At 40.7% G+C, this 59,067-nt stretch overlaps 2 protein-coding genes and 1 long non-coding RNA gene across 3 annotated transcripts; 2 read left to right on the top strand and 1 right to left on the bottom strand.

Annotated features, from left to right (window-relative positions):
- Positions 1-1,720: 1,720 nt before the first annotated feature.
- LOC103104885 (zinc finger protein 420-like) lies at positions 1,721-26,805 on the bottom strand. The gene is made up of 4 exons (XM_056796502.1): positions 26,660-26,805; positions 26,341-26,482; positions 25,950-26,076; positions 1,721-5,254 (listed from the first exon to the last, which is right to left on the bottom strand). Exons 2-4 carry the CDS (start codon positions 26,374-26,376, stop codon positions 2,802-2,804), a joined length of 2,616 nt encoding a protein of 871 aa, XP_056652480.1. The 5' UTR covers positions 26,377-26,482; positions 26,660-26,805; the 3' UTR covers positions 1,721-2,801.
- Positions 26,806-26,828: 23 nt separating this feature from the next.
- Positions 26,829-37,410, top strand: LOC103104405 (uncharacterized). The gene is made up of 3 exons (XR_466653.2): positions 26,829-27,038; positions 35,859-36,079; positions 37,141-37,410. It is a non-coding gene; the product is annotated as an uncharacterized LOC103104405 (long non-coding RNA).
- A 7,604-nt stretch (positions 37,411-45,014) lies between these two features.
- Positions 45,015-47,261, top strand: LOC103104626 (tripartite motif-containing protein 12A-like). The gene is made up of 3 exons (XM_007492277.3): positions 45,015-45,230; positions 46,112-46,500; positions 46,937-47,261. Exons 1-3 carry the CDS (start codon positions 45,212-45,214, stop codon positions 46,961-46,963), a joined length of 435 nt encoding a protein of 144 aa, XP_007492339.1. The 5' UTR covers positions 45,015-45,211; the 3' UTR covers positions 46,964-47,261.
- The last annotated feature ends 11,806 nt before the right edge of the window (positions 47,262-59,067 follow it).

Consider the following 59,067-nt stretch of genomic DNA (forward strand, 5'->3'; position numbering starts at 1 on the left):
GGGATCCATGGCAACAGTTATGGGCATAGCAATTTGATTGTTCCTGCTTCTGATAAGGATTATATCTGTTATGATGTACATATGATTTTTGTCTATGGCCATTGATATTAAAGCCTCTGTTTCCTTTATACATCTGTCCAGAGAACTGCCTCCTAAAGTGACAATCCCTAATAAAATGGACAAGTTTTATTATAAAGGTAACATCTTGGGGGTTAGTTCTAGTTTGCCTGGGTATATATTCAGTTCTAGGTTTATATGACCTTAGAGCTGCTACTGCTTTAACCTCCTTTATTTCACTGTCCTTAGCTTTTGATTTGTCCCTTTAAATCTTTGATCAGGTCATTTTCCCCCTCTGTATGCTTATCCTTATCAGCTTGGTATATATAACATGCTGTTCTCCTAAGTTCTTCCAATCCCATATTTTCCCAGTTTGGGCAATTTGATCTAAAAAAATTTCTGACTGCATTGCAGGAATTTTTCACAAACTGGCATCTGATGTGGCTTATGTTTTCCTCTGTTAGACTGTCCATGCCTAAGAGATGTTCCCTTGCTTCAATAAGTCTATCCAAAAATGTAACCGGTGACTCCCCAGACTCCTGTGTAAGTCTTTCAAATTTAGACCAGGTATCAGGCCTTTTAGAGTTTGCCTTCATGATTTCAATTATTATGATGCCTTATTAAGAGAGCAGTATGATTCTACAGAATTTAGTTCAAAATCCAGACTACCAATTGGTCACAGTGTAAGGGCTAGATTTCTATTGGTTTCATCTATAAATTTGCTGTCTTTACTGTTTAGTAAGAAGTTCTTCCATTAAAATCTGAAGATCATTAAAATATGGGTCAAAAATCCAAATAGCCCTTTTAAATTCTTTTATCACTTTATAAAGCTCATCGAAAAATTTCAGTGTTCTTTTGATGGCATTGAGATCAGAAGATATAAATTGTTTGTGGGACTTGACACAAACTATGCCTATATCAGGTGTAACATAGGACACATCTCTAAGTGGGAATAGGTTAGCTGCTGCATTTTCCATTGCCTTGGTTTCCAACTGAGGCTTGGTGGGTGCTTGGATATTATCATCACTGCCCTGCTTAGCCAGTTGCCTTGGCACCATCCCATTTCCCTTGCTCAGTTCTACACAATGAGCCTCAAGTTCAGTAAGCTTCACCTGCATTACTAACACTAGTTGCTTAAGTTCATTGTCTCCAAGAGTTAAATAGCCTGCAGCCTTCACCTTTTTAATCAGTGCTATCACTACATGTTTGACTTGGGTAGGATGCACAAGAATAGGAGCATCACCAGTGGCACATATGAAAGAAGTCTTCTTAGAGTCAGGTCCATAATGGGACTTATGACTTTAAATCCCATTAACTGATACAGATATTCTGGTAATATAACCAGAAAGAAACAAGGAATCATTGACAAATGATTGTACAACTCCATTGTACTATTTATAAAGAACTGTAGATAGTTAATATCCTGAGCAAATTGAATTATCTCAGTTCCACACAAAGTTCTGTTTCCCTCTACTTGGCCTCAAAATGGCAGTTTGAATCTGAGAAACCCCAAATCTTTAGGATCTCACCCTTTCTGGCTCAGCCAACTGAAATAATAAGCTGGTTTACTGTGGTTCATTTCAACCTTCAGTACCCCTCAGTGAAGTAAGGCTGATAGCCTCACTCACTGGGATCAGTGTACTATAAGGCCTCCAAGACAGTGTTAATGAAAACAGGAAACAGGGATTTATTTTATAATAAACAAAGGAGTAGGAAGGATTAAGGAATGGGGGTTCCCTAGCTCTAAAAAAATCTCACTAGCCTCCCCCTTCTAAATTTCCTTCACAGGAAATGCTTCTTTATATTGATGCTCCCTAAGCCTTGGCCTATCTCAGGCCAAGATTCCCCAAATCTTACTATCTACACTTGAATATAATTAATCCTCCCAGTTTGGTTTATAAGATGAAACAGTTCTCCAAATATATTCAGGATTGAACTCTTAATGGCTGACTTCAATCCAGCTAGGTCAGGCTAGAGTTTGGCCTCAGGCCCTCACCAACCCTGTATCTTGCTCAGATCATGCTCACTGTTACACAGATCTTCTTCAGGTTAATCTTCTCAGTAAGGACAGTACTTCTCAGCAGATAGGAACATTTTACTTCTACTTCACTGTAGCTTTTTCCAAACAGGAACAACAGAGATCAGATATCTTAATTCACTTCAGCTCCAGAGACAGGAAGCCAAGAGAGCCCAGGAGCAGTTGGTGTCCTCTCAAATCCCCTTTCTTTGTTCCAAAATCCATTGTCATTTGGTTCCTGGCATGTAGCTAGATCTTCTCCTGCAAAACACTTTTCTTACTTATATTTCAACTCATTTCTCTCTCTTTCCTTCCTATAGCAAATTTAGATCTGTCTGTGAAAGTCTTCCCATACTGATTACTTTTATAAGTTTCTCTCCTATGTGGATTTCCAAGTGATTATGAAGACTAGAGCAGTGTCTGAAAGCCTTTCCACACTGATTACATACATAAGGTTTCTCTCCAATGTGGATTCTCTCATGTTTTGTGAGACTGGAGCTCTGTGTGAAAGCCCTTTTACAATTACTACATTCATAAGGTTTCTCCCCAGTGTGGATTCTCTGATGTATAACAAGTTTGGAACTCTCTGCAAAAACCTTTCCACATTGATTACATTCATATGGTTTCTCTCCTGTGTGGATTTTCTAATGTTTACGAAGACTGGAGCAGTGTCTGAAAGCCTTTCCACATTGATTACATTCATAAGGTTTCTCTCCTGTATGGATTTTCATATGTTCAGCAAGAGTATAGCTCTGTGTAAAAGCCTTTTCACACTGATGACATTTATAAGGTTTCTCACCAGTGTGAATTTTTGGATGGGCAACAAGTTTGGAGCTCTCTGTAAAAGCCTTTTCACACTGATTAGTTGCATAAGATTTCTTTCCAGCATGGATTCTCTGATGCTCAGCAAATGTGGAACTGTCTGTGAAAGTCTTCTACATTGATTACATTCATAAAGTTTCTTTGCTGTATGTATTTTTATGTGGTTACAAAGACTAGAGCAATGTCTGAAAGTTTTTCTACACTGTTTACATTCATAAGGTTTCTCTCCAGTGTGGATTCTTTGATGTTTAACAAGTGAGGAACTGTCTGTGAAAGCCTTTCCACAATTATTACATTCATAAGGTTTCTCTCCAGTGTGGATTCTCTCATGTTTTGTGAGACTGGAGCTCTGTGTGAAGGCTCTTTTACAATTACTACATTCATAAGGTTTCTCCCCAGTGTGGATTCTCTGATGTATAACAAGTTTGGAACTCTCTGCAAAAACCTTTCCACATTGATTACATTCATAAGGTTTCTCTCCTGTGTGGATTTTCTGATGTTTACGAAGACTGGAGCAGTGTCTGAAAGCCTTTCCACATTGATTACATTCATAAGGTTTCTCTCCTGTATGGATTTTCAGATGTTCAGCAAGAGTGTAGCTCCGTGTGAAAGCCTTTTCACATTGTTTACATTCATAAAGTTTCTCACCACTGTGGATTTTAGGAAGGGCAGTAAGTTTGGAGCTCCCTGTCTCTTCAGTGTGGATACTCTGATGTTCAACAAGTATGGAACTGTCTGTGAAAGTCTTTTTACACAGATTACATTCATAAGGCTTCTCTCCTGTATGGATTTTCAGGTGGTTCCAAAGACTAGAGCTATGTCTGAAAGCCTTTCTACATCGTATACATGCATAAGTTTTTTCTCCAGTCTGGATTCTTTGATTTTTAACAAGTTTGGAGGTCTCTGTGAAGGCCTTTCCACTGTAATAATACTCATAAAGATTTTCTCCAGGGTGAATTATCTGATGGGCAGCAAGATCAGAACTTTTTATGAAAACCTCTTTGCATTGATTACGTTCATGAGGATTCTTTCCTATGTGGATTTTCAAGTGGTTACGAAGACTAGAGCAGTGTCTGAAAGCCTTTCGACATTCTTTACATTCATAAGGTTTCTCTCCAGTATGGATTCTCTTATGCTTAGCAAGTGTGGAACTGTCTGAGAAAGCCTTTTCACAATTATTACATTCATAAGGTTTCTCTCCAGTGTGAATTCTCTCATGTTTAGCAAGACTGGAGCTCTGTGTGAAAGCCTTTCCACATTGTTTACATTCATAAGGTTTCTCTCCAGTGTGGATTCTCTGATGTATAATAAGCTTGGAACTCTCTACAAAAACCTTTCCACACTGATTACATTCATGAGGTTTCTCTCCTGTGTGGATTTTCCAATGTTTACAAAGACTAGAGCAGTGTCTGAAAGCCTTTCCACATTGTTTACATTCATAAGATTTCTCTCCTCTGTGGATTTTCAGATGCTCAGCAAGAGTATAGTTCCGTGTGAAAGTCTTTTCACATTGATGACATTTATAGGGTTTTTCACCAATGTGGATTTGCTGACAGGCAGCACGTTTGAAGCTCTCTGTGAAAATCTTTCCACATTTATTACTTTCATAAGATTTCTCTCCAGTGTGGATTCTCTGATGGCCAGTAAGGAGGGATTTGTAGCAGAAAGCCTTCCCACATTTAGTACACTTAAAAAGCTTCTCTCCCATATGAATCTTCTGATGTATAACAAGATCTGAGTTACAACAAAAGGCTTTCTGACATTGATTACATACATATGTTTTCAGTCCAGTAGGAAATTTAGGATGGTAAGGAAGAGATGAGTGATCTAATAAGATTCCTCTACATTCATTATATCCAAAAGGCTCCTTTTTGATGTGAATTTTCTCGTAAGAAATGAGCTTAGAGTTTTGATTTAAGGCTTTCTCACCTTTATTACTTGCAGAAAGCATTTCTCTAGTATAACTTTTTTGACGTCCAATGAGTTCTGAATTCCAGATAAAGGCCATTTCCCCTAGATTACCTTGATACATGTCCATTTCAGGAGTCTTCTCACAGGACTGAAGAAACTCTACCTGATCAGAAAAGCTTTTACTATATTCACTATCCTGAAAATAGTCAATCCTTGAAAACATTTTCTTACACTGATTTAAGACTGAATACTGTCTGAATCTCTTTCCAGTTTTGTCAAATTCCCAGTCACTCTTTGAATTTTTATCTACCTTAATATTAGAGTCATTGATTTCTCTCAAAATGAAGTCACAGGAACCATCACTCACAAATTTCTGCTGTCCAAATTCTTCCACAAAAACCCTAAGTTTTGTATTTGTTTCATTCACTCCAAACATGGTCTCTGAATCTGAATAAAACAAACAATGATTTATACACAGAAAGACACACACACATAAGTATAAGTTCACTCCTCTGATAGCAGAAAGTAAAATGATTTCTATTTTATTTTCTCAGTTTTCAAACTTAATCTGCCAGGATATGTCATTTGGTCACATTCACAAGGGGGATGATTTCATACAGAGCTTCACACACTTTGAATCCTCACAACAACCTAATCTTAGAAGGGCAAAGGCAATCATTTTATATCTCTTTAAACTGACTTGCTAGCCCACTCACCACAGCAGTTTTTCCATGTCTTTTCATTCTTCTCCAACCCTCTCATTTGATTTGTTTCCCAACTGAATCTCTTATTTTACTAAAAAAATTAGACACTTACCAAAAGCTCTCATCTCCCCTCTCTCATCTCTGTAAAGGATAATTTTAGCGTTGTAACCTAAATTATATTAATTATTGGTCACCATGGACATCCCAAATAATAAAATAAAAATACCCAAGTCGGTCTGAAATTTTATGGTGATTTAATTAATATAGTAGAAAGAAATTAAGAAGGGAGAAGGAAAGGGTGTAGGATTTTCTCTCGCCTGGCTTATACAGGGCAGGAAGATTAGGGGATCTAGAAAGTAAGGGTTTGGAGTGTGAAAGAGGAAGGAATCAGCCTGAACTCCAAAAGTGTGAACCTTAAAAATTCCCAGACCCTACTTCATAAGATTGGATTAAGACCATTCCCCATTTGGGCAGTGAACTCTACTTATATCAAAAATGTGAAGACCTCTACTCCACCCATATACTTAAGCCTGCTTTAGGGGAGAAAACTCCTTGCTGAACAATAAACCCATACTTAAGCCATGCCTATTTTTAGAACTAATACAAAGGGGTGCTAAGTACCTATAAAGGTCAGGCAACTTGTAAACTTACAAGGAACAAAGAGGTAAAAACTTGCTCAGAGATTTTAGTCTACTCAGGTGTGGATTACTCAAAAGTTTAGTCTACTCAGGTGTGAATTCAGAATGGGCTGTCCTTTGAAAAATGTCTACTGTGATTGGTAGATGTAAGAATTTAGGAGAAGTGACAAAGGAGAAAATGCCCTTTAAAAGGAGAAGAAAAGCTCTCTCTGGAAACAGTCAGCTGGGAAAGGCAGCCTTGAAGGGTCTCTCTCGGGACTCTCTCGGGGACATTCGGATTCACATTCAGATTCACAGAGAGGGATTGAACTGGTGAAGTTAGCTGACATGGAGCTGGCCCGGTGTCACTAGAATCCTTGCTTGGACAGATCTTGTGGTGAGTGATTAAGGATTGACTGATCTTTACTCTTAGGGCTTAGACCTGGGTTGGCCAGGACTGGCCAGGGCCAGCTTATCCCTTTCTCATTATAACCTCTTTTTCTCTCTTTCTTTCTTTAATTCCTCATTGTATTATTAATTAAATTCTCTATAAAACCCAGTTGACTTGGGTATATTCATAATTGGGAATATTTCCCTGGTGACCACCTTATAGTTGATTTAAAAAGAAAACACTGTAGTGAAAACATATTTCCTGCAGTCACAACTTATTCATCCACTCTTATATCTACTACAATTTAAGTCTTCCACTATTTTAATTATTATAGTTTATAGCCTTCAACCATTTTAACTATTACAGTTTATGGTTCCAACTCTTTTAAATCTTACAAGAGGGCTCAGCCAAGATGCCTGAACCTGAATTAGCTCAAGGGAAAACTTGCCACCAAAAACCAGAAAATAACTGCCACCACGCCAAGATGTCGTAACGCTTAACACACTGCCAGCCAGAGACACCTCTCTGGGAAAAGAAGGCGAAGAGAGGAAGTGACGTGCCTTATATAGATGATTTTACGTCACTTTCCTGTGTCTTATCTGTACCAATGATAGCTTAGCTTGACTTAGGACAGCCCAGGGGGTCTGTCCACTGTTTCTGCACATGTCTGTTGAAGGCCATTTTCTCAGATAATTAAATCTTTGAGAATGGTTACAGACATTCCTGACCTTGTTAAACTTAAGTAGGGTGGAGAAATGTAGAGTTCCCAAGACTTAATTCTGTTAGGCCAAGTATTTCCATTGTTACTAATCAGGAAATAGTTAAATCAGATCTTCAAAAGTACGGTCTCAGTAGGGTGGAGTAATTTTAAAATTCACATCTCTCATAAATGAGATACCTTCTTTTTACTCTTCTGCCCTGGGCTTGATGAAAAAGTGGCTCTTCTGGTTGCTAAAGGAAACCTCATTATGAGCATAAATGATCCAGTCATCCCATCTTCCAGTCAGAATATTCCCTCCAGGATTGTCCCAATTGTTTAAGAAATTTTTAATCTCTACTATTTCCTTCCAAACTTGCCAAAAATAAATGATCCTGAAAAAGCCTCACATACTCTATTCATGTCACTAGACATTGGCCTTTATTTTCTCTCCTTTCCTGAATACATGTATGATTGATGTTTTCAACTTCTTTCCCCTCCTTGCTATCTTCAAAACTGCACTCCAACTTACACCTTCAGTGTTCAAGGTAAACTGCTCTCTGGAGAGTTGTATGCTAGGAGCAATGGTAGTAAGGAATGCTCCACTCACCCGATTCCTACACAGACACAAATACAGATTCTCTCTCTCTCTCTTACACACACACACACACACACACACACACACACACACACACACGCACGCGCGCACACACACGCACGCACACACACGCACACACACACACAGAAAACAAATTACCTCAAAACAAAGGAAAACTGGAAGAACATGACTCAGGGGTTAAGGAGAATAGCCGAGGCAATAGAACATCAATGAGAACCAGCAGAACTTGGAACAGCCCCATCGACTCCAGCTCTGCCAGAGGCAACAAAACTACAGAACAGGTAGGAGGCCAGGGCAAACCACCTTACCCAGATATAGAAGGAAGAGGTGGCAGGAAACTCTACACTACCATGGGGCAGCAGAGTCTGAGGCCACAAGGCAGTAGAGAGGGGGACCAGCTGAACCACATGAAAGCCCAAACTCCTATGTGGTAGCACAGGCCAGGGTAGGAGACATACCCAGGCCTGGGCCATTTAGCAGGAACAGGGAAACAGCAGAGCAGGCACCAGTCCAGCCCAGGGAACAAGGAAATGGCTAACATGGGGTACTGAGAAAAGCTGGATAAACAGCTGCAAACCTTCTCAGAGCAAGCCAACAGGGCCACCTCTCAATAGACACACTCTGAAAAACAAAGGCAGTCGAATGTACCCCATGTACCAAAGAAGAGTATTCTGCAGACTTGCAGCAATATGCTCTTCACCTCAAAAACACAAAAGTACCTCAACAGATAGATAAGATCATTGGGGATGGGTGGAGAATGAGCAAAAGACAAGAACAAAAAACAAAAACCCTGACATTAGAAAGTTACTTCAGTGATTAGGAAGACTGAAACATGAACTCAGAAGAAGACAATAATGCCAACAAGAAAAACTTTGAAGTCTCAAAGTAAAGTGATGTCAGGCTCCAAAAGAAATCCCAGAAGAGCTTGAAAAGAAACTAAAAAACTAAATAGTAAGAGAATTGACATAAAAACTCAACAGCTAGGGGAAATATTCACTGAAGAAATCCATTTCTTAAAAATTATTATAAGCCAAAAGGAAAAGGAGGCACAAAAACACATAAAAGAAAATTACTCCCTAAAGACCAAAGGACCAATGGAAAAGGAAGCAAAAGAAAAACTGAAGAAAATAACTCTAAAGAATAGGATCGGGGGCAGTTGAGTAGCTCAGTGGATTGAAAGCAAGGCCTAGCTAGAGGCAGGAGGTTCAAATCTGGCCTCAGACACTTCTGTGAATTTTAGATTTACTCTACCCTGCTTAGTCTTTAGAATTCTAGCAACCAGGAATGTATACATCCTCACTTAAGGATTAACTGTAGGGGAGGATGGCCCATGACCCACTTGTGCTAGCAAGTGACAAATCAGAAAACAACTGACTGACCCCCTGGGCTGTCCTAAGCCAAGCTTAAGCCACCATTGGTACATGTGAGACACAGGAAGTGATGTTAAGAACTGCTGATATATTTCAAATCATTTCCTGTGAGCACTTGCTTGGCAGCATTGGGAGCTCTTGGCAGTGTTTGGCGTGCTTGCAGCTTTGGCAGACTTTGGCAGTGGAGTTTATGAGTGAAGCTCTGTAGTGTGGTTTAGGTGAAGTGTCTTTCCTGAGTGACCTTGGTGAGTAATAAGGCTGACTCCCCTTTTCCTTGACCTTCTGAAGGCACTATCAGAGGAGGAGGCCCCTCATCTTGGAGGAGGCCTCGTGGCTGGAAGCCGAGCTAGATTTACTCTTCCAAAGGCCCCTTGGCTGAGGCCTCTGAACTCTCCCTGGCTTAGGCCAGGCCAGAGAAAATCTTCTACTCTTTCCCTCTTCTTCTTCTTAATTTCTTCCTTCTATTGTAAATAAACCACCATAAAATGCCAAACTGACTTGAGTATTTCATTGGAATTGAATTTAAATCCCTGGTGACCACTAATGTAATATGATCAATCTCAACCCCTAAATTTTACCCCTAATAATCTGCTAATCCATGAAGATTGTGATGAGTACCCTCAAATTTCTGTGAAAACTTTCTTTCCTCTGTCTCTATTACCTCCTCCTCAAGCCAACCTTTTAAGCATCTAATTCAGCAGTTAAAAACACAGTTGCGTGATCAGGTGAGTATAAAGATTTTTCCCCCTTTCTCCATAGACTGAATTGAGCACAGCCTTTTTTTTTTTTTAACCTTAATTGGCAGGGCCCTGAGGTCTTAGCTCGGGAAGCTGTTTCCAAATCTCCCTTCCCTTAGGGAACAAACAACCCAACCCCTAAATTTTACCCCATAACACTTCCCAGCAACCCCCATTGCCTAGCCCTTACCACTCTTCTGCCTTAGGATAATATACATGTAAGGGGTAAATTTAGGGGGTTTTGATTGAATATATTATACTAGTGGTTGCCAGGGATTAATTCAAATCCCAATAAAAAACACTCAAGTCAGTTTGGGAATTTTATGGTGGTTTAATTAATATAGAGGGAAGGAATTAATAAGAAAAGAGAGAGAAAGGGGTATAAGATTTCTCTGGCCTACCATAAGCCAAGAGAAGTTCAGAGAACTCAGCCAGATTAGGGGCTTCCTAAGAGGATAGTGTTTTGGAAGGTAAAGGAAAAAGGAATCAGCCTATACTCACTCACCTAGCACACTCACACCAAGACCCAAGATGCCAAATGCTGCCCAACACTCCCCACATTGTCTTTCGCTCACAGAGACGTTGGTCTCTGTCAGCAAAGCGAGAGCCATGTCTCTGTGAGAGAGCCAGAGCTATGTCCTGCAAAAGAGCCTGAGCCACGTCTCTGCAAAAGAAAGAGCCACCTCTCTGCCAAAAGAGGCCGGAGAGAGAAAGAGATGCAAAATATATAGACTCTTTTTTACATCACTTCCTGCATCTTACATGTACCAATGGTAGCTTCAGTTTGACTTAGGACAGCCCAAGGAGTCTGTCAGTTGTTTCTTATTTGTCACTTGATAGCACATGTCTGTCATAGGCCATCCTCCTCAACACTTAATCCTTAAGTAGGGGTGTATACATTCCTGGTTGCTAGACTAAGCAGGGTGGAGTAAATCTAAAATTCACACACAGTATTGATTCCAAGATGGAAGGTAAGGGTTTTTAAAAAAAAGAATAGGATCAGCCACATGAAAAAGGGAAAATAAAATCTCAAGGAAAAAAGTAAATCCTTAAAAATTAGAATTGGACAAATAAAGTCTAATGAAACCATAAGTTAGCAAGAAACAATAACACAAATTTTTAAAAATTTAAAAATAGAAGAAAATCTTCAATATCTGACTGTAAAAACAACCAATCTGGAAAACAGATCCAGGAGAAATAATATAAAGAATTATGGAAATACCTAGAAGTCATGATCAAAAGAGGAATTTGGACACCATATTACAAGAAATCATCTGGGAAAACTACCCTGATATACTTGAAGAAGTTGGAAAAACAGAATAAGAATATATCAATCATTTCCTGAAAAAGACTCCCAAATAAAATATTGCAGGACTATGATAGTCAAATTCCAAAATTCCCAAGCAAAGAAAAAAGTACTGCAAGCATTCAGAAGACAAAAATTCAAAAATTGGAGAACAACAGTAAGAATTACATAGGACCTAAAAGTTTCTACATTAAAGGACCAGAAGGCATTTGGAATATGACATTCCAGAAGGCAAAATATCTAGAACTATAACCTAGAACTACATACTTAGCATAAACTGAGAATAATCCTCCAGGGGAAAAATTTGACATTCAATGAAATAGAGAAATTTCAGACATGCTTGACAAAAAATAAAAGGAGCTAAAAATCTGATGAGCAAATTTGATACTCCAGAGAAGCACAAAAAAGTGAAAATATAAGGGTTTCAATAAGATTAAATTATGTACATTCATACTTCAGAAAGTGATAATTGGAATAATTAGATATCTATGCTACTTGAGAAAGGTAAAGTATTTACAGTATGCAAGATACTATATGCAATACCTAAGATACTTAAGACCTATATCAGTATTAGAGCAATGAAAAGGAGTATACAGAGAAAGAAGCTAAATAAGATGGGCTGATTTCCCTTCACCATCCCCCAAAAAAAGGGATGGAAAAGAGGAACACCTGGGGGGAAAAGAAAAAGAGATAGAAGGGAGTAAGCTGTCTCTCATTAAGGGATGCAAAAGACCCAAATACAATGGAGGACAAGATGAGGGAATAGTTACACTTATGACTTATGACCCTTACTCTCATCCGATCTCAAAGTAGGAATAACTCCCACACTTAACCAGTTATAGAAACCTCCATTACCCTATAAAGAAGTAAGAGGGTATAGAGAATAAGGGAAAGGAATGAACAAAAACGGAAGGTAATTGGGAGAGATCATAAAAAACCCTATCTGTGAACAAGGAAGGACTAAAAAGAGAGAAGAATAAACAGGGGGGAAATAAGATGAAGGGAAAGCCACAATCAGTACTAACTGTGAATGAGAATGGGATGAAAATGATGTGGGCTGAAATGTCCCACAAACCCTTCCAAGTAGCAGTAAACAATCAAAAGAACATGGAAATCGTAACTGGTTGATTAGGATAGGGCTACCTTTCAGATAAGACATATGAGTTGCTTAGATTCACAATGATGATTAATCTCTTCCCATCCGTCTTTAGACATAACCGAGAGACTTCACTGGGCATCTCTGAACAGTGTAAAGATTAAAATTTAGGGGAGACTGAGGCAGGTAGAAATTAGTTTCTCTCTGCAAGGAGTATTATATTTTTTAGAGGTTTATTAAAGGTTGAGGATTTAAGAATATACAGGATAAGAAACATGTGCCTAGGCCAGAGAGGCCTAGACAAGACAATCTCACATCATGGAAGAGCCGAGTCTGCTCCAAAATGGCAGTCCAAAAGAGACCACAAAAGCCTTTGCAATCAAGTTAAATCCCTTCTCGATCTTGGCCCACCTGAGAATTCAGTGAGATTACAAAGCATTCTGGGGAAGTGTAGCAAAGGATTCTGGGGATTGGAGTCCTGAATTCTAGTCTATTTTTTTAAATTCCCCCGTTTGATCGTTTGAAAAAAATAAATTTTTCCCCAAAGGATCATGAAAACATAATCAATTTAAAGATTACAATAATTTGAGGATAAGAGGGAAAAAAAGAATAAAACCAATAATTGCTGAACGCATTGACAAAAAGCCAGTTGGGGGCAGTCCCCTTTGGCATGAAAGTATACATACAAATAAATGTTCAATCAACCACACCCAAAGTTCAATTTTGGTGCAGCTGTCTGGTTTGGAGGCTTCTTCATGGTATCTTCTCCAAGAGTTCAATTTCTAGATTCAGAGAGGTAGCATCTTCTTTACCTAAAATTCTTCTCAAAAGGAATTTAAACTTTGCAATTTAAAATAATATTTTTTACATTCCCCTGTTAAGAGGGTGATTGACAAATACAGGAACACTTAGGGATGCATGGCTGAAGTATATGAATCAATTGGCAAGAGATATTAAAAAGATATCAGAAAAATCCAAAGAAAAAAAGAAAAAACTCTGGATGAAAATACAGACTATCAAAGTCTTATGTGAAAAAAATTCTAAGTAAAAGGAAAATAAATCTATAACAGGTCCTTGAATCAGGGCCCAATCAAAATGATCTAAGCAATGATGCATTTACCCAGTCAGTAGCCAGGACTACAGAAAGGTACCACACTATGAAAGGCAGAAAAGGGACCAGATTATATGAGCCGAGGTTTTGGGGATACTCATCTGTGAGTATCTTCAGAGTGAGTGTGGACACAAGGAAAGCCTATGTCTTAACAATATGTTAAACACAATAACCTCGAGTCTTCATACTAGGTTCTGTGAATCTTGAAATCTCTCAGACTTGTGAATGTTAAAAATTTCCCCATCAGGGAATTCTTAATTGGAACAAATTCCCTACTGAGAAAAACATTCCCTATTTTGATGTGAGAACTCGCCAAGATCAGATATGGGAGGACCCCTACTCGATCGCCAGGATCAGATATGGGAGGACCCGTACTCAATCAGTACTTAAGACTGCTTTAGGGCAGAAAACTCCTTGCTAAACAATGAAAGTACTTGAATCCATGCTTATGATGGGGCAAGGAGTTCTTTAAGCCAGGCCTGTTTTTAGAATTGATACAATGGGATGCTAGGTACCTAAAAGGGTCGGGCAAGTTTTCTCTTGGCGAGATTAGTTGACTCAGTTGTGTTTTCTCTCGTTCAGACTTACGGAGGATCTTGGTCGACACAGCAGCATTTTTTCTGATTCAGACTTACTGAGGAGATTGGTCGACTTAGCAGGAATTTAGATGGGCAGTCCTTTGGAAAATGTCTACAGTGATTGGTCGATGTAAGGACTTAGGGGAGGTGACATGGGAGAAAAATCCCTATATAAGAAAAAGCAGAATCTCTTGAGGATATATCCCTTTGGAGAAATCCTTTTGGAGGATCTCTGATGAGGATCGCTTGGGAAGAATCTCTTGAGAGAGGCTCTGGAGAAGGGCCCTTTGGAACAGTCTCTGGCTGGAAGGCTCTCTGGTGAAGTCAGCTGAGATGGAGCTGGCCTGGTGTCACTAAAATCCTTGTTTAGTCAGACCTTGTGGTGAGTGTTAAAAAAACTGACTGATTTCTCTCTTAAGACTCAAGTCTAGGCCATATTGGCTTTAGGCCCTTCATACTTATTCCTTTCTTACTCTCTCTCTCTTTCTTTGATTACTCATTGTATTGTTAATTAAAAATCTCTATAAAACCCAATTGACTTGGGTATTTGAATAATTGGGAATATTTCCCTGGCGACCACCTTATATTTGATTTAAAACCCAAGACACTGTAGTGAAACATATTTCTGCGGTCAAAATTTACTCACCCTCTCTTATATCTAACACAATTTATATCTTCCACCATTTTAACTCACTACAGTTTAAGACCTCAACCATTTTAAATCTCACAGTTCAAGACCTTTGTATTGGCCTAGAAGTGCATCAATCCATCCTGGATTGGCTTTTCTTTGGCCCTGTGCAATGGCTGTGTTGTTTATACCTTATCCTGGAATCAGACAGAATCATTAAGCAAAGTCTCATAATTTTTTAAATAATTAGTGACATCATTTTTATAGTCACAAGCTTTAGGGGCATTCTCTGATAAATGTATTTCAAACTTATAGTACTGAAAAGTCAAAAAGTTAAAGAAAATCTTAATGCTGGTGACATGTGCTTCAAATATAAAAAGGAGAGAAAAAATAATAAAAAACAAATAGTATATTGCACATGCAAGAAAAATATAATAATAAAAGAGCTTTAAAAATTCAAAAATGTAGCTTATAATCATTGACATTGTGTCAGCTAAGAAAATATAAAATGCAAGACTTTCTCACCAAAAATGAGATCCATTTCTTCTTTGTATCTGGCCATGCTCCACTGTGAGTGAAAACAAATGAATTGAGACAGGTAACATTTTTTCATTTTTAAAAATACAGTAGTAGAAATATGTAGATATCAATATCCCCAAAATTCTCAATAGCCCAATTAATTACAATAGCAAACAAACACTATCATATTTCACATAAGTTGCTGTATGGCATTTTTTTAAAACCTATGAATCGATGGATATTTGTCACAAGTTTTTACAATTATAGCAATCTTTCAACTTTGGTAATAAACATTTTTTAAACAAAGTAAAACTCATCTTGGGTTAAGAACATAATCAAGAAATCTATATATCATTCTGGTGCAAGTAAAATAGTGAGCTGAAGAGTATAAATGAGAGGTGCTCCTTTTTTTGGAGGCTTTTTAGGGGTACAAATGCCCTGAGATTAACTGCCCCAACTTCCATTCACATATTTAGAAATGTGGGAAGGTTGTGGGTTATAAAATGTATTTCACTTCAGCTACTAGAGTGAGCCTTACACCTCGTGGTAGGGGCAGGCAAAAATAACCAGAGATTATTTTTTTTTAAATCACAAAAATCATATTTAAAAAACCCTTAAAATCATTTGAGATATTTAGCACATAAAATTTTCCAAAGGTTGTTATACAATTATAACCAGTTCTGAAGTCCATCTATCCTCTGTGACAATTTACAAAGTGAAAAATAGAAAAACTGTTTTTTTTTTTCTTATATGGGCTTAATTATTACAATGATATTTTTTTTCAATATATGGTTATAGGGGAAAAGCAACAGAATTTTAAAACTCAGTACATTCAAAATAAATTCAATCAACCTTCAGTGTAACAGAATAATATTGAATCCAGTAATATATGAACTTAACATCACAAAGTTAAACCTTAAACAAAGCAATTAGGAAAATGCAATACAGAGATTTTTTTTAAAATAAACCATTGGAGTCTGAAATGCCTTAGAACCTCCAGTCTTTAAGTTCCTTGGGTTCTTATCCATTTAAATGTCTATTGTCGGACAGCAGAGTGGTAAGGACTAGGCAATGGGGGTTAAGGGATCTGCTCAGGGCCCCACAGCTGGGAAGTATCTGAGGCCAGATTTTAACCCAGAACCACATGTCTTTAGGCCTGGCTCTCAGTTTGCTGAGCCACCCATTTGCCTCCCCAAAGTTAGCTGAGTCTTCTCTCTGACACGCAGGTGAAGTCAATAAAATTACCAGAACAGATAAAAAGGTATTCTTTTAAATAGCCCATTGCTTTTGAGTTCTTGTTTGAAAAGTCTGTTTCTTCTCCCTTTTTTTTTCTCTCTCCCCTGCTATGATCTGCCCATGTGGTCCATACCCCCATCCATGTGGAGGCTTAGCCTAAGGGAAAATTACCCGGTCTCCTTTCCCTCTTGTCTCTCCCCTCTTCCCACATGGCCAATACTGTTACCAGCTGGTAGAAATGAGTCCTGAGCGATCTGCTCCAAGGATCTGGATGATGAGCCAGTTGGGGTTGCGCTCGTGGGTCTGGGGCGCAGAAACAGGAAGGCAGGGCCGGGAGATCGGACACCAGGTGATTGCAATCTTGGTTGAATCAGGTGGGCCAGGTGATCAAGAGAAAGACCACAGGGGTGGGCAGGGCCAGGACCAGGTGAGGACGGAGAGAGGTCAGGAATGGGGGCTGCAGGCAGGAGCTGATCAAGATGGTTTTTTTAAAAAGCATCTTGGAGAAACATGGCTTAAAAAAAATTCTAGGCACTAGCTATTAAAGTTGAACTAAAGATCAGAAAAGAATCAGAAGATTGAGAGTCTTTTTCTCCCATTAGGTCGCCAACTGTAAAGATTAAAATTTAGGGGAGACTGAGGCAGGTAGAAATTAGTTTCTCTCTGCAAGGAGTATTATATTTTTTAGAGGTTTATAAAAGGTTAAGCATTTAAGAATATACAGGATAAGAAACATGTGCCTAGGCCAGAGAGGCCTAGACAAGATAATCTCACATCATGGAAGAGCCGAGTCTACTCCAAAACGACAGTCCAAAAGAGGCCACAAAAGCCTTTGCAATCAGGTTAAATCCCTTCTCGATCTCAGCCCACCTGAGAATTCAGTGAGATTACAAAGCATTCTGGGGAAGTGTAGCAAAGGATTCTGGGGATTGGAGTCCTGAATTCTAGTCTATTTTTTACAACAGCAAACACAGGTGGTTCAGATTTCCAGTCATACAGGACTAGGTTCAAACAATGTCCAATTTCCACACTCACTGTCTTCCTCAGAGTCTGTGCAGAAAAGAGAAAAACATGATCTAAAGTAGCTCCAGGGTATTTAACATATAATTAGCATCTCATTTACATTGCAGTTTGCTCTCCCTGATTGACAGAAAGCCATGGGTAAAGCCATGCTGACCAAAGTGAACCATGGGTAAAGTGACATCAATTCCTTGGAAACACAGGGCAACAACTACCCAAACAAATGACTCCTTCCTTAGGTACTACACAAGATAAAAAGCATTTCTGAAAACCTTTTGGAGTACCTTCTATTTTCATGGCATTTCCATCATCATGGCCACTCCAATACCAGGGCCATTCCATGGCCTCTCTCAATAAAGTTTCTTCCCTTGCCATGAAGATTGCCTGAGTCATCAATTCTTTGGAACAGAACCTAATCTTACCCCATCACACATGCAGAAATTACTCACAAAATGGAAAAAGGTAGCACACTGGATTAAAAACCACAATCCCACAATATGCTGTCTACAAGAAACACATTTAAAACATGGATACACACAGGATAAAAGAGGCTGAAGCACAATGTACTATGCCCCATTTATAGCAACAACAACAAAAAAAAGAGGCATAGCAATCATGTCTCAGATAAAGCAAAACTAAAAATTAATCTAATCAAAGGAGATAGGGAAGGCTATCATATCATGATAAAAGGTACCACAGACAATGAAACAATATCAATATTAAATATATAAGCACTAAATGGCTCAATATCCAGATTCCTAAAGGAAAAGTTACATGAGTCACAAGAGGAAATAGATAATGAAATGTTACTAGGGAGGTACTTCAACCTTCCCCTTAAAGAAGTAGTAAATCCAACCAAAAAATAAACAAGAAAAGCATTAAGGAGGTAAAGAGAACTTTAGAAAAGCTAAATATGATAGAGTTTTGGAGAAAACTGAACAGAGAAAGAAAGGAATACACCTTTTTCTCAGAAGTACATGTTACCTTCACAAAAATTGACCATATATAATAGGACATAAAAACCTTATATCCAAATGTAGAAAAGCAGAAATATTTAAATGTATACTTTTCAGACTATAATGCAACTCAATAAAAGGCAGAAGAAAGAAAAGCTAAAAATCAATTGGAAACTAAACAATCTTATCCTAAAGAATGATTAGGTCAAAGAATAAATCATAGAAATAAACAATTTCATTAAAGAAAATTATAATGAGGAGAAAACATATTAAAATTTATAGGAAGCAGTAAAAGTAATACCAAGGGGAAAATTCATATCTCTTATCACTTACATCAATAAATTAGAGAAAGAGCAGAACAATAAATTCTGCATGCAACTAAAAAAATGAGAAAAAATTAAAATTAAAAATCCCCAATTAAATACCAAATTAGAAATCCTGAAAATCAAGAGCGACATTAACAAATTTAATTTAAATTTAAAGTAAGAAATCCATTGAAATGAGGCAAGGGATGGAATATTATTGTGCTTAAAGAAATGGAGGAATTCCATGTGAACTATGTGAATACAGGATTAACTCTCCCCTTGCCTATTTTTACCTAATCAAACCAAGAAGTTAAAGTACCCCTACTTGACATTAAGTAAGAGAATTCACAAGTCACTTGCTAGAATGGGTGACAATTCCAGAGGCCACTGCCCTGTCCCTGGGCAGTGCTAGGCAAATTTTGGTTCCTGTAAAATGGGGAAGGGACAGACAGGAAGTGACGTGGAAAAAGGACTATAAAAAGTTCTGAACTTCCTGTCCAAGGGACTTCTCCTTTGAATTTCGTCTTTGGACGCTCTATGTGGGTGAGCTAAAGGACTGAAGGAGGAGACTCCCTGGTTCCTGTGTCAGCTTGCTGGGTGAGTAGCTGGCCTTCTTTTCCTGGCTTCTGGTAAGATTGGTTCTGGAGAGGCCTTCCTTTCCTGAAGGAGGCTGCTTTGGTGGAACACTTACTGAAGACACCACCTGGACTCCTGGCTTAAGAGACTACCATGACTCCACATGGAGATCAGGACTTGAGAGCCCTTGCTGAGTGGTGAAGTGGACTTCTTCAGACAGAAATTACAGGGTATCTAGCTAGGCAATGTTTTTTATTTTTACTTCCTTCCTACATTTCTCTCTTTTACTATATCTCTATTAAACTAAATTGTTAAGAGCAGCTATACAATTGAAGCAACCTCCAGGAATTGATGCAGAGTGAAAGGAGCAGAACCAGAAGAACATTATACACAGAGACTGATACATTATGGCACAATCAAATGTAATAGACTTTTCTACCAGTAGCAATACAATGACCCAAGACAATCCAGAGAAAGAACTGTGGAACCAGAAATGCATTAAAAAAATATATGATCAACCACGTAGTGCAATACGGATGTGATTAGGGTTTTGATGTTAAAGGATCACTCTACTGCAAATATGAATAACATGGAAATAGGTTTTGATTTGATTGAACAATGATACATGTATAACCCAGTGGAACTGTTTGTCAGCTTTGGGAGGGGGAGAGGAAAAAGTGGGAAGGAGGAGTGATCATGAATCATGTACCCATGGAAAAATATTCTAAATAAAAAAATTTTAAAAAGGAAGAAATGAGGCAAGGAATTGGTTTTATGAATGAATTAATTAAATAGACAAAATATTAACTGGATAAAAAAAAAGAAAACCAAATTTCTAATAGCAAAAGTGAAAAAGGTGAAATCACAACCAATGAAGTCTTGAAAAATATTTTGCACAACTACGTGTCAATATATGACAAGTGAAATAGATGAATACTTAGAAAAATATAGACTACTTAGATTAATAAAGAGAAATCAAATACTTTGTCATAGAAAAAGAAATTGAACAAACCATCAAAGAAAAAAGAACCCAGGGCCAGAAGGATTCACAAGTGAATTCTACCAAACATTCAAAGGGCAACTATGATAAATTTTAGAAATATAGGGAAGAGGGAATCCTTCTAAACTTTTTTATGATACAAATACGATACTGATACCTAAACCAAGAAGAGATAAAACAGAAAAAAATTATAAACCAATCTCCCTAATGAACATTGATGCAAAAGTCTTAAATAATATACTAGTAAAGACATTATAACATTGAATCTCAAGAATCATATTACCACCATCAGGTATGTTTTATACCAGCCTTTCAGGGATGGTTCAGTATTAGGAAAACTATTTGGATAATGTACCATATCAATAACAAAACCAACTTAAACTACCCGATTGTTTCAATAGATGCATAAAAAGCATTAACACCCATTCCTTATAAAAATAAATAGACAATTTGAATAGAGATCCTTCTTTAACGTGATAAACAATATCTATCTAAAACCATAAGCAATATTATCTGTAAGAGGAATAAGCTTAAATCTTTCCCAATAAGATCAAGGGGGTACGGCAAGATGCCCATTATCACTTATTATTTAATACTGTATTAGAAATGATCGCTATAACAATAAGAACAGAAAAAGAAATTAAAGGAATTAGAATAGGCAACGAAGAAACAAAGTTATCACTCTTTGCAGAAGATATGATGGTATCCTAGAGGACCCAAGAAAACCAACCAAAAACTATTAGAATTTTAACAACTTCACCAAGGCTGTAGTATACAAAAAAAATCCCATGTAAATCATCAACATTTCTATTTACCACCAAAAAAATCCAACAGCAAGAGATAGAAAAAAAAATTCCATATGCCCAAAGGTCTTTAAATGACTGCCTGCCCTTTGATCCAGTCATTCCACTGCTGGGTTTGTACCCCAAAGAGATAATAAGGAAAAAGACTTGTACAAGAATATTCATAGTCGCACTGTTTGTGGTGGACAAAAATTGGAAAATGAAGGGAAGTCCTTCAATTGGGGAATGGCTGAACAAATTGTGGTATATGCTGGTGATGGAATACTATTGTGCTCAAAGGAATAATGAACTGGAGGAATTCCATGTGAACTGGAATGACCTCCAGTAATTGATGTAGAGTGAGAGGAGCAGAACCGGGAGAACATTATACACAGAGACTGATACACTGTGGTACAATCAAATGTAATGGACTTCACTACTGGCAGTAATGCCAGGGACTTATGAGAAAGAACATCCACATCCAGAGAACGAACTGTGGGAGTGGAAACACAGATGAAAGACATTTCCTTGATCACATGATTCAATGGGGACATGAATGGGGATGCAGACTAAATGATCACTCTATTGCGAATATTAATAATATGGAAATAGGTCTTGATAAAAAAAAAGGAAATTCCATTTGAAATAATGCTAGACAATATAAAATACCTGGAGGTATAGTTACCAAAACAAACCTAGCAACTACACAAATACAGTTATAAAACACTTCACACAAATAAAGTCAGACCTAAACTATTGGAAAAAACTAATTCCTCATAGATAGGTCAAGCCAATATAGTGAAAATGGCAATCCTACCTAAATTAATTTACCTGTTCAGTACCATACCAATCAAACTATCCAAAAATTATTTCATAGAACTAGAAAAAATAACAACAAAGTTCATCCAGAAAAAAAAAAAACAGAAGGCCAAGAATATCAAGGGAATTTTTAAAAATATATGGAAGAAGGAGGTCTCACCATACCAGAACTCAAACTATACTATAAAGTGGTAATCATCAAAAAAATCTGGTATTGGCCAAAAAATTTGAGTGGTGGGTTAGAACAGAATAGGTAATGAACATATGGCAGTTAATATCCATAGCAACTTAGTTTTTGATAAACTCAAAAACACAAGCTTTGGAGGAAAGAACTCACTATTTGACAAAAACTGCTGGGAAAACTGGAAAGCAATATGACAGATGTTAGGCATGGACCAATATGTCATACCATATATCAGAATAAAGTTAAAATGGATATTTTATTTATAAATAAAGGGTGACATCATAAACAAATTAAGGGAAAATGGAAGACTTTACCTGTCAGACTTATGGATATGGGAAGAATATATGCCCCAATAATATATAGAAAACATTATAAAAAATGAAATAGCTAATTTTGAATACATTAAATTAAAAGGGGGTTGTTCAAATAAACCAATGCAACCAAGATTAGAAGGGAAACAACAAATTTGGAAAACAATTTCATAGCAAATATCCCCAACAAAAGACTCATCTCTCAAATACATAGAGAACTGAATCAAATTTATAAAAGTAAAGGAGCATTCCCCAACTGATAAAAGATCAAAAGATGTGAACAGGAAGTTCTCAGAAGAAAGTAAAACTAGTCATATAAAAAATATTTCAAATCACTACTGATTAGAGAAATGCAAATTAAAATAACTATGAGATATGAATTCACAGCTACATGATTGACTAACATGACCAAAAAAGGAAAATGATAAATGTTGGAGGTGATGTGGGAAAACTGGAAAACTAGTATACTACTGATAGAACTATGAATGGACACAACCATTCTGGAGAGCAATATGGAAGCAGGCTCAAAGGGCCACAAAACTATATATACTCTTCAACCCAGGAAAACCACTACTGGGTCTATATTCCGAAGAGATCAGAGATAAGGGAAAAGGTCCTACCTGTACCAAAATATTTTTAGCAGATCTTTCTATAATGGTAATGAATTGGAAACTGAGGGGTTGTCCATCACTTCAGTATAAGATGAACAAATTATGGTAGATGACTGTAATGAAATCCTATTGTACAATAAGGAACAATGAACAGGATAACTTCAGAAACTCCTAGAAAGATTTATATGAACTGATGTAATATGAAATGAGCAGTCAGGAGAACAATGTATACAGTAATAGAAATTATTAGATGATGATCAACTGAGAAGGAATAAATGATTATCAGTAAAACAAGTCTCCAAGATAAACACAAGGGATTTATGATGAAAATGCCATCCACAGCCAAGGAAGGAACTGTTAGAATCTGAGAGCAGATCAAAACATTCCATCTTCTACATTATATCCTTTATGAGATTTCTATAGCATGTATGATATATATCTCTTATCATGACATGAGCAACCTGGAAATATGTATTATGTGAAAGTACAGACTGTGAAGATTGGATTTAGCTATCTCCTGATTATAGCAATGAAGATACTTAGCTCTTCCTTTATTGTGATAATTAAATTGTAATCTCCTGATTGTAACAATGAGGGTACTTAGCTCTTCCTTTATTGGGAAGATTGAATTGTAATCCACAATCAATTTTTAGATTTTAATCCCCAAAAGGTGATAACTCAGTATTTGAAGTAGATCTACCCATTTTAACAACAAAAAGGTGTTAAGTAATTTCAAAAGGTGAACTAACTAAAAAAGGTGTTAAGTAACCCAAAAAGATATAATCTAACTAGAGAAGGTATGAACTAAAGAGTGGGCAGTCCTGGAGAAAAGCATCTGCTGTGATTAGTAGACATGAAATTTAGTGGAGGTGACACAAGAGAAAAATATCTTTAAAAAGAGGATCAGAGGCCAGAAGAAGATATTCGTTTAGACTCCAGATGGAGGGAGGATTCTCTGACTTGGAGTTGGAATAGAGGAATTCATGCAGGAAAATTTTAGACAGACAGACGGTCGGTCGGGGGGTGTGTGTGTGTGTGTGTGTGTGTGTGTGTGTGTGTCCTTAATATCTTCCCTCTATTGTAAATAAACTACCATAAATTCCATTTACTTTAGTATTTTATTTTAAGATTTAGAAATGAGATCCCTGGCAACCACCTATATAAATATTCAGAGTCCAACCACAATTAAATTTAACAAGATATAATATCTATATTAAACTATCACCTCGGTGAGAGTAGGGAGAGAGAAAACTTGAATTCTAAAATGTCAAAAAAAAAACCTGTCAAATATTATTTCTATATGTAAATGAAAAAAAGTTTTTTTAAAGTATAAACTGCTCTCTGCAAAGTTAGCAATACTGTCCTGTTAAATACAATAATTTCTTTTTCTCAATCCTTGTACTTCTAGATGTCTCTGCAGCCTTTGACACAATCATCCTTTCACTCTCTACAATTTGGTGACAATACTTTCTCCTGGTGCCCCTCCATGTATGCCCCAAACTAAACTCATTACCATTCCTCCCATCCTCTCATCTTCTTACTTTCTTAGTGATCTCCAGAACACTCCTCACCCAATCATGCACTCTTCATCCTCCCTTGAAAACTCACATCCACTCCTATTCAACATAATGGAAAGTCCTATTGATTTTTCCTTGGTGCCATCTCTCTCCTACCCCCCCCCCCCTTCTCTCCCAACATTGCCACTTTCTGGAATCAGGCCTGAGGTATGCCAAAAGCCTACTTCCTGGTCTCACGGCCTCAAGTCTCTCTCTAGTCCAAACCATCTTAGAGCAGATATTCACATTCCTCCTTCCTAAAAGGCATTTCTGATCATGTAACTCCTTCCTCAAGAAACTCCCTTTGTACCCTCTCTCCAGGATCAAATAGAAAACCCTCTGGCTGGCTGTCAAAGCCTTTCATCCTCTCCCCCTCTTCCCTTCCCTGTCATCCCTCACCTCTCTCCTTTCCACAAATGCAATAGTCAGTGGTACAGGCCTCCTTTTGTTCCTTGACCAGGATACTTCATCCCCTGACTCCCTAGGTTTTCTCTGGCTGCTCCTCAGATAAACAATGCTCCCCTGACTTCCCTCAGATCCCCCCCAAAAAAACACTTGATTCCACCCTAAGTCTTGACTAGGCTTCCTTAACCTTGGGCTCTTCCCTCTCTAGATGAGCTCCAATGAATCCTAGATTTGGTGGGTTTCTACATAGCTGTGTGCGTGTTGTCTTGCCCTCTAGACAGGGAACTCCTTGAGAGGAGGGCTTCTCCCTTGTCTTTCTTTGCATTCCTGGGCTAACTACAGGATCTTCATACATTCTTTATGGTTTGAATCAACCTAGAAAATCTAGGACTGACCTTTCATCTTAAATGGCCTCCCCCCTTTCCCCAGGCTTTCGGGAGAGCTTCATGATCCACATTTCCCAACAGGGGCTTCTCAGAGGATGATCACAGAAGTGAACAGAAAGTCCATGCAGGAAGAGACTGAGGCTCAGAGCTTACTTGCCCAGGATCCAGCTGGGTTAACTTGTCGGAAGAGAAATGCTGGGCCCATCACACCTTTCACTACAACCCACAGACACCCCACCTTGGGAGAAGAGCGGGCCTACACACTCACTGGGGCAGGAGTTCCTCGAGCCTCTCTGCTCCAGCAGCCAAGGAGCTTCACCCCCCCCCAAAAAAAATGGAGATCCAATCGTCTTGGGGATCCGGCAGCCCTGGTCACAAGGAGTAAGGAAGGGGTGAGGGCCAAAGCAAGGGACAATAACTCAGACCTTCCCAATTCATGCCCCATCCAAAGGAGGGGAGTGCCCTGGCTGGGGTTCCTGTCACCTCCCACCACAGACACCACAAAGCCAAGTGCAGCTTCGGGCATTCCTAGGCCCGCCCAGAGGATCCTGGGAAGGCACTGCATCTGGCCTCTCCAATCTCATCTCTCCCCAGAGGCGGGCGAATGCCCAGAGGAGCTTACCCGCGCAGAGCACGTTCTGGGCGTTCTCCAGCATGACCTCCCGGTACAGCTCTTTCTGAGAAGGCTCCAACAGGCCCCACTCCTCCAGGGTGAAGCTCACAGCCACGTCCCTGAACGTCACTGACTCCTAAGGCAAGAAAAGTCCCGAGACTTGGGCTCCACGACTCCTCGGGGCTCTGTCTACCCTCACCCGCTGCCTGCCTGGAGGAGCCCCAAGCACCCCGGGGATCTGCCCCAAACTACCAACAGGACCCCAGGACGAGGGGAGGGGACGGGCCTGAGGAGGCCCAATTCTGCCCTCCCACAACACTGCTCACCTGAGGAAGCCTCCTTAGCTCCGCCCGGTCCCACCTGGCTGATAGTGTCAGGGCTGGGGGCCAGCCACACTCACCTGGGATGGGGGTCTCGGGGCCTCACGGGCCATCATCGCCTCTGGCTGCAGGCCGGACCGGGGCCACGGTCTCCCGTCTTCTCTCCCGAGGCAGAACGCTGGCTTGCCCTCGGAGGCTGCCCTCGGGGGGACAGAATGCACCCTATGGGAGGGAGGTGGGGGTGTCACACTGGGACAGGAAGGAGACTTCCGTCTTCCGAGCTGCTTCTCTTGCGCTCGTTCCCCACCCCGGCCTCTTACAGAGCCCCGGGAAGCCGGAGGGGTGTGGGATTCCCGCCGCGCTAAGAGGAGGGTCAGCCTCAGGGAGCCCAACCCTAACCTGAACAACCAGAACACTCCCTGTCATCAGACCCGGAACATGAAGCCAATGGGACACCGGCGGGGGCGGGCTGGGCTTTGACCGGACGTGATTGGTTCTGACGTCAGGCCCCGCCCACGCCACGCCCCTGGGCGTTTTACTCGCCCCACCCACCACTCGGAGAAATCTGCCGGTGGGGACGGGGAGGAGTCGCGGGGTTCTGAGCCCTAGAACTGGGGTGCAGGAAGAGCTGTGCACGGGACCGTGGCTAACCATGCGCGCTGCTTCCACCGCCGGACCCTGGTCCGTAAGACTAAGAAAAACCACAGGAAGTGTCCACACAGGTTGATGCTGAGCAAGGGCAGAAGAGGATCTTGGGGCTTTACTCGTGAGGTGGATTGTGAGTCTGAGCGCACGCAAAGGTTTAAAGTCAGGCTTGCCTCTGAGACCACGTGGACAAACATGGGCGTGGCTAGGGAGTGAGGGGAGGGGGGAAAGGGCCGGGCCCAATCGGCTTCCTCCCATCTTGAGCCTTCCAGGTTGCCCTATGGCTAGGCGAGGTGTGTGCGGGGGATTGAGCATGCGCATGCGCATAATCCGACTTTAATTTTATGGTTCCTGGAGACTAAGCTTGGAGCATGTGGTCACTGCTGGAGGCATCGGAGGTCCTGTGTAGAGGCAGAAGGTTAACAGAGCAGAGGCTACGGAGGAGGACCTGTGAGGAGGGGAGGCTCAGAATCCGATGCCCCCCCACCTGCCGTTCCTCATCCCCCACACTCCCCCTTTTCTCCTCACCCCCAACCCTAAACCAGAAGGTAGAGTTTAATTAAAAAAAATAAAAGCGAAGTAGAGAATTGTCCCTTTGGGAAATAACGGGGAACACGAGATCTTGACAAATATACAGCGTGTGGCACCTGCCTTGTGCCTCAGAGGTGCCGGTGCCTAAAGGTGCCCCCCACCCCACCCCGTGCTGTAAGGCCAGGGGCTGAGTGTCCCAGATGTAGGGTATCCAAGTGACCCTGTGGGGAGAGGTGTGGGTGGGGGTCCCCAGGAAACGAAAGTATCCCATGTGATTAAGGCACCAAAGTTGTCCATGAAGCCGCACTTTTAGCCTCTGATGAGCCCAGTTTGGGCTCTCCAAGGAGAACCTGTGAACCCAGATTCCAGCTCCTTCCGTAGCCACTGCCTCGTTTCCTCAAGCTATTTTACATGGAGGATGTCTGGAATGATGGGATTCATTTCCTTCTCTTCTACGTCCACTCCTTGGTCATTTTGGACAAGAAGCTCTCAGTGAGAGAGCCAGCAATTCTTCCTTCATGTCCTCCCCTACTGCCACTGACCAACTCACTCCCTCACCCCCAGTGCAAGGAGAAGCCTTCCAGCTGCCCTCCTGACATAGTTTTTTACTGTTCCAAATCCTCTTCCCATGTGGGGATAGACATAGTTTAACCTTACTGAATGTCTTTTGATTCTCTTTCTTGTTTACCTTTTTATGCTTCTCTTGAGTCTTGCGTTTGAGAGTCAAACTTTCCATGAGCTCCAGTCTTTTCATCAGGAATGTCTGCAACTCCTCCTTTTCACTGAATATCCATTTTTTCCCCTGAAGGATTATGCTTAGTTTTCCTGGGTAGGTGATTCTTGCTCCTTTGCTTTCTGTTATATCATATTCCAGGTCCCTCACATCCTTTAATATAGAAGCTGCTAAATCCTGTGTTAAACTGGCGGTAGCTCCAGGATATCGCAATTGTTTCTTTTTGACCTCTTGAAGTATTTTCTCCTTGACTTGAGTTTTAGAATTTGGCTATAATATTCTTGGAAGTTATCCTCTTGGAATCTCTTTTCAGAAGTTGATTGGTAGATTCTTTCAATTTCTGTTTTACCCTCTGATTCTAGAATATCAGGGCAGATTTCCTTGATGATTTTTTAAATTAAAATTTGTATTTAATTAATTTAGAATATTTTTCCATGGTTACATGATTCATATTCTTTCCCTCCTCTCGTCCCCTTTCCCCCACCCACCCCCAATAATTCCACTGGGTTTTACGTGTATCACTGATCAAGACCTATTTCCATATTATTAATATTTGCATTAGGATGATACCTTAGAGTCTACTTCCCCAATCATATCCTCATCAACCCATGTGATCAAGCACTTGTTTTTCTTCTGTGTTTCTTCTCCCACAGTTCTTTCTATGGATGTGGATAAATTCTTTCTCATACGTCCCTCAGAATTGTCCTGGATCATTGCATTGCTGATAGTAGAGAAGTCCATTCAGTTGTACCACAGTCTATCAATCTCTGTGTGCAATATTCTTCTGGTTCTACTCCTTTCACTCTGCATCCTTGATTATTTCTTGAAAGATGCTGTCTAAGCTCTTTTTTTGATTATGACTTTCAGTTAGTTCAATAATTCTTAGATTATCTCCTCTGAATTTATTTTCCAAGTCAAGTTTTTTTTTTTGCCAATGAAATTTTTTACATTTTCTATTTTTTCCATTCTTTTGACTTTGTTTCTTGATGTCTCATAAAGTCTTTAGCTTCCAGTTGCTCAAGTCCCATTTTTAAAACGCGATTTTCTTGTGTGAGCTTTTGAACCTCCTTTTCCATTTGGCCAATTCTACTTTGTAGAGAGTTCTTTTCCTTAGGGAATTTTCGTACCTTTTTTTCCAAAGGGCCACTTTTGTCTTTCAAGAAGTTTTTCTTTCAGTGCATTTTTGTGTATCTTTTTCCATTTGACCAATTCTGTTCTTTATGGAATTCTTCTCTTTGGATTTTTGTGCTTTTTTTAAAAAATCAATTGGCCTATTCTGTTGGGGTTTTTTTAGAATATCAATTCAGTACTTTTTTGTACCTCTTATCAAACCGTTGACACTTTTTTTATGATTTTCCTGTATCACTCATTTCTTTTCCTAATTTTTCTTTTGTCTCTCTCATTTTATTTTTAAAATCCTTTTCACAGTCCTTCACTAATTCTTTTTGGGCTTGAGAACAATTCATATTTTTCTTGGAGGCTTCAGATGCAGCAATATTGACTTTGTTTTCTTCCTCTAAATTTAATTATGGTCTTCCCTGTCACCAAATTAACTTTGTTGTTTCTTTTTGTTGTTCTTGTTTGCTCATTTTCCAGCATTTTTCTTTTATCGAAAAAAATAAATGCTAAAGCCCTAGGCTCCATACCTGTGGTGAAGGGAGCACTGTTCCAATCCTTCAGGTTCTTTGTGCAAATGCCTTCAAAGCTAATTCTGGGAATCTATTTACCTTCTATTCTTCCAAGATGGTAAGATATAAGGAGAAGTGTGTTTGATACTCTCCTGGCCTGTTCTCTGGTCTAAGAGTATCCTTACAAGAGCACTCTTTTTCCCCTTGGAACTGTGTCCAGGGTCTCTGGCTCTCCTATAACTACAAGTGCTGGTGTATGCTGGTGCTTGTCCTCTTCTGGGACTGTGCCTTAGAACTGTGACCTGACTCTAGATATGGGCAGTGTGGTAAGTCTTGCACCCAGAGCCAGCAAAGGGTCCCCTGTAATCTCCTTATGAGCAGTTGTCCAACTAGACAACTCTGGAAGCCTTAGCTGCTGATTCAGCTGCCACCTTGGCGAGTTGCTTTGCATTCTGCTTGCACCCCAATGTGCTAGATCTTTATTGGAGACCTTCTAAGTTTAGGGCTGGGAAACTATTTCTTTTTGTGGGTTATGCTGCTCCATAATTTGTCATGAGGCATTATAGCAGTTTTTTGGAGGGGTATTTTGTAGATTACTTGATTCTCTTTATAGATTTAGTTGTCCACAAACAAGATATTCCATCTCTTGGCTCCAAGTATTTTCTCTGGATTCCCTTAATTCCCAATTAAATCCCATCTTCTATAGGAAGCCTTTCCCAATCTCTTCATTCCAGTTCCCCCTGCCCCCTTCTTTTAGTAGATTCCTGTTTATCCTGTTTCTAACTTGTCTCCATTAGACAACTGAGACTGTCTTTTGCTTCTTTCTGTATTCTCAGAGCTTAGGACAATGCCTGATTGTATATAGTGTATATATATAATATATATACTTAATTAAATCCTTACTGATTTGACTGACTGAAAAAGAAAAACCTCCATATACATCAAAATATAACAACAATGTGGAAATTTAATACTGCCCAGTAGCCCATTCTTTGGTACTGGTTTTAAAGAAAGAAAGGTTTAATATTAAACTTGAAACTACAACTTTGTTTCTTCCCCCAACCACTTGTTGAAAAAGAATGGAGACAAAGCCTTTTGTTTATCTGTAAATAAGCCTCTAGGGATAGTAGAGAAAAAATGGTAGGGTAGAGAAGTCTCCTAAATGCTGGCATCTACACATCCCCTGTCTCTTGCCCAGAATGAGTTTGGAGTCCTCCAGTCAGGGGTTTTGGAAAAGAGCATCATGAAGAACATAAAGTGGAATACTGTGAGGAAGTAGGGGCATTTTCCTGGGAATCCAGACTGTGGAGGTACACATAGAACCACCTCTCAGTTCTCAGCAGAGAAGACAAGGCAGTTGTCTACATGTCGCTGGTGCCTTCTTTTTCTCTGGTCTGCTTTTCATTCTTTAATAAATAATTATGAATTAATATGTAGTCTCTATCTTAGTTTAATCTTAACACCGATGTGGTAGCACAAAGCTGAGAACACACTAGTTAGCCTTTGATTGGAGAACCGATAAAAACCTGATGCACATTTTTGTGCTGGTAGAAACAACAAACATGATAAGTAGAAAGATGAAAATGCATGAACTCATGTAATGAGTAACTGATGTAATGAGAAGTAAGCTGAGCCAGGAAAAGAATATATACAGTGACTATAGCAATGGAAATAGAAAGAACAAATGGTAAAATAGTAAAATAAAAAGTTAATAAAGTATATAAGGAACAAGCCTGGTCCCTAATTTAGGAGACATTCCATGGAAGAAGAATAGGTTAGAGACATCAGAAAATTGTTTTAGTTGTATTTTTTGTAGGACCAAAGGCTAGAGACTACAGGGGATGGCCATCAGCTGGGGAAAGGATGCACAAATGATGAGAATGGGAGTACTACTGTCATATCATTGGAAATGATCGAAGGAGTGATGCCAGAGAAACCAGGCAAGACTTGTGAGAATTGGTGCAGAGGGAGTTGAGTGGAAAAGCCAGGAGGACAATTTCTACACTTGGCCAAACTGAAAATACAAACAGTTGTGAAAGATGTACTTTTTCAGATCAATGAAGGGGCAGACTCTGATCACAGAAGATGACTGAGAATAACTCAAGCTGCCCACCTTCTTCAGTGGTGAGGGATTTGTGATCAGAATGAAATGTACTTCTTTGGACAGGGACAATGTGGGAATGTTTTTCTTGGATACACGCATATATGTATTTCTCTAAAAAAGGCCTTACTTTTCAAATACATAGGGAAGCAAGCAAATTTACAAAAATAAGAGCCATCTCCCATTTGATAAATGGTCAAAGGATATGATTCAGCAATTTTCAGAAGAAATCAAGCACTCAGAAGTCACATTTTTTACAAACTCTTAAATCATTAAAAAGGAGAAAACTTCAAATTAAAATAATTCTGAAATACTACCTCACACCTACCAAATCTGGTAACATGACAGAAAAGGAAGATGATAAATATTAGAGGGAATGTGGAAAAATTGGGACAGTAATGCACACCTGGTAAAATTTGGAACTGGTCCAACCCTAATCCTGACTTTTAATTCTGGAGACCAATTTGGAATTATATCTATATACAGAGTTATAAAACTGCATTCTCTTTGGCCCAACAATAGATCTGTATCCCAAAAAGACAAAGAAAATGAAAAAAACAAAGCAGAAACTGAAAAGGGCCTGTTTGTACAAAAATATTTATAGTAGCTCTTTTTGTGGTGACAAAGAATTGAAAATTAAGGAGATGTCCATCAGTTTGGGAACAAGTTGTGGTATAGGATTGTAATGAAATACTATTATGCTCCAAGAAATGAGGGGGATGGTTTCAGGAAAACCTGGGAAGAATTAAATGAACTGATGCAAAGTGGAGCAGAACCAAGAGAACACTGTACATATTAACATCATTAATGTAACAATGATCAACTCAGAGAGATTTAACTACTCCAATTAAGACAATGATCCACAAAGACGGAGGACTCACAATGAAAAGTACTACTGACTGCCAGTGAGGAAGAACTGATGAACTCTTGAGTACAGATAGAAACATTAGAATTCCCAAGTCTGAAGGGAAAGTGTAACTAAATGAGGAGGGTGCCCAGGATGTTGGAGAAGTCATAGGGGGTCTGGATAAGAGTTAGGGGCAGGGAACTGGTCCAGGAGGGAGGCCTGGGAGGAATCTATGTTCCCAGGAGTTCTGGAGCACATTCACAACGAAGTCAAACAGGGAGAATGAGGCCCAATGAAAAGGGCAGCTAGAAGAAACCTGGTGCAGGATGGAGTCCTGGCACAGACCTACCTGAGACCTGCAATTACAGAGCTGGTTCCCAGAAGGCAGAGAGATCTTAGCTCCAAAGGAAGAAGGAAGAGAACTCTCTAATACAAGGCAGTAAAGCAAAGGAACATCAGCTGTGAGGGATCCTGCTTCCAGCCAGTTCACTCTGGGAGGGTCCTCCTAGACCCAAGAGCCCCATCCTGCCCAGGCTCCCCCGAATGAGATCAGGGGAAGGATCTTAGGACCCAGAGTGCCTTTGCTCCCCAAGCCCTGCCCTCCATTAAATTTATAGTGGCCCTATTTGTGGTGGCAAAGAATTGGAAATTAAGGGGATTTCCATCGATTGGGGTTGGCTAAACAAATTTTAGTATATGATGGTGATGGAATACTATTGTGGTATAAGAAATGATGAGCAGGAAGATTTCAGAAAAACTTGAAAAAACTTACATGAACTAATGCAGAATGAAACAGGGAGAACCAGGAGAACATTGTACATAATAAGAGCAATCTTATGGAATGATCAACTATGAACGACTTAGTTTCTTTCAGCAATACAATGATCCAGGACAATTCTGAAGAGCTTATGACAAAGAATAATATCCACCTCCAGAGAAAGAATTGTTGGAGTCAGAATGCAGATCAAAGCATAATATTTTTTACCATAGTATATTTAGGGTTTTGGTTTTATATGATTATTCTCTTTAAAAAATGAATGATGTGGAAATACATTTTGTGTGACGATACATGTACAAGCCCAGTCAAGTGGCTTACCATCTCCAGGAAGGGAGGAAGAGAAGCAATGTGGATCGCATAACTTCAGAAAACTTATGTGGAAAATTGTTATTACATGTAATTGGTCAAATAAAATATCTTCACCAAAAAAAAGAAAGAAAGAAAAAGAAAGTAGCAAGCTCTATATTTTGAGATACTATCAGCAAACAGCCTTTGAGAAAACTGAAATTCTGCATGGTACTATTTGTAACTGTAAATCCAGATTCAATGGATTTGAGTTGGTCCTTGTTTTCTATTCATTTCATTTGTATCCAACTCTTCATGACTCCACTTGAGGTTTTCCTGGCAAAGATCCTAGAATGGTTTGCCATTTCCTTCTCAAGGTCAGTGTACACATGAAGAAAATGAGGCAAACAGGGTCAAGTGACTTGCCCAGGGTCATATAGCTAGTAAATGTCTGAGGCCAGATTTAAATTCAGGTCTTTCTGCCTCTAAGTATAATCTTCTATCCACTGTGCCACCTAATTGCTCCAAAAGTTATGATTAAATTATAATATAGTATTTAAAGCCAGATTTTTGTGATATTTGGTCCTCCGTAGGTAGATAAGACTTAAATAAAAATACATTAAAATTTGCCGTTATGGTAATATATTTAGAAATCATAAGAAGAATTAAGTTTATTCAGAATTATTCCAGTCTCTCTGAATGCAATCAGTATAGCATGTCAAACTGATACATGGGTGAAGTGATTATTTACCAAATAATCCAGAAATACATTCAGTTAAATTGATGCCATGTGACTTGATAATTTTGTTTCCTATTTCAGGCTATAATATTATTTATGTTATTATTGTGCTGCTAAATTTTCTCAGGTTGTGATTTTTGGGAAATCAATGTATAAGAAAGCTATGAATTTGAAAAATTATTCCTAGAGGGTAATAAGTTGTATCCTCAAAAAATTAACTCCTCTTGATCTGGACACTGAAATGATGGATCAAACAATTAAAGAATGTGGTTACAACATTTAAAAACTGGTGTTTAATTGAAACATCTTGCTTTAAAATTAATTATAATTATTATTATTTACTATGTAGGAAAAGTACAAGAAGACTTATAAATACTCCCTATGTGTGAGGTTCTTTGGGGACTGAAAAAATCCTGAATTTTCTGTTAAATTTTTTGTTAAAATCATGAGCCTTCATCAGGAATACCACAGCAATCTGAGGGTTTATTTCAGATATAACATAGTGGGAAAATAAGCAGTAAAGGCAAGACCCTGCTAAAGGAACAAGGCCTGATTCTAAGTGACCAAGCATTTCTTTTATACAGAGCCAGTTTGGCATTCTTATCTACAAATATGCTTATCAGAATGGGCAGGAGAGTCAAGAATTTCCTTTGGTCATCTGGACCAGATACTGTAGGGTTGACTGTTCAGATATCAACACCAGATGTTCAGGCTACCAAATGTTCAAAGAACAGTTTGTCAGATACTTGGAATTCCTTCATTTGGATATCTGGTTAGACATGGTCTGCAACTGGTTCAGGGCTGCCTGGTGCTCCACTTGAACCCAAGTAATAGACCTCCGCTATTGAAATTTAGCAGGGGTATGATATATTCCCAATAGTCACATTCTACTGTAATGATTAAAATTCTCTGGAGACTGTATTGATTTATAATAATTTATTGGTAAAAATTGGAGAAAGATCACTGGGCTGCCCTAACTAAAAAGCCTCTCCAGGCTTCCTTGGCTCCAACAATGTGAGATGAGCCAGTGAGATGAACTGAGTCACCTCGCTCCCCTTTCTCCTTTCCCTTCTAGGGGTCACTTAGTTATGACACTGCAGGGCTAGGGGCCCAGTTTCCTCTGGCCACATCCTCTACTGTATATGGCAAGGAGAAAAAAGGGAAAGTGTACAAGCACCTTCATCATTACAGAGGCTCTTTTTATTATTCCTATTCCTTTTTTATCTTATTTAAATCACACAGTTACAGCTTATCAAACAGAGGATTCCTTATAAGTGAATAAAAGCAATTTGACTAAATTTCTTCTTACAGATGTTATCTTCATTTTCAAAAACAAGAGAATGAAGAAAGAAAAGAGGAATGCAACCAAGAAAAAAAAGAAGGCAAAGAAAAAAAAGAAAAGACTGAAGCCTGTAACCTTTTATTAGCCTGTATTTTGAGACCGTTGTCAGGCATAAGGTAGTCCCTCCTAAAAGGATGCAGCTTGAGACCTTGTCCCGGTACCAAGATTATGTTTAAGGAAAGGCCTTTGGGTAAGCCAGAGACATTGGGGAAAACAAAACCTGAATAAAATGATAGGAGTCAATTCAATGCAAAGCTTTACCGAAAGCAAAAGAGGACTAACATACAACTCAGGCATACATGCTGAAAAAAATCAGATAAATGTTGATTTGGCATTTGATATTCAATTCCCTTCTATAAAATTGATTCTTAAAACAAACAAACAAACAAAAACCCTTATCTTCTGTCTTGGAATTGATAAAAAATAAATATCCATTCCTAGGCAAAAGAGTGGTAAAGGCTAGGCAATCAGAGTTAAGTGACTTGCCCAGGGTTTCATGGCTAGGAAGTATCCAAGGCCAAATTTGAACCCAGGACCTCCATCTCCAGGCCTAGTTCTCTAACCGTTGTGCAACCCAGCTATCCCCCCCTGTAATTGTTTCTATTCTGCAACTGCCTGAGCCAGTTTTCTTTCTTTTTCCCTTAAAAATAATAACCAATTAATTGATTACAGATATAAACTGATTTGATACTCTGCTTGCTATACTTACAAAGTATCTTCAGTTTATATAATTGAAGTGAAGCTCATAAGTGAACTTCTCTTCAGGCCAGGTACAAGGATACTAAGGAGACTTGTGATACAAAAATAAACTATTTATTGAGAATATAAGAATATAAAAGGATTTCTAACTATAAGGGATTCTAACTCCACCCAAATAAAACCTCCCTGCTTCCACAAGGAACTGCTTTTCCTGCTTCCACAGGCTACACAGATCCTTCCTTATCTGACTAACCAAAATTTTCCCTATTCTTCAATAAACTAACACTATTATCCTTATAAGAAGTATATAATTCTTAACTTTGTCTCCAAGTTACAAAAATAATAAAGGCTAGCTGGCTGAGCCTCAGCAAGAACCAAGTTAGGACTCTGAGCCTTAATAGACTCAGAGTCCAAACCAAAGACCAGGTCTTTCTTTAGTCTTCTCATAAAACAATTTATGAAACAGCAATAGACAGTCACCAATGCTTCCCAAGTTGGAAAAGGAAATCACTTAGCTCTTTCAAGTTTTTCCCTCCTTTCCTTCTACCTCAGACAGTGAGGAGAGAGAGAAAAGAAGATATCACCTGCTCCCAGCACTCCAAGAGAGCCCAACTGCCACTCCCAGAGACTAACTGCCACCTCCTTCAGAGCAACAGCCACACCCAGAGAGTAACTGACACAGAAAAACCATTACACTGTCTCAGATCTGTTTCAAACCAGCTTCTCTCCTTCTTGTCTCTAAACTAATATGACAAGACTTAATTTCTAATGTCATCCTTATACTCCAAGTTAAATTCTGAAATAAATGAGTCCAGAAGTTCAGCTTTTTGTTCTGAGTGAATGTTGTCCCATGTTGTTCAGTCATTACATGGTCAGCTCTTTGCTGTCATAATGTCCATGGGGTTTTCTGGGTAAAGATGCTAGAGTGGTTTGCCATTTCCTTTTCCAGTAGATTCAGGAAAGCAGAGGTTAGGTGAGTTGTCCAAGGGCACACAGCCAGTCTGAAGCCCGATTTAAACTTACATCTTCATTATTCCAGGCCCAGGGTTCTATCCATTGAGCCATCCAGATGCCCAATTGAAAATCACATTAATTCAAAGAAATATGTTGTCTGGACACATCTTACAAAGGGAGACTTATTTTCTTGTTAATAAGCCTTCATTCTAAAAACAAACCCTTACCTTCCATCTTAAAATAAATGGGTTCCAAGGCAAAAAAGCAGAAAAGGCTAGGCACATTGGGTTTAAGATGTGGGAGGAATGGCACTTCCTTAGTTCTAGAGAGAGTGCTCCCCTAAGGAATGAGCAGGCTAGACCAAATCTTAGACAGTAAAGAGATTTTTTAGGAGAGAAGGTCCAAGGGCAGGAGGCCAAGGGAAGGTGGCTCTTGCCTCTCCGAGGGTTCACAGAGATGATATGACCAGAAAGACAGGTGAGGAGGGGACAGACTAGCACTTGGTGGCATGTCTGTGTGAGGGGTGCTAGTGTCTGGGCTCCAAGCAAAGGTGGACACTGTCTGTACCACACTGATGAAGGTCCATATCCTTGCTGAAGCCCTCCTCATCAAGTTGGGAGAAATGCATGTCTCAGAGAATTGATGGATGTTGGAAGTGTGAAATGTAAAGGTTAAATGTAATGGTTGGATGCGGTTTATTTACCAAAATAGAGGGGAAACAATAAAGTAGAGAAATGTGAAAGAGGTTAGAGAAAATACCTATACTAGTCCTCAGCCAGGAGGACCAGTAGTGAGTAATTATATGGCCTCCTCCAAGATGGAAGCTAGTCTCTTAGGAAACTAGGAAGGGAGTCAGCCTTTTCATGCACCCAACCAAGTAGTCCAGGAGTCAGAGTGTAAGTTGAAGTCAGAATCCACACTGCAGTCTCCAATGAGATTCCCTTGAAGAGTTGTCTCCAGGAGAAACTCTCCACTATACTCAACTTCTGTTATTCCAAGTATCTCCATTGTTATTGATCAGGAATTAGCTAAATCAGATCTTCTAAAGAATGGTCTGATTAGGGTGGAATAGTTTTGAAATTCATGCTTCACCAGATGGTCCCAGCTGAAGGATTTTGTGGTGGTTTCCTATCCCTCCCCCTTCACAGGGGCCAATTGCAGTTTCCAAAATTGTCACAATTCTCCTTCTAGAATTCACACGTTTCTGAGGGTGTGAACTCTTAAAATAATTTAAGTTTCTGCCTGTTTGAATTAGAAAAAAAAGGGTGGAGCTCTTCCAAGTATCTTGCTGACTTCTCACCTCTAAAGGTGTTAACTCTCCTCCTAGGAGTGAGAGTTTGTGGACTTCCCTTACTTTAGGATTAAGTATGGGTGTATTGATTTTGTTGATCAATTAAAAAATAGACAAAAGAGAGTTAATCCTGTCTTTAGTCTAGTGAGTTACTAAGTAAGGGTACTTAAGTTATTGTTATTCCAAAGTGTTAACTCTAACTAGTCAAAGAGAACAAAGGATTCCCTTTTCTCAAGTCCAAACTCAGAACAGACAAAGAGAACCAAGAATTTCCTTTCACAAAATGGAAAGTAGAAGGTACTGCTCTGTGCTCAAACCCTCCTCAGAAAAGGTGAGCAAGTGCCTGTCTCCAAGAATGGATCAGCTCTGCAGCTGTCTCTTAATGGCGCCAATACTGGCTTTCTTTCTGGGCTCAGGGACAGAGGAGCTTCTTAGGGCTCTTTCTGGCCTGTGACCTCTCCCATGACTTAGAGATTCCAGGGTACCCCATGCTCCACTACAAAGTGACTGGCCCAGGGTCTCACAGCAAGAAAGTGTCTGATTTCAGATGGGAACCTAGGCCCTTCCATCTCTAGACCTGGCTCTCAATCCCTGGAGCTGCTGAGCTGCCCCCCTAGTCCTGTAGAATGAAGGGAGATCTGGGGTCTTGCTAAGAATCCGTCCAAGATGCAGGTGGGTGCCATGAAGTCTGTTCTCTCTGCATCCTTGGCTGTCTTTTCGGAGGTCAGGTCTGCTATCACGGTGACCCTCACTAGTCACAAGATGGAAGGAGGGGGCTCTCCACATTTCATCCAAACCTACTGTTTTCTGTCATCCATAATCCTGTGGACTTTGTCCAATTCTGTTTTCCATCTACGATGCTGCCTGATCTTTGTTCTCTTGTTCTTCCCTGGACCACATGAAGGTGAGGAAGGCCTGCCTGGTGGTCTTTCCATTTCCTGGCATTTTTCCCTGAGTTGGTTTTAGAGCACCTTTAGAAGCACTTTTACAGCCACCTTCAATGGGAGACTGTTTGAGTGGTCTCAGAACCTTTGGGTCTAGTCTTAGAACAATGGTTTCCATTCCTCTCTCAGGACCAGCCTAAACTTAGAGCAACCCAGGACTTTCTCTGGGGGCTTCTAAGGGTCTGCCTTTAGCCCACAGGCATTCCCACATTTGGTATAGTCAGAGTTTCACTGTGTAAGAATTCTGTTATGGTCACTAACACTTGTATTTTAACTTAGGCTTTCCCTTTGGAAGGCTTCCAGGGGCCTCCCTCCAGGACCAGGTTCAGTAAGACAAGCCCCTGATGGGTCCTAAAATCGGGTTTATTGTTTCTTTTTCCCAAAGGGTTTCCCATACTTCTATTCATAAAGCTTTGCTCTGACCAGCATGTCATTGAATGAGGTCTGAGTGGTACCAAAGGCTTCCTTCTCTTCTCCCTTTGGTTTGACTGTCATGAGTTCAGGAAAGGCCTTTAGGGGGGCCAAGTGGAGGGAACTGTAAGCCACTGGACTGGAATGATCCCTCTGGATGGAATGAATGCAGAGAACGAGCCATTAGAGAACTCCTAGTGGAATGGAATCAGTGGGGGACTGGAAATAACAAGAGCACCCAAGGAGCAACCATAAGGGTCTTTAATCCCAAGGCAAGGGGATTGCAACTCAGGCTCATCTGCCAGCTGTAGAGTACAGGAACCCCCAAAGAGGGCCAGAAGCTGCAGGGTAGGAAGACACTTGTGTAGGAGGAGTGATTCACAGCTCCCTGGATCAAAGGGATCCAGGTGGGATTACCATCTGTTTTTTGAAGTCTTTACCTTCTCTTAGTAACCACTCTAAAGGTAGAAGGTCTGGCACCTAACACATGGGAATTAAGTGATTTGCCCAGGGCCACATAGCTGGGAAGTGTCTGAGGTCACATTTGACCCCAGGTCCTTCCAACTCCAGACCTGGAGCTCAGATCTATTGAGCCACCCAGCTCTCCCTGGGATCTGAACAACTCAAGGGCTCCAGGTGTGATCCCTACATTCTCCTTAGTATCTCCAGACCTTCTCCAGCTTTGAGGCAGTGAAGTGTAGGTGCCCCCCTCTGATAACTGCATTTAGGAGCCCTTTAAAGGAAAAGGATTCACTGAGCTCTCAGCAAGTATAGCTAAGTGTTGGTTCTCTCAGAAAGCAGACCTCTGGGGACATAGATATGCCGGAAAAGAACTACCCTCCTTCCCAGGGTTCCCCAGTGATTCATCATAGAAGCAATTGTATGAGGTATGAGAGAAGCCAGAAGTGGAGGAAATGAACCCCACCTCCCCTGGGCCTAAGGATGGTACCCTAGAGAGCACCCTACTCGAGGGAATGGCAGCATTTGGAATTAGTCACTGGAATAGAAAGTGATTCTCCCCTGCCCCCTCTCTACCCCATACTAGGCAGCAGTGGTGTTCCTCAAGGCATTTGTTTCTACTGTCATGAAAGCCTGAGAACAGCCAGGTGGACCAATAGATAGAACATAAGACTTGGCGTTGCAAAGACCCAAGTTCAAATCCAGCCTCAGAAACTTGCTAGCTATGGGACCCCGGGCAAGTTCTTTAGCCCAGTTTGTCTCACTTTCCCCCTCTATAAAATGGGAATCATAACAGCACCTACCCCCTCGGGTGGTTGGAAGGACAAACTGAGATGATGTTTAGCACAGTGCCCAGCAGAGATGGTGCCATATCAATGCTCATTCTAGGACTAAATAATGATTTTGGGACATGAGTCAAGTCATAACCCTACAGCTCATGTGTGTTTAGAGCTATGACTTACCAAGTCATTCACTTGTAAACTAGAAAGTGCCCAAAGCCTTTGGGACTTGTGTTTATATGGGTTTTTTTTGCTGCTAAAGGAGGTAAGAAAAATGCAAGCAACATTCTGAAGATGCCAAACCATTTTGACTAGATGTACTCAGCCAGGAACCCAGCATGTTCAACAGTCACTAAAGCCTGAGGCATTATTTGAATAACTTCCTTAGAATTCATTGTGATCCAAACAGATATAAAGAAAAAAGAAATTATTAGAAGGATTGGCTTTGGCCAGAAGCTAGAATTATACTATACCATTGTAAGAATTTAAATGTCAGTTTTTATGCTAATATGAAAGTTCATGTGGTTGCTGAATTTAAAAATTAATGCGTAAGTCACAAGTCTGTTAGCCACTCTTAACAATTTAGTTTAACAGAGATATATAGTAAAAGAGAGAAATGTAGGAAGTAAAAAGTATTGCCCAGCTAGATACCCTGTAATTTCTGTCTGAAGAAGTTCACCTCACCTCTTGGCAAGGGTTCTCAAATCCCGACCTCCACATGGAGTCATGGAGTCTCTTAAGCCAGAAGTCCCAGTGGTATCTTCAGCAAGGGTTCCACCAACACAGCCTCCTCCAGGAAAGGAAGGCCTCTCCAGAACCAATCTCTCTAGAAGCCAGGAAAAGAAGGCCAGCTACTCACCTAGCAAGCTGACACAGGATCCAGGGAAAGAGTCTCCTCCTTCAGTTCAGCTCACCCACACAGAGTGTCCAAAGACAAACTCCAAAGAAGAAGAAATTCAAAGGAGAAGCCCCTTGAACAGGAAGTTCAGGACTTCTTATAGTCATTCTTCCATGTCGCTTCCTATCCCTTCCCCACTTTATGGGAACTAATCCCAGTCTTTCAATTTTCCTAGCACTGCCCAGGGGCAGGGCAGTAGTCTCTGGAATTGTCACCCACTCTAGCAAGTGACTTGTGAACTCTCTTACTTAGAAGTAAAGTAGAAGTACTTTAAGGTCTTGATTTGATTAGTTAAAAATAGGCAAGGGGAAAGTTAATCCTATCTTCATACCATCTTGGGGAAACCCAGAGATTAGGTGTTTATTTTTTTAAAACTCTTTCCCTTTGTCTTGGAATCCATATCAGTTCTAAGGCAGGATTGCAGCAAAAATAAGGCAACTGGGCTTAAGGGACATGTCCAGGGTCATACAGCTAGGAAATATCTGAATCCAGACTTACCCAACTGCAGACATCCCAATTGCAGGCCTGGATCTATCCACTGGACCATGTAAAGGATAATTTTAGCATTGTGACTTAAAATCTAAATTAATTCGTCACCAGGGAAAATCCCAAATAATAAAATACCCAAGTCAGTTGGAAATTATGGTGATTTTGATTAATATAGAGAGAAGGAATTAAGGAGGGGGGGGGGGGAAAGTGTTCATTTAAATTGCTCTGGGTCAGGCTGACCCAGGCAGGAGTTAAAGGCCTTGGCCAAAGTGGCCTCCTTGAGCCCAAAGGAAAGGGAAGTCAGTCTCAACACTCACCACAAGACCCTTTCAAGGAAGCTGTCTGAGTGGGCTCCTCCAGGCTGACTTCTGAATATCTGAATGCCCACATGTCTGGTTTTATTGGTTGCTCGTTTTCTCAAACCCAGCTTAAAAAAAAGTCTCCTGAGGAGGTGGTTTAGTCAGTAGGGTTAGGGAAGGGGTAGGGGTGTTGAATGGGGTCATCCCTGGAGGGTACCAGAGTAATGGGTTCCTGTTTCACATGAAGTACCAAGCAATCAGTCCACAAACCAGGGCCACAACAGCAAGGAAGAGTTGAAGGTTGAACTGCCTCAATACAGTTGGGGCAGTTTTGAAGGGGCAAGCGCAACTCTCATGGGCACCTTTACTTTGTTGAGCAGCATAGTAGGGGCACTTGCATACATCTCCTTTCCCATCATGTAAGAACTCTCCATCCTGGGATTCTTTGCCCAGCAAAGAGCCAACCTTGTCCAGTTCATTGAAAATCTGCATGTTGGACTCAAAGGGACTCATGTCCCTTCTCCTGGCCTTTACATCATCTTTTTAAAGATCTTTTCTCTTGTCACCTCCCCTAAATGTTCACATCTACTAATCACAGCAGATGCTTTTCTCCAGGACTGCCCATTCTTTAGTTCTAATCTTCTCTGGTTAAATGATATCTTTTGAGCTACTTCACACTTCTTTGTTAAGTTCACCTTTTGTTAGTTACTTGACCTTTTTGTGATTAATTTAACCTTTATAGTTACTTAACATCTTTTTGTATTAAGTTACTAAAAACAGACTTAGCTTAAAGTTCTAGCTTCACTATAAGGTGAGAACTAAGTACCCTCATTGCTCAATCAGGGGATGACAACTTTATCTTCCCCTAAAGTATTGTCTGAGTAGGGTAGCATAATTTTTAAAGTTCACAGTCACTTAGTTGTGTCTAGGCTGAGAAGTTTAACTGGAGGCTCCCGGAGGCAGAGTCAAGATGGCAGAAGGAGAGGAATCAATTGAACCTAACTCACCACTTTCCCTTCTCCATAAATGACCTGAAAAATGCACCAGTCCAAATTCTGATTAGAAAAAAACAAGAAAAAGTCACAACAAATCATTTTTCCAATCTAGGATACCTTAATAAGACAGAAAGAGAGGTCTGGAGATAGTGTCTGTTCAGGTACACCTGGAGCATTCCAATGCCCAAGGATGGAAGAAGGACTGGGGAAGAGCATCAAGGCAGAAAGAGATCCATGGTGTCAACATAGAATCTAGAAACCTCAAACTTGTAGCTTATTAAGATCTGATGAACCCCAAGTTTTAGGACTAGTTTGTAAGTTAGAAAAACTTGGGGTTCATCAGATCTTACTAAGCTACAAGCTTGGAGTTTCTAGATTCCATGTTGACAATGGACAGAAGAAATGGTGGATCCATCTCATTGGAGATCTTGAAGGAAAGGACAGATAGTCCCTTGTGAGTGAACTCTGAAGACCTTTTGGTTCAGGGATATAGAACATGTTATGAGTCCCATCCAATGTAATCCAACCCAAGAAACATTTCTTGAGCACCTGTAAGATACCAGCCACTATGTTAACTGCTGGAGTGATAATGAATACAAAGAGATACCTCCTGCCCTAAAGGGGCTCACAAGCTAATGGAGAGAAAGAATACACAAAAAAGCAAGAAAGTCAGGGTAGACTGCAGGGGTATCCTGAACGGGGCCATCTTGTTCTGTAGACTTGGGTGGAGAGAATACAGATGCTCAGCCCTGCTCTCTCTCAAGGAAAGCATTGTGTGGAGTTGGTCTCCCACCCTCCAGCTCTCCAGTGAGAGGTGAGAAGAGGCTGAAGGAGGTGATTTCAATCAAGGCCTGAATGAACAGCTTGCAGGTGAGTTAAGCAGTAAGGAGCTTAAACTAGTGGGAGGGGCATCTTGTTTGGAGGAGTCCAAATAGGCAGAGTCCATGGGTATATGGAGAATCCCAGCCTGAGAGTTGGGGGATGTGTGATTTCTCAGAGTTCACACCTCTCTGAAGCTACCATAAATAGCAGCTCCTCAGTGGCACTCTCAGAACTGGGAGTCGGCAACAGCAGCACAGAGGAGAAGCTGGGGAAGGAAGGAGCATGGAGGAGCCCAGTGAACGTAAGCACTGCAAGAGAGAGTTTCCTTTACATTGAGACCTTTCTGTGGGGCCCAGTTTTAGGCACCCATTGAGGCTGAGGGTATCCTGAGGTTACGGATCCCATCTGAGCCAACACACACTTGATGCTTCACCTGTTTATATGGAATGGGCTTGACAAACCTTGAAAGGGGGGCTTAGGACTGACTTGGGTCAAACCCTGGAGGGCCTACACCACTCACTCTCTCCCACAAGTTCAATAACTGAACATACTCCTGTGCCCCTAGTATTTGGGTGCTATGTTCCTGGGATGATCCTTTCTGTTGGGCCCCTCCTTTGTCCAAACCTAGTCTATAGGGAGATGTTGATATCTAAGGATTAATCAGAGTATTGAGGAACCCACAACCCCCACTGCCACCCTCTTCTCTTTTGACAGTTGGAGTCATAGAGGAAGTCCAAAGAGGGAAAACAGTTTGTGGAGGATGGCCCAGCTGGTGACCCTCAGAGCCAAGATTCTTCTTCATTTGGCCTGTTCCCATCCAACTCCATTAGATTCACACACCAAGTAGCTTAGCTACAGGAGGCCTGGGTACAAGTCTCTCTCTAACACTAGCAGATGAATGACCTCAGGAAGTCTTCTCTGTGGACTACATTCCAGTTCCCCCATCCTGATAATGATGGGATGGGCTTGCTTAATACCAGAAGGCCTCTTTCTGGTTTAAATCTTTTAGCTTGGCAACTCTTCTGCCTGTGGGAGTCCTAGCTCTCCTGTACTAGCTGGGACCATAAGTCAGGCCTCCCCAACGTTAAATTTCCAACTGTGGACAATAGAGCTAGAGAGTCCCTCCCTATGATGGAAAAATGTCTGCTGTGCTCATCAATGTTGTGATTTCTTTCCCTGCAGGAGACAGGAGTATTCTTGGACTCTATGATAGTCTCCTCATCAGTCTGCAGAACCTCCTCACCTGTCCAGTCTGCAAAAGTTATTACAGTAAACCTATAACCTTGTTTAGTGGCCGCACCATATGTCAGGCCTGTATTCCCCTAGGATGCCTACCTATCCACATCAAGACCGACTGGAGGATACAGAATATAGCAAACCTGGTCAAGGTGTTGAAACCAAGCCTGGAAGAGCCCCAACCTGTCTCAGAGGAATGGTGTCTCAGGCATGATGAACCCTTCACCCTCCTCTGTGAAGAAGACAAGCAGAGAATCTGCCGGATCTGCAAGTTCTCCATCCTTCACAGGGGCCATACCTTGACCCAACTACAAGACCCAGAAGCATGTCTGGAGGTAAGTTGGCTGACCAAGCCAGCTTCTAGCGAGGGGTGAAGAAAGTGAAGGTTGCTTTTCAAGGGCAAGAAGACATGGGGACTATGTGAACATTTGTAGGAAAAGAGGGGTTCTCTAGATTGTGGGGGCTCCCTTTCTATTTCCCACCTCTGAGCCTTTGCCCAGATTGTCCTGCCTCTATACCTCAGCTGCTTAGAATCCTTAGCTTCTTTCTAGCTCTACTTGGCAGCCACCTCTCATAGAAAACCTTCATCTTCTCTCTGTTCTAATATTCTATTCCTACCTACCTGGGTCCACACTGGATCTTTCTTGATAAAACAGGCCCTTTGAGACCAACTCTGAAGGAACTTGCATCCTCAGCACCCCAGCAGTGTTCTCCTCTTCAGAGGCCACCAATCAATGCTCTTGTATTCACTTATTCATTTTATTCTCTCAGGTTTCTCCAAAGAAGAGGAGGACGTAATCCTGCTTAGACCTGTGGGCCACCACTGAATTCTCTTCCCCCAGCCTCTCATAGAGAAGAATACAGGAACCACCACCATCGATCCTGTGTTCAGTCCACCCCCATCCATCCCCTCTGCTGTCCTCCCTGGAAAACAAGGCTCAGTTTCCCATTGACATCATCATGAGGAAGACAGAATCCAGGATGGAAGAAATCCCTCAACTGGAGCATCTTCCCAGCCTACATTCTGTCATGCCTGCCACCTGCTGGCCTATTTGGTGACTAACCTTGAATAAAGTTTCTTCTCTGACCTATTGGATATTGTTTCAGAGTCCTGAGATTTGTCTGTGAGTGGTTTCATGGTGGGGAAGAGCATCCTGGGATTCTTTCAGCCAAACGATGGGCCATGAGTGCCACCCACAAGGAAGCAGGTGATTAAACACAGTGCCAAGGACTGGGTGGAAAACACATAGTCTAGACCATCCAGCGAGCTGTATATGCTGGTCACTGGGTAGTAGGGAAGGCAGGGAAGAGTTAGGTGCAGGTAGAGGCCCCCCTGATCCCCCCAATCTGGCCCAGAAGCCCACCTTTCCCAGGACCATTGCCTTTCCCCATACAAGCTGCACACCCTGCCTTCTGCTGTGCCCTGGGGTGATTACTTCTCAGGCCAAGCCAAAATCTGCCCTTTGTCAGTTCCACCCATGATCACAGTGTGTGCCTGCTGAGAGGAGGCAGAATCATCCCCATCCCTCTCCAGAGTCTGGCCTTCCCAGTATTAGAGGACACCTACTGTATTACTGCCGAGTCTCATCCCCTTCACAGACAACATCCTTATTCCCTTGTCCAGCTCTCACAGGGCTGGAAGCCAAGACCCTCCTCCATTCTGTTTTCTTTCCTCCAGACACTCCCTGAATGATGTCTCTCCTCCCTCATTTGTGGCACCCACCCAGACTTGAACATGATGTTCTAGAACTGCTCTGCCTGGTGCAGAGCTCAATAGGACCAGAAGGTATCTTTGGATGGCTCTAGAAACAGAGGAAGCCAGTTGATATGGGAAATGGGCATCGATAACCTGTGACTCAAACCTGCCACTTGCATGAGACTCCTTTGGTGGATCATGCCAGCTTCTTCCCAAAATCTTTCCCAAGAGGGAGAGCCTTCACCCTCTCTCACAGCTGAAAGCAAGACAAAGAAACATGTCTTCTGTGCATTTTTTATGGAGAGCCAGTTAAACACTAACAAACACATCACTGGGGACAGGGAGATGGAGTCAGCAAACATGTATTAAGCACCTACTGTATACTTAGCAATAGGAGTACCAATAAAGGGAGAAAGGCAATCCCTGCCATCAAGGAGCTCCCAGTCTACTGGAGGAGACCATGTAAGAGGAACTCTCTGCAAACAGGATATATGAAGGATACATTGAGAGAATCAAGAAAGATGTCATCAGAATGAAGTGGGGCGCCTGGAAAAGCATTTTGTAGAGGAGGGGTTTAGGGTGGACTTGAACAAAGCAAAAGAATCCAGAAAACAGTTTGGCGAATGCCAGCCAAGAGATGGAGTCACTTATTCATGGAACAAGAAGGAAGCTGGTATCCCCACATCCAGGAGAGAGGCTGCACTCTCCACTGGCAGCACTGATACTGGACTTCCTTGGCTTCTGCACCCAGCCCCACAGGGACCCACTGTTTGCTACTCAACACCCCTACTACTTCCCAGTATTCTTTGGTGGTTGTCTTGCCTCAGGACATTACAAGCTCCCTGAGGGCAGGAATTGTCTTTCTTTTCTTGTATCTCCAGTGCTTAGTGCATAGTAGACACTGAAGAGAGGATTATTAACTCATGAGTGCTCATGGATTTCTGTCCATCTGTCACCTCTGTAATATCTCTTCCATCTTTCCCTTCCTCCAAACTCTCTGGTTTCTTGTTTGGAATCATGAAACGGGGTCCTCACGGGTTTGCTCTGGTGAGTCAGTTGTGCCCGACTCTTCATGACCCCATTTGGGGATTTCTTAGCAAGGATACTGGAGGGGTTTGCCATTTGTTTCTCTAGTCCACTTTATAGATGAGGAAACTGAGGCAAACAGGATGAAGTCACTTTCTCAGGGTCACACACTAGGAAGTATCTGAAGCCAGATTTGTACCCAGAACCTCTTATTTCCAGGCCTGACTCTCTTATTCCACCTTTCATCCCCCTAAAAGAAACACTTTTAACCAAATAAACATAGTTAAGAAACACAAATCATCATGGTAGCCTCATCCCAAACTGGATGTTTCTTTTTGACCTTAACACTGTTGTGGGAGAAACACACCGAAGTTTGTAGCAGGGTCCCTTCCCCAAGAATGGGAGACTCAAACTCCCTTCAATCCAGAAGAAAGAAAAGAATTTTGTTTGAAGAAGAAGAGATAGAAGGTGGTGTAATAGCCTATTAGCTGCTGGAATAGTCTGGGGGCTAATCAGGTAACTTTAGGGCTGATGGAGCATCCCAGAGAATGGTGGAACAACCTCTCTGGAGGTGGTGGAGTAACAGCAACTCTGAGTATGAAGTAGCAGCTCCTCTGTAGAGTAGAAGCTTCCATACTCTGGATCAGGTTGTGTATTTACTGGGCTCTGGGAGTTTGTCATCTTCCATTCCAGAGAAATCTTTCTTGAAAACCCTGGAAAGTGAGCAAGGCCAAATTCTGGTGGAGGGTGTGTTTGGTGGGGTTGATGTTATCGGGGAATAAGGAGCATGCTTGAGTTTGGGGGATCCTTCTGGAATGCCAGAGTCCTCAGTTCCCCATTGTCTACCTTGTCATCATTTGTCAATGTGGGGGAGCTGTCCCTGCCCTTCTAGAATGAGAATATGGGGTGGGCGGTACATTGGAGAACCACTATCGGTAATTAATGATATCTGACAGTTCTAGACAGTTCTAATCTAAAGTAAACATAAAATAATTAGGTACAAAGCTGATGCCCAGGATAGACTATTACAGAGCTAGTACATAGAGTGGGTAATTAGTCAGTCTGCAAATTCATGCTTGACTAATGATGAAACTATAGATTTTGCAGTTGATGTTGAACCTGTGCTAACGGTAGCTCCCAGGAGTCAGCATGGACCCCAGGAAAATCAATGCCATGGTCTGGCCAGAATCACGCCTCACAGGAGGCCCCCAAAACCCCTCCTTTCTAACCCCTCTCTGCTGTACTTTGTAAAAACTACGCTCTTCCAAGAAATGACTGATGCAGGAATTCTGTGAGAAGCTTGGCTAGATGGTTACATATTTGCCTGTGATTTATTATCCTATAGAAAACTCTGTCTAACTTTGGTGAGGAAAACTAAATCATTGAACTAAGATTGTAAACCATTAATAACCATTGTCCACGTAAAAAGCTTACCTAATCCCTCAGCCTAAGTCACTTTCTCCGTAAAATACTAGCCGTGACCAATAAACTTCGCCTCTGATTGTTACCAGCTTCAGTGGCCCTCCTAAGCGTGTCACCCTTTTTGCCACATCTCATTCTCCTCACCCCTTTGGGACCCCAAAAGTTTGTCAGTATCACCTGACAGATAACTAGGGATTAATGCAAGATTTCAGAGTGTGAGGGTCCCGTTCCTCTTACTATCCCTCCCTGCCTGCTGTCAGCCCCCACCAAAACCTCTGCCTTTCTGTTATATAGAGTTATATTCCCCTAGGTATTGATTGGATTATGTGGTAGTGGCCAGTAGTTATTAGTGGCTGTGGGCAGGATCTTGAATTGAGTGCAGTTGAAGGAAATGGCTTAGATTCTGAGCAGTCCACCAGAGATATGTATTAAAAAAACCAACCTATTTATTTGTAATCAAAATTTAGTAAAAAGGGAAAGTAAAAGGAAGGTAAATGATAAAAGAAAATATTCCCTAAAGCTAATAAGTTCTCTAAATAAACCAAGCCAACCAACTGTCCTACAAAGGACACCTTCTTTGCTTACTCACTAAATTTGGTGATCTAACTTACTAACCTATTTCCAAAAACAAAATTATTAACTAAAGCTATAGAGATTTGCTCGGACACTTTCCTTCTTTCAGCCAAAGATTTCACTGTGCCTGTTAGTGACAAGATGCTTTTTCAGTAGCTGCCCTCTGCTGCCACCATCTGCAGAACTGCTCAGTAACTTCCTGCTGTTTTGATCAGACTCCTTTCCAACTCCTTCAAGCAAGATGTTGTAAAAAATAGACTTGAATACAGGACTACAATCCCCACGAGCCTTTGCTCCACTTCCCCAGAATGCCTTGTAATCTCACCTGGGCCGAGATCGAGAAAGTATTTAAGCTGATTCAAAGGCTTTTGAGCTCACTCCCTCCTACTTGGATAACTATGGTAATTCTAGAGCTAATACATGCCCACGAGCACTGACCCGGAAACTGCAAATGGCTCATTAAATCAGTTATGGTTCCTTTGGTCCCACGCTTGACCCTTGGACTTCCGTTTTGGGGCAGGCCTGGTTTTTTTCCATAATGTAGGTGAGGTGGTGTCTAGGCCACTCTCTGGCCTAGGCATGTTTTCCTTATCCTGTATTTTCTTTAATCCTTAATCTTCAATAAACCTCTAAAAATATAATACTCCTTGCAGAGAGAAACTAATTTCTACCTGCCTCAGCTCCTGCCTCAGTCTCCCCTAAATTTTAATCTTTACAATGTTAAGCTCTTTCACAAGTTTTCCAAGGCTGATCAGCAGCAAAGCCAAGAGCAAACAACCTCCCAGTCTCTCTCCCAGAAGTGGTTGTCAGTTTTTCAAATGACACTCCTCAGGCACCCTACAAAATCCTCATCCTCTGACATCATCAAGGTTCTATGAAAATTCTTAAAGTAGCCTATAAAGTTTCAGATCTCTTTTATAAATCCTATATCTATGGGGGCAGCTCGGTCGCTCAGTGGATTGAGAGCCAGGCCTAGAGATGGGAGCTCCTAGGTTCAAATCTGGTCTCAGACACTTCCCAATTGTGTGACCCTGGGCAAGTCACTTGACCCCTATTGCCTAGCCTTTACCACTCTTCTGCCTTGGAACCAATACACGGTATTGACTCCAAGACAGAAGGTAAAGGTTTAAAAAAAAAAATAAATCCTATATCTGACTATATTCTTTAACTATGCTAATTATTAACTAAATTATTATTAAATTAACTAAATTATTACAATTATCATGACATTTCTCTCAAGAGATGGAGACCATGCTTGCTCATAAGGCATCTGGAAGGCACAGTTGGTCATTGCATTGACCAGTGTTCTTAAGTCTTTCAAAGTTATTTTTCTTTATTATGCTGCTTTCCTTGTATAAAATGTTCTCCTACATAATTCTTTCCAGAATTCACATCATCCCCTACTATACAATATTCCACTGTAGTTATGCACCACAATTTATTTCAGACATTCTGCTTAGATTCCCTTTTTAGCCCTGTGAGAGAAAAGCAAAGGCACCTGTGGATCAGAAAATGGTTTTTTGTTTAAGACTAATCTCTCCAAGGTAATCTCCTCCCTTGTAATCTTCCCCACCAACTTCCTTGATTCTTTGCTTAGTGATGCTTTTCTTCACCAAACTTTGTGTAGTGGGGAATCAAAAGGAACCAAAGTTTTGACAGGTACTTGAGAGAGAGGGAACACATAAAGAGTAACACCAATTCTCCCTCCTCGTAGGCAGAGCTGTTGAACAATGGAGTCAGATCTGACTAGAGCTGAAGGGTAAGAGAAACATCCCCTTCAATCTCTTTCTTCTTTAGTTGATGTTATTTGTAATCCCCCTTATAGTACATTTACGATGTCTGAGTCCTCAGTAAAGTAAAAATAGCTATTTATTGGATAAGGGGTTGGGTATAAATAAGGAAAGAGGAAATAGGAAGTCCCTGAACTATCTCCCTCCTATAGATGTCTTCACTGGTTTAAGACACAAGTCTGGGGACTAAGTCCCAGACTATCTTAATGTCTTTGTAGATTCAAGATGATAATATTTCTTGTGACAGAGATATGGCTTTGAATGAGTCTTCTGAAGGATAGGCTATTGCCTTCGAAGCCCAAAGGGAAAAAGTCTCTCTCCCACTACTGTAAAACAGATGAATGATTTGGATCTTTTTCTGCTCAACAAGGGATTTGTAGATTAGTAACTAAGTAGGCTCAGTGAGGACTTTGCTTCTTCCCTTTTCAAGTCAAAGAGAGAAGAGATCCAGCAGTCTCCAACTGCTCTTCCTTTTCTTAGCTGGAATGTTCCATTCCCATCCCCTATTGACAGTCAATGTTCTATCTCTTTTTTTTTTCATGAGATAACCTTGAAAAATCCAGTTATTGCATAAGAAGAAGGAGAAGAGGAATTGGACTGCTCTGACCCGGTCTGAGCCAGGCAGGAGTTCAGAGGCCTCAGTCAAGTGGCCTTCTCAGAAGATTAATTCTAGCTTGGCTGCTGGCCACGAGGCCTCCTACAAGATGAGGGGTCTCCCTGGAGGATAGTGCCTTTCAAGAGGTTAAGGAAAGGAGGAATCAGGCTTGGTTTACTCACCAAGGTTGCTCAGGGAAGACGCCTAACCTAAACCACGCTACAAAACTTCTCCCAGTAACCTCACCGCCAAACCACAAATGCCAAAACGCTGCCTAGAGCTCCCAATGCCACCAAGAATGTAATCACTGGAAGTGACACAAAATATATAGGCAGTTCTTTACATTACTTCCTGTGTCTCACATGTACCAACGGTAGCTTAAGCTTGGCTTAGGACAGCCCAGGGGGTCAGTCAGTTGTTTTTGATGTGTCTCTTGCTAACACATGTTGGTCATTGGCCATCCTCCCTACAGTTAATCCTTAAGTGGGGGTGTATACATTCCTGGTTGCTAGAATTCTAAAGACTAAGCAGGGTGGAGTAAAACTAAAATTCACAGATTTGGGTGTGTGTCTATGTGTGTGTGTTCTGTGAAATACATGGATGTAAGGAGATCAAGTGAAGACCTACACTACCTCATCCAGGACCCTCTTTTCTCTTTCAGATTTTAGTCTCTTCACTTGATCAATCCCAGATAACAGGAGAATGAGAAAGATGACCTCCATTTCCCAATCATACTTATCCTTATCTCCTGAAAACTTTGAAAGCCATATTCTATATTTCATATTTCTATCTCTGAGTCTTCTTCATTTGGTGTCCCACTACTAAAAAGTGTACTCTTTATGTTATCTGATCTGAGGAGTTCAAGTGGAGCATATCAATTCTCTATATCTGGGGACCATAGGTCCCTAAATGCTGTACCATTAGCTTTCATAGATGCTATAAAATCCTGTTGACTCTTGAGCTTTCAATCTACCAAAACCTCAAGATCATTTTCATGTCACACTTGCATTTCTCCTTTAAGGCTCATTATCTCCGAATATATCCCCTCATCCAAATTCTGATTCCTGTTTTCTAGTGCATCTCAGAACAGTCTCTGTCCCCCTTCATCAATGGGTTCAATTCTTCATTTTACTTAGTTTCCTCTACCACAATGCCTACCCTTATGCCAGATAATATCAATATACAGGTTGATGCCTCTTCAAACACTCTGATATCTCATTTTTCATTCTACCAAGATTCCAAACTCAGTCCTACATTCTATTTCTAGGTGGTATAGTACAGATACCTGTAAACCTTAATATTTCACGGACTTATGAATGTTAAAATTTTCACTCCACATGGAGGAATCCTCCAATTCCCTACTTGAAATAATTCCCTACCAGATAGTGAGAACCCTACTTGAATGTGAAAACTCCTTGCTATGGGAGTATCCCTACTCCACCCCTACTTAAGACTGCTTTAGGGCAGAAAACTCCTTGCTAAACAATGAAAGTACTTGAAAACCATACTTATAAAGGAAAGGAGTTGTTTAAGCCATGCCTGTTTTTAGAATTGATACAATGGGATGCTAGGTGCCTATAAAGGTGGGGCAACTTGTAAACTACTTAGACCTAAAAGGTGAAAACTTACTCAGAGGTTTTCTCTTAATGAAATTAGTCGACACAGCAGCATTTTTTTCTGACTTACTAAAGAGATTAATCTACTCAGCTGTGAATTCAAAATGGGCTGTCTTTTGGAAAACATCTACAGTGATTGGTAGATGGAAGAACTTAGGGGAGGTGACATAGGAGATTTTTGCCCTTAAAAATAAGAGCTCACAGGGGCAGCTGGGTAGCTCAGTGGATTGAGAACCAGGCCTAGAGACGGGAGGTCCTAGGTTCAAATCTGGCCTCAGCCACTTCCTAGCTGTGTGACCCTGGGCAAGTCACTTGACCCCCATTGCCTAGCCCTTACCACTCTTCTGCCTTGGAGCCAATACACAGTATTGACTCCAAGACGGAAGGTAAGGGTTTAAAAAAATATAAGAGCTCAGAGAAAGGCTGGAGGTCATTCTGAAACATTCAGATTGAGGAGTACTCATTCTGAAACATTCAGATTGAGGAAGGACTGATTCCGAAACATTCAGATGGAGGAGGGAGCTGGTGAAGATGATGCTGGCCTGGTGTCACTAGAATCCTTGCTTAGGCAGACCTTGTGGTGAGTGTTAAAAGACTGACTGACTGATCTCTCTCTCTTAAGACTCAGGTCTAGGCCATGTTGGCTTAAGGCCCTTCATACTTATTTCCTTTTTCTCTCTTTCTCTCTTTTCTTTAATTCCACATTTGTATTAATTAAATCTCTATAAAACCCAGCTGACTTGGGTATTTGAATAATTGGGAATATTTCCCTGGCGACCACCTTATATTTGATTTAAAAACCAAGACACTGTAGTGAAACATATTTTCTGCAGTCAAATTTACTCACCCTTTCTTATATCTATCACAATTTATATCTTCCACCATTTTAAGTCACTACAGTTTATGGGCTTCACTATTTTAAATCTCACATACCTCTGGATTTGAACTCAGGAAGATCTAAGTTAAGATCCTGCTTCAGACCCTTAAGAACAAACTGACCCTGAAAAAGTCACTCTATCCCTTGTGGGCCTCAGTTTCATCACTTGTAAAATGATGGCCAAGGACGTAATATCTCTAATATACTTCCAGTCCATGGTCCATAACCCCAACTATACACAATGATGGTAATAGCCTTGATCTTACAGTCACACACAAGTGTTCTTCCATGATTAAAAATTCTGAAATCCCTTTACCTGATCATAACCTCCAGTTATGCTCTCTTATATGCTATTTTCCTCCTAAATATTTTTATCCATACCATGAGCTTCAATCTCTCTAGACCTCAAACCTTCAGCCCATCTCCTCTTCACCTGCTATAATCTCCTCCCTTCCCATCTTCACCCCTTGAACCAGCTCAACTCTATTCTCAAATCCTTTGCTTTTGTGTTCAACCATAACTCATGACATAACAAATGTCCTCTCTCCTCTATTCCTATTCACATGCTGAGGTACATGGGTATTCAGGGAAAGCTAGTACTTCTGGTATGAGAGCTTGCTAAGCCCTTTTCAGGACTGCTTTCCTTCTTTGATGTCTAACTGCCACCCCGTTCTCACGTGTTGCTCCACAAAGCTGCAGTATGGGCAGCTGGGCCACACCCCAGTGAAATCATCTTAATAGAAGGGCTAAACCAGGTTGAGGGTAACTGACAGGCTTCAAACCCAACAGTGAGTTAGGGGGGATATCTACCCCAGGCATGTGAAAACTTTCCCCAGCAGAAGGGGTGGATGAAATCAATTTGTTCCAATGGCCACGAAGGTGGCTGAAACAGGTACTTGTGGAACCCTTAGAGCTTAGTTAGACATTGAAGAAACTAGGGTCACTTACTGCATCCTGAGCCATCTAGGTCATCTTGACTTTTGTCTTACCACTGAATTTTGATGACTCTAGAAAAGAGAATGAGGCTGATGACTTTGTGCAACTCTGCCTCACTTCAGTCCAATTTATGATCCAGGCAAAAGACATCACTTGATGTCATTTTGGTAAAAAGGACAAGAAATGTCACCAACCACCACTAACATGCTGTTGAATGGAACTGAAGGAAGTCACATAATTGTGTGCATTGAATTTGCTCAAAGTTTATGATATCTGCTCTCACCTTGGACTTCATTGAGGGAATTCCTTTTTTCCTATCGAAATGAGTTTCTATTCTTTTGTTTTTTAAACCCTCACCTTCCATCTTGGAATCAATACTGTATATTGGTTCCAAGGCAGAAGAGTGGTAAGGGCTAGGTAATGGGGGTTATGTGACTTGCCCAGGGTCACACAGCTGAGAAGTATCTGAGGCCAGATTTGAACCTAGGACTTCCCATCTCTAGACCTGGCTCTCAATCCACTGAGCTACCCAGATGCCCCATGAGTTTCTATTCTACTCACCATAAACAGTAATTAAAAATTCTCTTGGATCTCCACAAGAGACAAGAGTCTCTATATCCTCTGCCCCGACTCCCTCAGATGAGGACTTTTTATACCAAACTGAGAAAATTGCTTCCATGTATATATTCTTAGCTTCTCTTAGAAAAATATGGCAATGTTGCTCTCTCTCTGTTCCTTAACTTAATCTCTGATGGAGGGCCTAAATATTCTCATTAATAAAGCCAACCACTTTAAATGTATGCTAGATTCCATCCCTGTTTTCTCCAAGGCATTGTTCCTATAATTATCTTTTCTACTCTCAAATTTCCAAGCACCTCTTTCCACTAGTTTTCTTTCTTCTGCCTAAAAAACACTCACAAGTTCCATCTATTCTTAAAATCCATCCCTAAAGAGGTAATAAAGCTATCTCTATTTGCAGATGACATGATGGTATGTGTGAAAATACTAGATTCAACTAATAAGTTAGTTGAAACTATCAATTTTAGCAAAATAGCAGGATACAAACAAACCCACATAAATCATCGGCATTTTAATATATTATTAACAAAGTCTTGCAAGAAGAGATGGAAAGAGATAATTTATTTTAAATAATTGTTAAAAATATGTTTATAATGTAATGTATATATAATAAATAAAATATAAATATATCTAGAGTATATAATATGTAAAAATTTTAAAAATTATTTAAAACAAAACAAAACTTTTAAATGTATTTTAAAAAACAGATGGAATAAAATACCTGGGAGTATACCTGCCAAAACAAAACCAAGAACTGTATCAACATAATTACAAAACTCTTTTTACACAAATATAATCAGATCTAAATAACTGGTGAAATATTCATTGTTCATGGAGGACAGAACCAATATAATTAAAATGACAACCCTATCTAAACTAATCTACTTATTCAATACCATCCCAATCAAATTACCAAAAAATCATTTTAATGAGTGATAAAAAATGACAACAAAATTCACTTGGAAGAACAGAAGATGAAGAATATAAAAAGAATTAATGGAAAAAAACCATAAAGGCTAGAAATAGCAGATTTTAAAGTGTATTATAAAGCTGTAATTACCAAAACCATCTGGTACTAGAACTAGAAAGGTAGACTGGTGGAACAGGATGGACATAAAACAAACAGTAGTAAACGATTGTAGTAACCCTTGTATTTGACAAAAGGGATAAGAATTCACTATTTGGTAAAAATTGTTGGGTCAACGCATCACAATGTGTACAGCCACCCCCAGTGATCGGCATCCGCTGCATTTCCAGCTCTCTGAGCAGGCTGCTTGCGTTTTAACTCCCGGATAACGGAAGGAGAAGTGAGGAGCACCAAGTCATCCACGCCTACAGATTTCCTACTTGGAGAATAAGCTGTGAGTTCCCGACAAGCAGCTGACAAATGGAAACAGACGATCTCTCTATCTGTCTCCAAGTCCCCGGAGGCGGGGCCGAGACCACAAGGAAACCCTATTCACACTTTTTAAAAGAATACAGCATTCAACGTGTTTCCAAATACAAATATGGCGGCGTTTTCAATCAACGTAAGAAGTTAATCAGTCTGAGGCTCTCGGAAGGCGCGAACTTGCAGAACCCATTAAGTCAATCAGTGGGCCGGACGCGGCGCTAAACACGGGGCACACAGGCACAGCCAGCCCTGCCTTCAAGAGGCTCGCAGTCTGGTAGGGAGACGCTGCTTTAAAGGAGACTGAAAAGGGAGGTGAAGGTGACTAGCCATAACGGGGGACGGGAAGGGGCAATCCACGGGGGAAAGTATTCGAAGAGCTCTGCATCCCAGTCGGTCAAT

Source organism: Monodelphis domestica, chromosome 4 (genome assembly GCF_027887165.1).
Source record: "Monodelphis domestica isolate mMonDom1 chromosome 4, mMonDom1.pri, whole genome shotgun sequence".
In the NCBI taxonomy this organism is placed as follows: Eukaryota; Metazoa; Chordata; class Mammalia; order Didelphimorphia; family Didelphidae; genus Monodelphis; species Monodelphis domestica.

Coding starts and splice junctions, on each gene's coding strand:
- LOC103104626 (XM_007492277.3), top strand. Junction 46,501..46,936: donor ACCCAGAAGCATGTCTGGAG/GTAAGTTGGCTG, acceptor TTATTCTCTCAG/GTTTCTCCAAAGAAGAGGAG.
- LOC103104885 (XM_056796502.1), bottom strand. CDS start 26,376: ATGATGGCCCGTGAGGCCCCGAGACCCCCATCCCAG. Junction 26,077..26,340: donor CCCCGAGACCCCCATCCCAG/GTGAGTGTGGCT, acceptor TTCTTGCCTTAG/GAGTCAGTGACGTTCAGGGA. Junction 5,255..25,949: donor CCAGAACGTGCTCTGCGCGG/GTAAGCTCCTCT, acceptor TGTTTTATTCAG/ATTCAGAGACCATGTTTGGA.